Source organism: Grammomys surdaster, unplaced genomic scaffold, assembly GCF_004785775.1.
Source record: "Grammomys surdaster isolate TR1022 unplaced genomic scaffold, NIH_TR_1.0 224, whole genome shotgun sequence".
Taxonomy (NCBI): Eukaryota; Metazoa; Chordata; class Mammalia; order Rodentia; family Muridae; genus Grammomys; species Grammomys surdaster.
Genome location: NW_021604669.1, coordinates 10249558 through 10321646, shown reverse-complemented (window position 1 = coordinate 10321646; position 72089 = coordinate 10249558). Strand labels below are relative to the sequence as shown.

General features: G+C 43.5%; 2 protein-coding genes and 1 pseudogene across 6 annotated transcripts in view; 1 reads left to right on the top strand and 2 right to left on the bottom strand.

Annotated features, from left to right (window-relative positions):
* Nucleotides 1–32221: 32221 nt before the first annotated feature.
* Gsdmc (gasdermin C) lies at nucleotides 32222–43534 on the bottom strand. The gene is made up of 12 exons (XM_028773276.1): nucleotides 43324–43534; nucleotides 42536–42719; nucleotides 41321–41483; nucleotides 38491–38602; nucleotides 35792–35953; nucleotides 35589–35612; nucleotides 35340–35369; nucleotides 35094–35120; nucleotides 34182–34321; nucleotides 33565–33694; nucleotides 33059–33132; nucleotides 32222–32521 (listed from the first exon to the last, which is right to left on the bottom strand). Exons 1-12 carry the CDS (start codon nucleotides 43532–43534, stop codon nucleotides 32282–32284), a joined length of 1497 nt encoding a protein of 498 aa, XP_028629109.1. The 3' UTR covers nucleotides 32222–32281.
* A 7017-nt stretch (nucleotides 43535–50551) lies between these two features.
* On the top strand, nucleotides 50552–59809 carry LOC114625906 (annotated as a pseudogene).
* Nucleotides 59810–62230: 2421 nt separating this feature from the next.
* The window catches only part of Fam49b (family with sequence similarity 49 member B), a 130162-nt gene continuing 120303 nt past the window's right edge, over nucleotides 62231–72089 (bottom strand). For all 5 annotated transcript variants that reach the window (XM_028773223.1, XM_028773224.1, XM_028773225.1 and 2 more), the window contains 5 exons: nucleotides 70087–70203; nucleotides 69147–69226; nucleotides 67945–68071; nucleotides 66977–67047; nucleotides 62231–64807 (listed from right to left, as the gene is read on the bottom strand). In XM_028773223.1, the coding sequence (XP_028629056.1) occupies nucleotides 64744–64807; nucleotides 66977–67047; nucleotides 67945–68071; nucleotides 69147–69226; nucleotides 70087–70203 (459 nt within the window). In that variant the 3' untranslated portion in view covers nucleotides 62231–64743. The remainder of the gene's footprint in view (nucleotides 64808–66976; nucleotides 67048–67944; nucleotides 68072–69146; nucleotides 69227–70086; nucleotides 70204–72089) is intronic.

Here is a 72089-nt window from a genome sequence, read left to right as displayed (position 1 = left end):
CCTGACCCCCCATCCGTCTCTCTGCTTAAACCTCATTCTGTCTTCATATCACCTGTGCTCTACTATGATCCCACTAAAATCTGTCTTCTTGCCAATGGTCCCTTTCTAATTTCCTGGCGTTTATAGGTACTCCTTTATCCAGTCACCAAGCTCCACATATGACTGGGAGCATGTGACGTTTGTCTTCCTGGGTCTGAGTTACCTCACTCAACTTAATGTTTTCCAGTTCCATCCATTTACCTGCAGATTTCATAATTTCATTTTTCTTTACAACTAGATAGAATCCCATTTTCCATGGACAACACATTTTTATTACCCAGTCATCAAGTTATGGATATCTAGGCTATTTCAATGTTCTCATAGCTATCAATACAGATGTGCATGTGTCTCTGACACAGGAAATAAGAGTCCTTTGAGTATATACACAGGAGGGTTTGGGTTGAGTCCCAGGATTGCACCAACAGTGTATGAGCATTCCCATCCCCCTCCCATCCCCCTCCTACCCTCTCCCATCCTTTTCCTACCCTCTCCCATCCCCCTCACCAGCATTTGTTGGCCTTTGGTTTCTAAATCTTATTAATTCTGGTTTTGGTAAGATGTAATTTTAAATGTTCATTTCCCTAACGGCTAAGGATGGTAAATGCTTTTTAAAATGTCTTAGCCATTGTATTTTTCTGAAAACTCTGTTATGTTCCATTGCCCACCGTTAATTGCTTCATTTTTTTTCTTTCTTGGTGTTCAACTCTTGAGTTTTTGTATAGTCTAGATGCTAATCCTCTGTCAGAGATATAGCTGGCAAAAAAAAAAAATTGTATTAATTCTCTAGGCTCCCTCTTTAGCTAATTAATACTTTCCTTTGCAGTACAAATTTTAATTTCACAAGTCTCACCTGTTGACTGTTAGTCCTGTTTCCAGGGTGATCAGAGTTCTATTCAGGGCCGGGCAGTGGTGGTTCACACCTTTAATCCCAGCACTTGGGAGGCAGAGGCAGGTGGATTTCTTAGTTCGAGGCCAGCCTGGTCTACAGAATGAGTTCCAGGACAGCCAGGGCTATAAAGAAAAACCCTGTCTCGAAAAACAAAACAACAAAACAACAAAAAAACAAAACAACAACAACAACAAAAAAGGACCAGAGTTCTATTCAGAAAGTTCTTACCTGAGCCTATATCCCAAAGTGTGCTCCCTACCGTTTCTTCTAGAACTTTCAGAATTTCTGGTCTAACACTGAAATCTTTTATTCATTTGGATTGATTTGTGTGCAGGTTAAGAAATACAGACCCAGTTTCATTCTTCTACATGTAGCTTCCCATTTGACCAGCACCTTCTGTTGATGATGTTGTCCTTTCTCCAATGTGTATTTTTGCCTCTTTGTCCAAATCAAGTGACTGTATGAGAGTGGCCTTGTGTATGGGTCCCCAGTTCTATCCCATTGATCAGTGGGTCTGTTTTTATGCCAGTACAATGATCTTTTACTTACAATAGCTCTGTAGTAGAACTTGAAATCAGGGATGGTGATATTTCCTGTAGTGTTTTTATTTTTCAGGATTGTCTTGCCTATTCTGCATCTTTTATGCTCCCATATGAATTTTTAAGTTTTTTTCAATTTCTGTAAAGAATTGTGTTGGGGTCTTTATAGGCATTACATTAAATGTGTAGATTTGCTTTTGGAAGGGTGGTCATTTTCACAATATTAACCTTACCAATTCCTGAGATGGCCTCACTATTTTCTAGTTCCTTTCTCAATTCCTTTCTTTGGTGTTTTGCAGTTTTTGCTGCATGCATCTTTATTCTGAGAAAAAATTTTAGGCTACTGAAAATGGGACTGTTTTCCTGGCTTATTTTTCAATCCTTGCTATATAGGAAGGCTACTGGGTTTTCTATGTTAATTTTGTAACATACCACTTTGCTGAGAGTGTTTATCCAGCATGCCATCTTAACAGTAATTGAGTTGATTTTCTAACTACCTGTCTCTTCTCCCAATTTCTTAATAGGTTGTAGACTTTGAGTAATGGAGTGAGTGTAATTAGCATCTTCAAGCTTTATTCCCTGGAAAAGGGTATCTATTTAACAAAGGCCAGTTAACACTGTCATAGGGGGTCAGGGGACTTTTCAGAGCCCCTCTGAGAAGATATTTCAAGTGAGAGGCTTGTCTTCCTCCTTTCCTCACATATGAAACCACCAATGTGCTCATGAACAGCTACAGTCTTGTAGCATTCCCTCACTTGGACCTTTAACTGTAGTTCTAAGGTGAGGTATGTTTTATTCTCTTTCTTTTTTCACATAGACTGCCAACAGATAGCCCCAGAAACAAATGAGACTGCAAGATTACCATGTAGAAAAGAAGGTGAGAGTCCCTAATCTCCAGGACTGGTTTCACCAAGGCTAGTCACTAGGGACAAATGGCAGCTAAACAAACAGATGTTGGCCTAACAGCTGCCTCTAGCTGAAGGAGAGGCCAGGGGAGGAGAAATACCAGCAAGCAAGAAGTTGGCAGTAACAAGGATGAGAGAGAAGAGAAGAGGGGGTCCTCACTACCCACTGAATCATAAGACCAGAGCCCAGGAGCCATCTTCCAAAACCAGGGACTGCCATGCCGTCACCCTTCTCCCAAGACATTCCACTAACCAAATGAACAGAAAAAGGAGGATTTCTGGTAAAAGAGAAAAAGAATAATTTGCTGTTAGTGAAGAGGCACACAAAGATGCCAGCTAGTATACCACTAAGTAATAACATTCATTATCTCTAAAATCATCAGTAAAGGCTGTCAAGTAAATGCTGTTTCATGTGCTATGCTTTCATTAGCACAGAGGGTCTATTTAGAACCAGTGAAGTCAGGCATGGATAGTCACCACAGCAGACAGCTGGCTCAGTGCAACAGACTCATGTTCCACCTTTCTGGTATTCGCAGCCAAGGTAGTGACTTCTTGGTGAAAGCTTAGGGACCAGACAACCAGGGTTCCTACCCGTCATTTCCACCTTAATACTTGGGGACAGGTTACTTCATCTGTGTTATGGTCCCTCATCTGAAAGATGCAGATTCCAATAGCACTGCCCTCATGAGAGAAGTGAATGCTATGTGAGGTCCCAGGAACTAACTTACAGCTGTGCCAGATGCACAGCAGTGCTTAATAAATGTGCATAATAACCATGCTGCAAGTCCAAGGGGTCCTCTTTGTTCTAAAGCAATAACTATGCTGAACAGCACAGACTACAGATTTAACAGGGAGGAGAATACACTGACTCAAAACATTGCTTAGCTATGGTGAGAGGCTGAATAATGCCTTCTTAAAGACGCCTGCGCTCTGATTCCTACAATTTGTGGATATTGTTTTATACTAGGGGAAAAAACACCTCAGGTGAGACTAAGACCTGGGAAGGTATGCTGGGTTACTTGGGTAAGTCCAATAATAATCACAAGGGTCCATGTAAGGGGAACACACTGGATCATGGTCGGAGACAGAAGAAGGCAATGTGATCATAGAGGCAGAGTGAAAGGACCTACCCATGATGTGAGACTAATAGCCACGGAACACATACACATCCAAGGAAATAGGGGCAGGGAATGGGTATCTTTAGAGGGATGCAGCCCTACAAACACCTTGACGTCAGCTCTTTAGAATTCATTTCAGACTTACGGCCTCCAAAACTATATGAGAATGTTTACGCTGTTATGATCCACAAAGTTAGTGACTGTTTATCAAAGCCACAATTAGGAAACAATTCCAAACTTGCATAAGAACATAAATGCATCTCCTCTGTACACATCTCTTTTGAAAGGCAGTCTGACAGAACAGAGAGAGCAATGGGCTTGCTGTGAGAAGTGTCGATTTCTTCCTTTGCATAAGTGTCCAGACTTCTCACAGTCATTAAGTGTTCTATCTCTGAAATGGAACTAAAGACAATCATTTGATGTATCCACTGCAAAAGCAAACAGAAGGTACTCAAGAGCTGTAGAATTCTTTCCATGGAAGATGCAGTGTCCTAAGTCTTTCCCCCATAGAGCTAGTCATTACTGACCCAGCTTGTGAGCTTCGGTTAATGTGCACAGACCACTCTCCATTTCTAAGATCTGACTTCTAGTTGCTTTTCAAGTTTCTGTCTGAAAGATGAGATCTGCTATGACTCCCAAGAGATAACGCTTTGGTTTCCATTGCCATCCCCTTATGGATACAGCTCATCACTCTCCTCCTGTCCTCATTCATGAGTCAGAGTTCCCTCCTGATGATTTGTTTTTAGCTTAAAGCCACATTGCCGGGACCAGCTTGCCACTCCCTTACTCTACTCAGAGTGCTAGAGATGTCCAGAACCTTTCCCTTGCCCATCGGGAATAACACTGTCATCAGAATTGCTAATAATACCAATGATGGTGGATAAATGCTGGGTACTGAACTCTGTACTGAGGACTGGAGAAGGAACTGGGGTTTCTTTTTCATCCTTCCCATATTTTTCCCTGGGAGGATGCTTCCAAAGTTGACATACTGGAATTATACAATAAGAGATTCAGCCAATTGATATTCCATTGTAGAAGGGAAAAGGTCTCATGAGGCCCCACCCCTTGTGAGAGACAATTGGCAGTTAATAGTTTCTTGGGGTGAGGTCAATTTCTTCAATGGTATAACCACTAGCTTCAGTAAATAACCTCTGACCCAAGCTCGTGCAGGCAACCCTAATTGAACTCACTGGGTCACACACCTATACAAGACAGACATGAGGCTAGAAGGGGTTTATTGGGGAGATATATTTCAATGTACAGGGCAGGAGGCTGGGATAGGGTACAGGGATAATAACAAGACTAAAATGCATGTTATGCAGCTATGAAATTGTTTGAGTATGTGTGAAACTGAGAGATCCTACCTCCAAAAAACCCGAAGTGGGTGACATCTGAATAAGACTGGACAAAGTTGTCCTCTCAATCCTTCATGCATAGAAATAAATAATAAAGAGAATAAAAGGTAATTCTTAAAAAGTTTGTTCTCCAGATGTTTCACTCATCAACAATGGCAAGTCCCCTCCCTGCTCTACCTCTGCCTCTGCTCCAGCTACAAAAGGGACCCGAGTGAGCCTTATTCAAACTCTAAGCTTCAAGACAAGACAAGACAGAGTTAGTGAGACCAGAATATGAGCTCTCAAGGTACACAACAAAGCAAAGGGAGTGTGGCATAGTAGAAATTGAAGGAGAAAAGTCAAGGAGGGAGGCCTAGGGAACAGCCATATTGGATGCAAAAGGAAATCTTCTTGCTCCTCCTCTATTGCACAGCCACTGAATCGTACGTTTTGTCTCCCGGTAATGAACTTCACCTGTGCATCTTTCTAAAGGTTCTAAACAGCTGAGATGCTATATGTATACATATCACTTCATTCGGGCTCGCTCAAGAACCTGTCAAGATGGGGATACGTGGATGGGGATAGATGTCCAGGGATCCATGCGTCCAATCCTAGTTGAATCTTGGATCCCAACTGTGTTGGCCTGGCCCCAAAGCTTGTGCTCTTCCCAGGCACTGCCCACTGTGGTAGCTGCTGCCAGCTTCCCCTCCCCATGAAGTGGCAGCCAGAGCCAAGAACATTTCCAGGGTCTCTTCCAACACAGCTTGAGCTTTGGGTGGTCCAGGAATACTTAGTTTTATCCTGGAACAAATGGAGAACTAGAAGTGAAGGTTCCCTCTGCAAGCTGGAAACAGCTGGTCCCAGCTGAAGAGGAGGGAATAAAAACAATCCCCTCTTGAAGAAGCTCTTTCTTTGACAGGAGGCCCCACTATCACAGATTCTTGGAAGGAAGCCAGAGGGATGTGCTGAAAGTGAGCACGGGTGTGAAGAAGGATGGACAAAGGATGCTGGGCAGCTGCTGGGAGAGGCCACATAGAACAGGAGGCCTATGGGATCTTTGGGGGGCTCTGAGCTGGAACTGAGGCTAAGAGATAAGCATGCAAAATCCTCACTGCACATGGAAGCAGGGAGGAGAAACAGATGGTCCCGGAGCATCTCCTGTGAATTGCAAGCATCGGGCTGTGTATGAGCTTGGAACAGTGCACCTGAAGCACCAGAGGCTCTTCAAAGTCAAAGCCTCTTCACTCCTAGCCAACAGGACACCTGTAAGGTTGCTCAGCACAGTCTGGGTGTTTCTGTGGTGTGCCTCCTGTTTTGAACTAGGCTGCAACACCTCTTTCCAAAGAGTCCTAGCTTGTCCAGCTCCTTCAAGGCTTAGGTTATAATCCTTCAGTGAACATGATAACCCTTGATCCCTTAATCTAGATTCCTTGGGCTGAAAGACATGTAGGCCATGTCCCAAGTGTGTGTACGCATAGGCATGAAGAAGTCAGAGAACAGCCTTGGCCAGTCTTACTCAGATGTCACCCACATCAGGTTTTTTGTAGATAGGATCTCTCATTGACTTAAGAAACTCCCCAAGTAGACTAGGCTAACTGACCAGAAAGCTTCAGAAATCCACCTGTCTCCATCTCCCTAGTTCTTGGATTACAAGTTTGTGGCCACCACGCCCAGATTTTTCTACAGGAGTTCTGGAGTCTGAACTCTGGTCCTGACACTTGCAAGGCAGGTGCTTTACAAACTGAACTACCATTCCAACCCTCTTCTGTGAGATCAACAATAGCACATCATCCTGGTGGCCCTGCCCCCATCAAGCATCTAGACCAGCTTCCAGCATCTTCATTTCAACAGTGCATTTGGTATCAGTACCAAGTACAACAATCCGGGTTTGACACCTCACAAAACACCTGACAATAAGGTCTATCCTGTATCCTCCTAGTAGAAATGTGAACACTGGCATGTCAGCTGCAGTTAAAAAAAAGATTGCCTTGCCAAAGGATTTAGATGCTTAGATCTCTCTCATGTGAGAGATCTTTCTCTTAGATCTCATCCCTCTCTTGGCTCAACTCTTTTCTTTTGCAGTTTGGTATTTTTTTTCCTCCTCTACCCTGTATCACCCTGATCCACCTTGGACCCAAAGATCTTCATTTGTCCCTTGTCTGATGAAGGTCCACAGCCAGAGAGAGGGTTCTTAAGGTGTTTGGAAGTTCTCAGGAGCCATGTATATGGCTTGGCTAAAAAGAAAAATGGAGTCAGAGCTTTCCAAGGTCTACAAAGGAAGGAGGCCATATAATTAGCCCAAAGTTGGCTTCTAGAAGGATTGCATGGCTTTGAAATATCCAATCTTAGCTGAAGATTTTGCATAAGTTACAGGTTAGCGTGGTATCTTATACCTGAATCACAGTCTTCAGGAAGTAGAGATAGAAGGATCTCAAGTTTGAGACCAGCACAGGCTACATAGTGAGCTCTGAGTCAGCCTGTGCTACAGAGACCCTGTATCGACACACGGAAACATTTTTAAGTTTGCGAATTGCGCTTTTTGCTACATCTTGCTTTTGTTTAGATCTGTCCATACTTGAAGTTCACTGGGATGAGGTGTTACAAATGGAAGCTTTCCTCCTGTACCCCAGCTGGGTCCTTGTCACTTGTACGCCTCAACTGTAGAAGTTGGGTTTTACTATTGATGATGCTTTGACGACTATGAACCATTTCTCAGTCAGACCCAGGAGGAAGGAAGCCAGGGAAATTTGGTTACAGAGAGGAGTGCCATAAAGAGCTCATCGTGAAAGGGGCCAGCGGGCCAGTGGCTCCCTGAAGGATTCAGGACTCAGCAGAAGAAGCTGAGAGAAGCGATGTACAGGATATGCACGCTAAGCCCTGCTGTGGCTATTCCTGCTGAGATGACGCATGTGCCGTGTAGCACACAGGGCTAATGATCAGGAAGACAGAATAGTAGACACATAGAAAACTAGTACAATCCCCCAAGGAAAATCTTGCCCGGGCTCCTCCATGTCATGGATTGAAAACTGAGGCTCAAACAGAAGCAGCCTGCCCAGATACCAGGACCTGGCGGATAGTGTAGAGCCTTGAAAACAAGTCCATCCTGTGGCCCACCCGGGGCTCTGTCTCCTAGCCATGCTGTTCCCAGCATTACACATTTCCTTTACAGTACCTGGCTTCTCATTCATCACCAGGCTTCAAGGGCTTCTGTGAGAGGCACGAAATTGCTCTGCTCTGACCTGCAATAAATCACCCATCTAATGATCTCCAAACTCCTCAGACCATCTGCAGGCAGCCCTGTGCTCGCTCACTTGGGCAATAAAACAGCTGAAGCTGCTGCCCTCCTTGAGGGAGGGGGTGGAAATCAGGAGGAAAAATTCAAAGGGGTAGGCTGGACTTCTATTGCTGGCCCTTCCACACTCCCTTTCTCATACCTCTTTCTTCTTTTCCTCTCTGCTCCTCCTTCCTCCCCTTATCCCCTTCTATATCATAGACTATGACACTAGAAACTGGATGAGATCTTTGGCCCTTGTCTTCTATACAAGATGTGTCTCCCCATCACAGGCTCGGTTGCTTGAACTTTGGCCACTTCTGGGCCAAGCTTCAATCATGGGAGTTTTTTTGGCATCCTCAGGTCCCACCTACCTTGATCCTGATCTTCTCCCTCTGTAGTCTGCTGCCTGGGTCTTCTTCACTGCTCTTGAGTCATAGGTGTTCCTCTCCCCATCTGTGGAGGACGCCATCCTCATTGTGGTGTCAAGCTGAGTCCTTTCAGGAGTTCTCACAATTTTGTTTTTTTTTCCCCTCCCTGCCCTCCCTGCCCTCCCCGAAGTCTCACTTCCCCCACCTTCCCTTTCCCCCATATCCACCTCACCTCTGCCTCCCCTCAGAAGAGAACTTGCTTCCATGGAACATCAACCAAACATAGCATAACAAGCTACAACAAGACCAGTCACACTCTTTTTGTTTGTTTGGGGTTTTTTGTTTTTGTTTTGTTTTGTTTTTTTCTAGACAGGGTTTCTCTGTGTAGCCCGAGCTGTCCTGGAACTCACTCTGTAGACCAGGCTGGCCTCAAACTCAGAAATCCGCCAGCCTCTGCCTCCCAAGTGCTGGGATCAAAGGCGTGCGCCACCACCGCCCAGCAATAACATATTTAATTGTATTTTATGTGCATTGGTATGAGGGTATCTAATCTCTTGGAAATGGAGTGAGCTGCCATGTGCATGCTGGGAATTGAACCCAGGTTGTTTAGAAAAGCAGACAGTGCCCTTAACCACTGAGCCATCTCTCTAGTCGACCAGTCACACTCTTAAGACTCTTCTCCTAAGGGCCAGATCTGTGTCAATTGTCCCCCTCCGTCTCGGTTTTCTCTTCTATAGAATGATAGAGTTTATTTATAATATTATCAAAAGGATCAAATAAATTAGTACATACATTGAATGTCATGCTGAAGCCACAGTGTAAGCAATTAATGGCATTGATGGAATGCTACAGCTGCCAAAAAGAGTGGTTCTTTGGGCAGCATTAATCAGAACATAATTATACTGATAGTGGATAGAAGAGTCCTTATGTGACCCCACTGCTCAGCCTACAATGCGATCTCAGGGCTTAGAAATCTTTGAGTAACCTGAAAGTTGTTCAGAAGAAACAGATCTAATAACTAATCCCCTCTCAGATGAAAGGAGATGGAAGACAAGAATCTAATCCTGAAACCTGGAGGAGGAGAGAAGAGGGGACACCAGAGTTGCCATCAAATAGACAAGAGGTGTGTGTCTCCCAAGTCTTGGTTGAGTGTTTGGCATTTGGCTTGTGCGTGTAAATGTCAGCTAATGCCTAGCAAATAACAATAATCAGCAAACTAGTACATACAGTCGAATGGACACAGACATATGATAGTAGAAATCAGAGTGACATTGAATAGTAACCAACCAATGCATACATTCCTATGGACAGACAGACAACCTGGTCCATCTTTATGGTGTTAGTTGTATGTATATAATGACAGGGATAACTACTTAGTATTAAACAGCCAATGGGGGCTCTTCCCTGGTGAAAACTATTTCTCTTGCTCTCAGAATTCTTTAGTTACCTGTAATTTGTTGTCTAGAGTTGAGGCCCATGATTTCCCCTTCCATGTTAGCATGCCTATTGGTGTCAACCTTGCTCACATCATGTTAAGCAGCCATGTTGATAAGACTTCATAGGTGTTGCTTCTCTGACTCCATGCTAGCATGCCTATTGGTGTCAGCCTTCCTCAAATCATGTTAGGTAGCCATGTTCATGAGATGTCATGGGTGTAGCTTCTCTGACATTTATAGGAGATGCAGTCTCACTGCAAGCTTCCTGTTTCTTAGGCTCTTACACTCTTTCTGCTTCTTCGGTGATTTTCCTCCATAGTCTTTATTCTTTTGCCTACAGGTCTGTATAATCTTTTGATGTTGCAACAGGACATTGTCATCTAAAGAATTCACATTCAAGAATTAGGCACAGAGTAGGAAAGAGAAGGAGGAAGAAGAGGAAAAAGGAGGACTGAGAGGAAAGGAGAAAAGGGAGAGATGGGGAAGAGGAGGAAGAGGAGGAGGAGAAGGAGGAGGAGGAGGAGGAGGAGGAGGAGGAGGAGGAGGAGGAGGAGGAGGAGAAATAGGGAAAGTCCCAATGATTTAAGTTTATGATTTTGTATTGGGCCACTGAATGTGTGCTGTTACACAGTGTATGTGACCTATGGGTTGCATATGTCTGGTAGATATATATATAGCTCCCACTCCAAAACTAAAGCTAAGCCTTCAGTAGATGCTCAGCATATATTTTTGTCCCTCAATAACCATCATTTTTAGTATAAATGTTTGACTAATATAGGAAATAGCACAAATACGTTGCTGTGGTGGAATGAGATACCTTGGTAATTTGTGCTTCTTGGAGTGTTATTACCTTCATTGGACCTCTAAAGTGAGATTTAATTCCAATGCCTACCTTGTGCACAACCCAAAGATTTACTTGAATGTTTTAAGAGCGTTATGAATGTCCAGTGGAAAAGACATACTCTGCATCTCTGCCCTCTTATGCATGCTCTGTTGTTCCATAGAATCCATTTAGGAAAATAATCTCAAAGATAAAAATGATTAATAATTTCAAGACTGTGGCCATAGTGATTTGAGCCAGATATAAGACTCTGAGTGATACACAGGTCACATATCTACAGAGTTTTGTTCATCTCTATGCCATTTATGCCAAGCATGGTGGTTGATGAGGGACACAACCTAGGGAATGGTCCTTGAAGTACAATTCACCAATCCATGTAAAGCCAGCCAGCTATGTCCATGTGAAGAGTGGATATTGGCTGCTTATGGGAGCTTCTGTAGTAATGAGAAAGCATCCCTGTTCCTACAGGAAGAAAACCAAGAGACTAAGAGAGAGGAAATAGCCAAGACTGCACTTTCACAATCACCAGGACTCAGAGGTTCAAGACATTCCAGTCATAGACACAGAAGAACCTCCTCTAACACTGATGAGGATTGCCATTGTGTCAGAAATAGGGAGGAGCCACTGGAGCTGATGAAAGTTAGTCAGCCCTAACAACACAGCCAGGTGACATGACATGGCCTACTCCTGGCTTTCATCGGTGGGAGAAGAAAATTTGAAATGCCATACATCGTGGTTTGGATCTTAAAGTCCCCCACAAAGTCTCCTGTGCTGAAGGCTCATTTCCATTACAATGATGTTCTTGGGCCATGAGGGCTCAGAACTCATCCATGGCTTATGTAATTGCAAATCCACAGCTCCATGGACTATTGAGAGTTGATGGAGACCTTAGGAAGTGGGACCTGTTAGAGGAACGAGGTCACTGAGGGTGTGCCTATGAGGGGCATGTTTTGTCTCCAGTGTGTGTACTCGCTCCCATTCACTGTCTCACCCTCTCCTTCCCCTTTGCTCCCTCTTATTCCCTGAACTGAGGGAAATGAGCAGCTCTGCACCGTGATACTTTCCACCAGGACAACTGCCTTCCTACCAGTAGAAAACAATGGAATGCCCATGCGCTGTGGCCCCCTAAAACTGTGAACCCAGATAACTCTTCCTTTAAGCAGTGTTTCTTGTGATCCTTGTCACAGAGACGGGAAGCTGGCTAATATACACCATCCTCAAATCGCACCAGAGGAAACAGAGAAATCCCTTTGTAGAGCACAGTGTCTTCGTCAGCTATGATGAACCACTGGTTTTCTCTCTCCTGCACTTACTGGATGTGGAAAAGTTCCCCAACTGCAGACCTACTGGCCAAAGGTCCTTGGTTAGTTACCTTTATGGGCCTCTGTTTCCACATCTGAAAGTAGAAGTAACAATGTCTTTTTTTTTTAAGATTTATTTATTTTATTGTGAGTACACTGTAGCTGTCTTCAGACACACCAGAAGAGGGCATCAAATCACATTACAGATGGTTGTGAGCCACCATGTGGTTGCTGGGAATTGAACTCAGGACCTCTGGAAGAGCAGTCAGTGCTCTTCACCACTGAGCCATCTTTCCAGCCCCCAGTAACAATGTCTTCATGCCTGCTTCGTAGAGATATTCTTCATATTGGAAGAGGTCCACATAGAAGGAGGAGGTGCTGCCTCTTTCCCTCCTTGCACTTCCTCCTTGCTCTTCTTGTTCTGTACTTCCTATCCAGAGCATATTCCCTGTGCTCTGAATCCAATAAGGTTATTACAACTCTTAGCCATTTATAGGGCTTCCAGTTCCAGTTCTTAATAATGTCTCCTAATGGTAAACAATAACATAAGGTTTGTTTCTGTCCCACACATTGAAGCAATCGGTCCCGTTTGGCCGGCTGAACACTATAGAAAACAGCAATAAATAACCCAAGACAAGTTTCTAAACAGGTAGATATTTGTCTTCTTAGGAGAGTCCACAAACTCCTGTCATAGCCTGCTCTACAACCTTTGCCTAAATCTACAGCCTCATCTCCTATTCTACCCGTCATTAAGTCCCAACTCCACACACCTGTTTTCAAAGTTTCTTTTCAAAAAAATACGTACCTCGGGCCATCGAGATAGTTAAGTGGGTACAGGGGCTTGTTGCCAAACCTGATGGCCTGAGTTTCATCCCCAGAGCCCACATGGTAGAAGAGCAAAGCCAGTTCCTGTAATTTTGCTCCACACAGACACACATACACTCACATACACACACAGACACACAGACACACAGACACACACACAGTGGCATGTGCACTGCCATCATCAAATAAATAAATACAAAAGAATTTGTGTAATGCTGATCTTTTTCCCATGATAGGGCTCTGCATGTGTTCTTCCTTCTCTCTGGAATTCATTTTCCTAACTTCTGGGCAAGCCCAAATCTCCCTTAAAATAGAGATCTCAGTTTTAATTGTGCTGGTGCTTGGTCACTTAGACTACAGCAGCTTCCCACGTTTCCATGATTGAAGAAATTATATCTTCCTTGCTCATCTCCAAACACCAGCATCTAGCATCATGCATAATGCCCAGCTGGTGATTGATAAATTGAATGAATAAAGACATGAAACATACATGAAAAAAAATAACCCTTCTCTCTTATGCATGTTGTTGTCTTGTGAGTGTCTTGCAAAGAGAAACAGCATCTCCTATAAGGGCACAGGCAGGATAAGGGTTATAGATTTCTTTTGTCTCCAGCCCACTAAGCAGTAAAGTACAGTGCTTGTATACAACACTCAAAAAAATGTTTGAAGAACAGTAAATAATTGAATGAATGAGCAATTGGGCACGTATCCAAAACTTGCTGGGCTGAATTAAGTAGTCCTGTGAGCGTAAAGGAAGTGCCACATCCTCACGACAGCAAACATGTGTTCTGCGTTTGTCAGTGATGGTTGCTTGCTCAGTTCCCCCACATGGTTGTCACCCATCAACCTGATAATGGGATCATAAAGGAAGGAGAGTCAGGGTCCTGGGCTTTGTCGGCGTCATCAGCTCAAAGCCCCTCTAATGGGAGTTCCTGACTCAATTGGGTGTGGAGAGAAAAGAAGAGGTGATGGATGGTCCAGACACAAGGAAACTCAGATACCTGCCTTTGTTCTTATCTCGGGAAGAAGGCAGCATCCAGGCACACGGAGTCACGATGAACTAAGAAACTCAAGAATGTCCCTTGATAAATGTGTCCTGGGTACATGAATGAATGCCTCTGCTGTTGATTACCTTTTAAGTGAATAGGGTCAAAGGTTGGCATTAACCCAAGGCTCATGGGGTAAGACATTCTTTGTGACCTGGCAGGAATTATTACCAAGGGCAGACCAGGCCAGAAGGTTCACATGGCTAATGAAGACAGGGTCACAGGATTGAGGCCCCCCTGGAGACCAGTTATCTATGGGCAGAGGAAAAATCTGCTTCACAGCCATATCGCATGCCCTAATGCTAGGCAACCGTCTTGCAAAACCAGGTTTGTTCAGCATAGGAAACTCTAGTGTGGATGTCTTAGCTCGAATACCTCATCGAAGTCTGAACTGATGCGTCTACCTTCACTGGACGCTATCGTTGCTATGAGAACATGACAGTACCCACTGCTGCCCCGTACCTCCTCTGTGCTGAACCCTTTGCAAGGGTTTTATTCACATAATCTCCACATGCAGGAATAACCATCTACTTTATAAATGAGAGCCCCCCTCCCCTGGAGCTTCAAGTTAACCAGACCATGTCACACCCTTTCTCCTATCTGTGACATGAGTGTGCTGTTGATCTGTGAGGTGGAATTTATGCCCCTTCTTTTACAGATGAAAAACCTGACTGTGGAGATTTACTGCCCAATACAAGATCACCCAGCTTGGTAGTGACAGATCCTGAGCCCAGGTCCAGCCGTTCTCATTCTCTATCATTTTCTCTTTGACTGGAACATTAATTATATGGACTTTATGGGTAAAGAGTGATGAGTTCGAAACCAGGGGAAGCATGTGGCATTTGACATAGCAAAACTTCAGTTCCTAAGAATTGGCTTCAGCAGGAATATGACATTGGCCAAGGACAAGGAAGTGGACTTCAGGAAGGAATCTGACATTAGGCTAGAACAAAGAAGTAATTTCAAGCAGGAATCTAAATTTTAGGCTAGAACAAGAAAGTAGGCTTCAGACATGAAAATGATTTTGGGCTAGAACAGGGAAGTAGGCTCAGATCTTTTGGTCATCCTGATAAGCCCTTAGAAGCAGTGATCACGGGAGTATTCACAGAACTTTGTTTATTGCCTTGCTTGTTCTTTGACTATTTGTGTTTATTGTCTTGCTTGTTCCTTGACTATTTGCATCTATTGTATTGCTAGTTCCTCAACCTAGAACTTACCTTAATACTTGCACTTAATTAAAATGGTATAAAAGCAAAAAGGAGAAGGGAGGATAGGAAAGGGGTTTTCTAGAGAGAGGAAATGAGGAAAGAGAATGGCATCTGAAATATAAATAAATAAAATATCCAATAAAAAAATTTAAGGAAAAAAAAAAAGAATTGGCCTCAGATAACAAGGTTTAAAAGCTTCAAGGGGAGGCTGCGAGATGTAGAAGGAGGAGCACATCTTCCACCCAGAGGGGTCTTGCTACAAGTTTGAGCTTCATTGTTGACTAAGTGTTGCTGGGTGTGTTATTACTTAGCCCTGGGCATAGTGAGTTGGCATTGTCAATGCTTTAAATGCCCCACAGTCACCACGGCAACCACGTGAAATGGACAGCAGTAGTCCTGTTTTATGGGCACAAAACCTGAAAGGCAAAGGCTAAGTATCTTAGCTTGAATCCCTGAGCTTTGGTTCCAACACAAGATTCTGTGTCCTGAAGAAGAAGGTCTCTGAGGACAAGTATGACTGGGAAGCAGATCCTTAAGCATCTTTAATTACTTTTAGTTTTCCTAGTTACCAGGTAACTCCTAAGTAAGACCTGAAGTTGAGTTCCTCCAAACCCTTCTAGAATTTCTTCTCATCTCTCCTGCCAGGACACAACTGTAGATCCAAGAGCCTGGCATAGGGAGGGAGGGGTGATGTGGATCAGGCTGAGAACATCCAGCTGGTAGTGAAGAGCTAACCAGGGCTGAGGTCCAAGCAGGGCCTCGACCTCCACAGACTGAGGCTGATGGGCTCCTGTCAGGGACATCAGGGTGAGGATTCCTGCATCTGGTGGAGAGCTAGGCCAGATGACCTTCTGTGCACCTCCAGCTCTGCAATCTCATCACACTGGGCTCTCACGCTCCCTTGTCCCTTCTAGGATCATCACAAGGCGTCTATAGGCTAAACAGAGGCACCCTAGGACTGCGTACGTGATAACGCTTTACTTCCAAATACGGAGACAGCACGATCCTCTGGAATCTGAACCTGCCAGAGATGCCTCTGGCCATAACTTCCCTAGAGCAGCAAAATGTATCCTGAAATCCGGCATTCCACAGTTATAAGTCTGTTTTTGACGGTGATGTGACGGGCTACAGGAGGTGGGAAACCCCCACCCCCACCCCACCCAGAGCACTGCCAAGTCTCTCGAGGATCGCGGAAAGGACAATCCCAGCCATCAATGGAGCCTTGTAGCTTCAGTGGAAAGAGGGGAACACCCTGCCTCAGGAATGCACCCTCCAGAGTGCTGAAGAGAGCCACTCTGCCATTATGAAACCCCAAACACTCAGGGTGTGGTGGGGCATTTAAAAGCGTGCTCTGCTCCCACTGGAAATGTGGAGCGCATACCACCCAAGGCTACTAAAGGCCCAGACAGCTCAGACAGGCACATGAACAAGGAGCCAATGAGCTCGGGGCAGACTGTCTCAAAGAAATAAACATGTGGCTAAGGTATTTCCATAGCCTGTAAATACTGTCTTTCAGGGGGTTCGGAAGGAGACCAAACAGCCTGCCCCCACTATCCCCCGAGAAAAGAGTGACACTGTATCTAAGGAGGGTTCAGCCAGGCACCAAAGCCAGATTTCCCAGCCACCCTCTAATTTATAGGCCATTAATGATGGGGGCTGTGATCTATTGCCCCTGAGTCGGAGATTTATTCCAACCAAGAGCATACACAGGGCCCACTGATATAACGACGGGCCCTGGGTGGGGAAAGGTCGTTTTTTCGCTGAACACTAGGTAAAGATGTTTGCAACAGACAGTCGTGATTCCAAACGTCACAGAATTCCAAACTAGCACATGCTCCACAGCCCCACCAAGGACATACTGATGGGCTGCGATGCTGGAACCAAGAGAGACCACCTCCATGTCCCCAAACGTTCTAGGTCTGCATTGACTTCTCACTCTGTTTTTGCCTCATCCAAATATGCTTTCAAATGGAAGGCATATCCACTCCTACCCAGGATGCTGCTGGAATGTTGCAGCACGAGGACCTAGACATCCTTCGTCCTAAGACAGCTGTGAATAGAGGCTGCATAAAGCTCTGTGAATGGAAAGGAACAGTCCATGCCCATTCATTCATTCATTCATTCGTTCATCATTCACCTACCTATCTTAACCATGCTTCTTGAAAGGAACCTATCACAGAGAGAAACTCTCTGATGCCCAGTGGCTGGCAAGGAGAGAAGTTAGGATTGTTTTATTTGCTCTGTGTATGAATTTTGTTGTGGCCTACATGTGATTAGCAATATTGACTTTTCCATTGTGGCCGTAGACATTTTTATTTTTGTTTAAATTTCCACAAAAAAAAAAAAACTAAGAAGTCAGATTAAATAAAATAGTAAATAGATCACAGGTACTGTCAATATAATTATGAATACATTTCATTGTATAAATGAATAAGTTCACCGTGCCCTTTCCATATAGACCATAGGTCTTAGAAGAAATGGTAAAAATATTTATGTTTGGGGCTGGAGAAACAGCTCAGAAGTTAAGAGTGCTTGGGACCATAGACAATGTTCACTTCCAAGCATCTTCACAAAAGCTCACAAGAATCTGCAACTCCAGGACATCTGACACCCTCTTCTTGCTTCCACCATCCCAGGCATACTACATGTGATCTACAGATGTCCATGTAGGCAAAACACTTACACAGAAAATTTTTAAATTTTAATTTCTTAATATTTAAGGAGGATTGAAAATAATGAAGCTTTGAAAATCATCCCATTAAACAAAGACTTACTGACTGGCAAGAATTCTAGAGTATAAGGTTCAAAGCAAAGCCCTTCATAAATTAAATTATATTTTCCCAAACTAAAGAAATTCTTTCTGTTCTTCTCTTCAGTTTTTATTGGTGACAGATACAATCTAATTTTTTTAATTTCATAATTAGACATGATTATAGATTAAGCATATCTATCCTGCTCTGACATGCCCTCCCTTAATAATTTATACCTAGAACTCTAATCCTTGTTATTTTAGACCAGTGGTTCTCAACTTGTGGATCATGATTCCTTTGAGGGGTCACATATCAGATGTCATATATACCAGATATTTACAGATATTACAATTCATAACAGTAGCAAACTTACAGTTACGAACTAGCAACAAAAATAATTTTATGCTTGGAGGGTCCCCATAACATAAGAAACTGTATTAAAGGGTCACAGCATTCGGAAGGTTAAGAACCACTGGTTAAGAGTGTAACTCTAGTAAAAGATAAATAGACCTTTTAAAGAGTTAAGCAAACAAAAATGAAGACAGAAGTTAGCCCCTAATCCCATGTCATTGGTGCCTACCTAAGAGGAAATCTGCTCAGCATGGTCCAGCATTTAGAGCAAGAGAATCAGGAGTTCAAAGCCATGGTGGGCTACATAGAAAGACCCTATCTCAAAAAGAAGGGGCTGACAAGATGGCTGAGTGAGTAAAGACACTTGCCTCCAGGTCTGACAACCTGATATCAGTCTTTGAAATTCATCTGAGAAGGCGAGTACTAGTTACAACAAATTCTCTGAGCTCCAAATAAGTATGTGGCATATGACTCCCACCCCAAATACATTGTTCATGAAAAAGGTGTAAAAAAAAAAAAAGAAAATGAAATTTAGACACACAGAGACACCAGAGATGAGCACACATTGAGGAGAGTCACATGAGGACAGAGAGGACTCAGGGAGAAGGTGGCATCTGTCATTGCCTTGGTCTTAGACTTTGGGCTCTTGCTGTGGTAGCCTTGACACAGTCACTACACTGAAGCATGTGCCTTGTGAACACATTTCAGCTGAGGACTGGCTGGTACCTCCAACTGGGGATGCACGATGAACGTGTGGCTAAGACATGCTGAACTTTAATTAGCTAACTTCACCCAGGACCCCCCCTGGCCTAAAACTTAATTCATGAGACACATTTATAACCACAGGTGTTTTCCAATAGAATCTTTATTTTTATAATCAATATAGACATCTGACAATATCTGTTCCAATAAATTCTGTGAGTGGAAACTCAAAGCTTCTTCCTATTTAAAAAAAAAGACTTAAAATTCAAGCAGTCTTGTGCTATGTCAGCCACAAACACTGTTCGTGTGTTCATGTTTGGCACTCACTTGTTTACAATCCCTGCTTAGAAAAAACTCACCGCAGCATATCAAGGCCTTTCCTAACTTGTATTTTAAATAATTGCATAGTTCTCACAGGTAATTAATGCTGGTCTCACAGAGTATGTTGAGTCTTACAGAAATTGATACATTACTATGAGAAGGTTGTTATAAAAGAGCAAATGTAATATACAAATACATAGTATCCAAAACCATAGCATTGACTGGCAATCTTCCCAAGGTTTACATGAACTGTAGTGCAAAGAAGGTGACGTCATCTAGACTGTAGGATAACACCCATGTTTTATCTGAAGTGGGGGAAAAAAAGCAGCTCCAAATAGAATTGAAATACCAGATATGAATATTTTAAAGCCTAGAGAGAAAAACACTTTAAAAACAACAAAGAACAATACCAATAAAGCAATAAATAAATCAACTTGCCATCTCACTGAAAAGTAATAGAATTAATTAATTTATTTCTATTAAAAATAATCTGAGATTCTAGGGAAACCAAGGTCATTTGAGTTTGAAGGGAAAAAAACTAATTAGAAAAGAGAAAGCTAAAAGTAGAGAGCCTATTTTTAGAGGTTTTCAAAAGCTCTTCCCCAAGTATCTAACTAATTAGCATTTTCTGAGGTATCTACCCAAAGCTGAGGAAGGGGGTGGAATATAAAAATGTTTATAGGACAGAGGGCTCAACTTTCACTCCAGGTTAGGTCTTCTGGGATGTCAGCAGAGCATTTACAGAATCTTTTTGTACCTCACTTGTGGGAATAGTGAGCCCTAAGCTGAGCACTGTTCTAGTGCAGCCTAAGAAGTATCCAAGGCAGCGCTCAGAGATCCTGCTTCCAAGAAGCTGCACTCAAACCACAGCTCCAGACGGAACTCAGGTCACCAGGCATTGTGGCTAGTTCTCTTACTCACTGAGTCATCTTACCAGCCTCAAGATGCTTAAATTTGATAAGCGTTACTAGCCCAGGTGCAAAATCTTCAATGTGCTGAGTACAAATACTAACAGAAAACTACCTGCCAAAAATTCTGCAACCAGTAAACATTTTCAAAATACTTTCCCAAACACAGAAGAGCTAAATAAGATCATCATGAACAAAACCACACCATAAAATCTAAATTCAATCAACAGGAAAAATAAAAATATCATTCTATAGAGCTTTGTATAGTTACATAAAATTACTGGGGTTTTGTGTAACATGACAGTAGAAATTTACAAAGGGAGATGGATGGGGTGAAAAGGAGAGGGTATGAGATACAGGAGGTAAGATATATCCAAAGTATGTTTGATTCTTATGTGAAAAACATCCTTTTGAAATTCAGTACCATGTGTGATAGAAACCAATTGAGAAAATAGCATTAATAATAATAATTTTAAATTTTATTCCCAAAGAAGTCAAGAAAAGTGGATTAAATAATATAATGTTCTGATTTTTATTTTTTGGAAAAGCAGCAAGATGACAAATTTAAATGTATCATTCCACCACTCCCATTAAGTATAAATGGACTAATCCTCCCAACTAAAAGGCAGAGATCTTTAGAATGTGAAAAAACAAAGATCCAATTTATACTGCCCATAGGAGAAGCACTTAGACACAAAGACAAATACAATAATAAAAAACTCATGTAAAGCTACAGCATGCTAATGCTAATCTTTCAATAATGGAGTGGCTTATTATATCCAAACAAAACACCCTTCAAAGCAAAGACCGTAAAGGTCATTTCATAGAAATAAGATATTTCAGAATGGAACAATCCCAAATGTTGGCATACCTAATAATGTATAGAGCTTTAAGTTATGTGAAGCAAAATCTCATTTAAACTGAAAGGAAAGTTTTAAAATCAGCAGTTATAGCTTGCAATTTTAATAACCATGACTCAATAATCGATAGAGTGATAAGACAGAAAAATCAGGATGGATGTAGAAGATTTGAAGGACACTATTAACCACCTTGATCTAATTGGCATTTACAGAAAGCACCACTCGGGCATCAGCATAGCACACACTTTTTCCAAGCAGTCATAAACACTGTGTTCTGAGGCGTGAAGTAACACAATACACTTTAAAGAATTCAAGTCAAACTCTTGAAGGTGATAGTAAGTTGCTAAGAGTCAGAAGAGAAACTCAGTGGTGCCAAATAGAGGTTCTGGCTCCTAACAAGTCTCAAATCCAATCCTTTACAAGACTCTGATGAGAACAAAGTCACCTCTTAGCAACAGTCATGCTTACCAACACCCAAGACTATGGGAAGTATTTATCGTGATCTGATACTAGCACATAGCACCTAAATTTCTTTTATCAGAGTAAATTCTTATTTAGACTATATCTTCAATGCTAATAACTTGCTTCCTAACTACTAAATACACTTTGTCACCTTTGAAAACACATCAGGTACAAGTAAATACATTTATAAGAATAATTATGTAGACAATGTGAGTGTTATTTTACATGCACATGTGCTTTATTATCTACAATGCACACATTCACAAGGACCATATGCACACATGCAAAATGCCACCGTAAACACAGGTCATCAATAACAGACATAGGATAGTAATGTCAGTTCACACGCATGTTAAGTTATACCTTTCAAAACAATTTCGTACATATCTGCTCAGTTTCTTCACCCATAGTGAATGCATACCAGGACCCAAGTGTCTTCTATAGTCGGGAAGATTTGATTTCAAATCCTACCCTGGTCCATTGTACAAGCTGAATCATAGATATAAAGAAAACAAACTCAAGTGAGCCTAGTGGAGACTGACACAAAGCCCCAGCTCTCAGGGGATCAGGACGACACATGCCCACACGCATACAAACGTAGCATTATGGGAAACCTCTTCCATTAATGCCACTGCTTCCTCTAGCATCCCTTTCAGTCAACCCATGACCCATTTTCCTTAGTGACATACTGTGTGCCCCCTTAGTGCTGTCATTCACTCCACTGCATTTTAATTGATACTTTAGAATGCCAGTTCTCTGTATTTCCATCCTAAATCTTCGCACGCAGGTTGGATGCCAGCACTGGCAGTCAACATCTCTACGACCGCGTTTGTTTCCTCCCTGTGTCCTTGTTCCTCACTTTCCCTTGACTTCTTTGCTTCTCATCCTCACATTCCCTGATGTTATCATTATCCCATGATGGTAAATGCTGCAGCTTCATCCCTGATGACCTCACCCACCACATTCTCTGATCAAAACCATGCTAACCGAAGTCACGTCACCATTCTGTGTTAAAGCCTTTCTGCTGACCACTTGTATTAAACATCCCACTGCATGAACCAGGACGCTTGTTAGGGGACATAGAAAACTCCCACTCAAATTACCCTCAAATTAGGTAGATGACTTATTGACTAATGTAAGTGAAATAGGCTTCGGGTAAGGCTGGGTCCACGCCGTCCTCATTACCAAATAATTCCTCGAGCTGATCTTACTCTCAATAATAATTTTCTTCTGCAATGACCAATACAGTTTGGGGGTTATACTTTAGCAATTCGAAACCTCACTGTTAAGAAGATGCCGTGCCTATGGTTCCATGATTCCAGTAAACATCCCTTTAATGACAATCATGGTTTCAGAACAATGTATGCTGTCTTCTCTTGTTGATCGTATCTAATCCATTGATCCTACCCTTATTGGGGGTTAGATGAGACCCCCCATCCATCCAAATCACAATGACTAAGACTGAAGTGCTGCCACCCCAAACTGAGAAGCGCATCTGATAGACAAAAAGGAAACAAATTAAAATGGTCTATCTGTCCAATGCGCTGCTGCTGCAGTTACTATTTGCACTTTCACTTGACTATATGTCCTATCGGCAACTTTGGTCATTTTATTCCCATCTGGGATCAGGAAACCATGAATTTCCCACTCAAGTAAACACAGTGTTTTCGAAACAAGAGGAAGAAGGAAGCAGAAAGAGACTGAGTTTCTGTGAAATAATCAGAAAGCAAGAGGAAGAGCTCTAGCTTTGGTTTCTCTCCAGGGATCAGCCCATCCTTGGGCTGGGATGATGGGGCAAGCCTGCTATATAGGTACCATCCAGTACGGAGATGCCCAACGAAGTTTCCAGAAAGATGGCTGTGGGCAGTTCTGCAGTTCCCAGGTAGCTATCAAGATTGCCATCTCACCTACTGGAGTCTGACAGCTACATGAATTTGTCTCCCTTCTTGGCAGGAGCTTTTCTAGGCTGTTATACCTGGAGACCTGAAATGCATCTATTTTATTTATGTCTGTGTTCCCAGTGCCTAGCTTGACAAATTGTCCCTTTCATATTTATTACTGGGCAAGTGACAGATGTCCAACATTAGCTTTTTTTTGTCCCCCATTTCAATAGGACTTTTAGTCTGGAGTCTTGCATACTGCACATGCTTAAGAGACTTTTATCAGATCTAATTTATTCCAAAAAAATCATTTTAAAAATGATCTTAATCATATTTTCTTTTTCTGAGCCCATGGATATTATAGAGAACACTGTGAACTGAGTTTTGCCCGTGTCCGTGTCCTAAAATGCATAGCTTCTAATCTGGACCTGTGGGGTATTCTCATGCGTTATCTTTCTGTGCTACTCTGATTTCAGCACAAGACTTTCTGAAGCAAGCACCAACGACATTTTTAAATAGCTGCTATCCTTTCTCGGATATGGAGCATGTCATTCTTTGCTCTCGTGGGGAGAAAGACTTGCTTCTGTGCACATCTGTTCCCACAGTCTAAGCGGATTCTGTTTCTCCCAGAGCCTTCCCACCTTGACATCCATCCTCAGCGCTGCTAGGTGGGCATCAGAGCTCAGCACCCAGCAGTTTGTCTGCTGCTTGGGAAACCCCAGGAATGTTAATGCTATTGAGCTACTCTGCTCAAATACTCCCAGAGTGAAGGGGAAGCACAGCTCCGGTAGCTAGGCAACCATTACAACCACAGAAGGATCTCCAAAATAAAGAGACACTGAGAACACACTTGAAACAGGCACAATTGCACTGTTAAATTTGCAACTGGTTGAATTGCAGCTTTACTTGGTTTGATGGTCTATTTCTTACTTGAGAGAACATCGCTACCTAGGTCTGTTGATTTCTACATAAACTTCAAGTCTCTTTGATCCTCATTATTTCACGATTTCCAAAGTTCCAGGAAAGAAAATAGAGGGGTATTTTTACAGTGTTGAGCCTCTTAACAAATATTAGGTGTTCAACAAATATTGATTGAATGAATTAATATGTGGGCACATAGCTTTTAAAGATATATGAAAACGTGGGCAAAGACCTAGATGGTGACTTTAAAGTATGTTCACAAATCCCTTGGTACCTCCATCTTTTTAAGTGATGAAGCTTTTGTGAGTGCTGTCTCCATAACCCGCTCCTCCTAACCCATCAACAAATGTGGCTAAACCATAAAACATCGATATCCCCCACCCTGGAGAATCGACTCCAGAACACCATTTCTGCCTCGATGAAGCTTTCTGTTGACTTTAGGCTCCGTCAGCATCTGACTACATTTACCTGGAAAATCCCAAGCTAGAACCAGTCAGCAGATCCAGTCTTAAATTCCTGACCCACCGGAAAAAAGAAAAAAAGAAATATAAGACAAATCAAATGCTTGCAATCTTAAGCCACTGTGCTCCCTGTCCCTTGTCACACAGCAGTTAAGACAGTAAAGACATCTTTCTTCCTTTGGAGACAAGTTAGTTTATGAGTGAACCCCTTGAGGACGAAGATTCTGTCTTCTTGTTCACCTGGCCTAGTGTGTTCAATTAACACTTAATCTCAAATCTTAAATCTTTATGGATATCTGTATGTACTTATTTCTCACACAAAGAAAATACAACTCATTAGGCAGCATAGCCATCATAAACTGGACTATGAGACATGCTGGAGAATTCCCATAGAATTTCCACAACTCTCCTCCTTACTGAAGCAGCCAAGAGTCAGACAGATTCCCTGGTAGGCAGACAGATAGGGAGAGGGTAAGGAAGAAGCTGGCCATCTTGGAAGTCTGCCACCTTTATTACCTAGCCATGGCCCTTGTCCCAGTCTTCGTGCCTACCAAGGAGTCTGAGCCCTAGACTCAGAACTGCAGCTAAAGGAACTCAAGGCCTTGACCTATGCTGGCAAAGGCCCTGCTTCTCAGCAGACTAGGAATCACAAAATGGTCTGGCATGCACATCCTACTCGGGATCACTTAGAAGTTGTCACTACGTTAACCTTGCCAACCCAACTCAGTTTTGCAAAGGCTGACCAGGCAGCCTCAGGACCTTTCTGCCCTGTACTTCTTGAACAGAAAGACTCTCATCCTGCCTCATGTCTTTGCATGTGAGGGATATGAATCCCTCTTTCCACACTCATATCCACAGAGTCTCTCTCCAGCCCTTGTCAGACAAGATTATCTGCTTCAGGACTGGCTGCATACATATCCTCACATACCAGACAGTGAGCCAAGTAGCAAGCCATTGTGAAGCCCACAGACCTTCCAGCAGATAATGTATGGCTGCTGCATGCTGTGAAGCAGACAGGTAAAGTAGGATCTGGCTAGGAATGTCAGTCACTAATCACTCCTCCTGAGGGAAGGACATTTCTTTAAAGTGTGTTCAATTCCCCAAGGATACCTTTAAAAAATTAACCTTAAACACACACACACAGAACTAAATTCAATCAATGCCTCAGAAATTAAGCAATTCTGTCTTCTACCCATTGTTTCTGCATCTCCCCGTTGGCCTCCATATTAGGTTCATAACAAACCTTATGTTCATCTGTACTTAGTGAGTCTCAGCAGCACTGGGTACTGTGTTTGGTTCTCCTGGGTGCTGTGCTGGATTCTCTATACTTTTTACTTATCTTATTTAACTTAACCTAGTAGAAAGACGGGCTAGGATGTAGTTCAGTGGTAGAGCATTGGTCTAGCATGTACAGAGCTTGAGTTCAATTGAGAGAGACAGACAGACAGACAGAGACAGAGACAGAGAGACAGAGAGACAGAGGGGGAGAGGAAAAGAGAGAAAAGAAGAAAATTGATTACAAAACTCAGAAAATTTGATACACTTTAAACCTGTATCAAACCCATTCCCAAACCCAGGTCTTTCCAGCTTGCTCATGAGAGGCAGCTTTTCAATATTTGAACAGTCTTCATGCTCCCACCAAGATACTGAATCTTGTTATTTTTACCATTCATGCTTTCTTAAGTATCAACCAAGGTTCTAAGATGTTTAGAAAGATTTTATGGCTGGCTGAACTCATTGAGAAGCATTTCCCGACATACTGCAAGGCAGTTAAGACTTCTAGCTGCAGTCCTTGCCCAGCCTGAGACAGTCTGATTTATCACATAACCCAGAATAGTTCCAGCGTATGCAGCTAACATCACACCAAGTCATATTTTCTAAAATATTGAAAATAGTTCCAGGTTCCCCATAACTCAGGTTTTTCCCTTCAGAAAGGTTTGAAGGAGCTAACACAAGCAACACAGTGTTTAAGAGGGAGAGCCTACTTGAAGATGGAAAAAGAGACCAGTGTTAACAACTCCTCTGTCTTGCCCAGTTTCTCTCACTCCACCTTAACCCAACAGGGAGGTGTAAGAGGAGATTGGGGGAAGGGAGTGTGCCAACAAGCAGTTTGCTGCTAGACAATGCTGCCATCTGCTGGCGAAAATTGGAATTTCACCACACAATCATAGTCTTTCCACTGACCAACCACAATGATATAATCTTAAGTACCCATAAATTGCCTTTAAATCGCCTCCAAGCCAGTCTAGTGTTATCAGACTTGAGGGTCACAACTGGTGCTCCACATCAGGTCTGGGAACTGTCTTCAATAAGCCAGTTAAAAAGAGGCAAAGAAATAGCAGAAATCAGAAAAAGGACATTTACTCAAGGTAGCTACACTGAGAAGAGGAACAAAGAAACCAAGCAAAGCCCCCAAGTCTGCCTTTGGGACCATGAAGTGAGGGTTTATTTAGCTTACTTGTTACAGTCCATCATCAGTAAAGCCGAGGTAGGAACTCGAGGCAAGAGCCTGAAGGCAAAAACTGAAGCAGAGACCACGGAGGAGCACTGCTCACTGGCTTCCATTCACTGGCTTGCTCACCTAGCTTTCTTATACAACCGAGTTACTGCCTGCTCAGAAGTGGCCCTGCCCACAGTATGGTAGGCCCTCCTACCTCAATTAGCAATCAAGAAAATATTCAACACATGCCTACAGGCCAATCTGATGGAGGCAGGTTGTCAGTTGAAGTTGCCTCTTTCCAGGTATGTCCATTTGGCAAGCAAGACCAACCAGCACACTACTTTCCAAGTGCTTACCAGGGGAAAGGGTGGACGGAGCAACCCACTATACAAGGCCTGGGCAATGAGAGAAGCGCCAATATTTACTTAGTGTCTGCTTCCTTCCAGTGCTTCTGTACTGACTTAGTCAGGGCTAGCAAGTTGGGGAGGAAAGGGTTATCCAACTTAAACTACTGCATTGCTGTTCATCACCAAAGGGATTCAGGACTGGAACTCAAGCAGGTCAGGAAGCAGGAGCTGATGCAGAGGCCATGGAGGGATCTTACTTACTGGCTTGCTTCCTCTGGTTTGCTCAGCTTGCTTTCTTATAGAACCCAGGACTACTAGCCAAGGGATGGCACCACCCACAATGGGCCCTCCCACCCTTGATCACTAATTGAGAAAATGCCTTACAGCTGGATCTCATGGAGGCATTTCCTCAAGGGGGTTGGGGGGGGCTCCTTTCTCTGTGATAACTCCTGCTTGTGTCAACTTGACACACAAAACCAGCCAGTACATGTACCCAGCAGCCATCTCTTTGGATGAAAAATGAACAGGTCTCTCTGGGCCACAAGGAATCCAAAACTGGCCACCAACAAGCCTGATTCCCAAAAGCTCTAACATTACCCATGTGCTTTCCAGGGCTGCTTTCTAAATGCCTATAGGCAGATCACTCCCCACGTCCTGTCTGCTGGAAGCCTGTGGCAGTTTGAACTGGAACAACCCTCATAGGCTCATAGATTTGAACACTTAGTTATTAGGAAGTGGCACTACTTGAGAGGGATTAGGAAGTGTGGCCTTGAAGTAGGTGTGGCCTTGTTGGAGGAAGTATGTCACTGGGGGGGCAGGCTTTAAGGTTTCAAAAGCTGAAGCCAGACCCAGTGTCTCTCTTTTTCTCTTCCTCTGCCTTCGGGTCTGGGAGTAACACTCCCAGCTGCCGTGTCTGTCTGTGTACCACCATGTTCCCTGCCATAGGGATAACAGACTAAGCCTCTGAGACTGTTAAAAAAAAAGCCCCAATTCAACCTTTTTTATTTATTTACTTATTTGTTTTGTTTTATTTTGTTTTTCGAGATAGGGTTTCTTTGTGTAAGCCTGGCTGTCCTGAAAGTCACTCTGTAGACCAGGCTGGCCTCAAACTCAGAAATCCACCTGCCTCTGCCTCCCAGGTGCTGGGATTAAAGGTGTGCACCACCACTGCCCAGCTCAACCTTTTTTTATAAAGGTTCCCATGGTCATGGTGTCACTTCACAACTCTTACTAGACAGAGCCTCACCCACACCAACCCCACACGGGTAAACCCTTCAGATACTGCTTTTCTCACACAGCCCCCGTAGCCAGCGAAGCTCATTTGAAAAGCCATATCACATTGAGCCTCAGAACTTGCCCTTTGGAAATGCAATTTTGTAGACATGGTCCCATTAGATAGTTGTCCCAGATTGGAGAGAGACCTAAATCCCCAAAACCAGTGTTCTTGGGGAAGGGAGGATGGAAGGAAATCAAGACTCTAAAAAGAAAGACACTGAGGTAGAAATTAGAAGGATGTAGCCTCAAGCCAAGGCATGCTAGGATGGCCAGCAGTCAGCAGAAATTAGGAAGCGGCAGCGGCTGTTCTCACCGAAGCCCTGAAAAATGCAAGGTGGCACCGTGACATCTGGGAACCAGGGCTACAAAGGAATATATCATTGCTTTAAGCCACTTGGTTTGTAGTAATTTGGTGGGACAGCAAAGTGGTGTAGCCAGTCTGGCAATCAATGTAGAGATGCCTCAAAAAGCTAAAGGAAATCTACCAGATGGCCCATCCATTCCAATCCTTAGCGTAAGACCAAAGGACTCAACATCCTATTCCACCGATTCTTGCTCAGTCTTCATTGCTGTTCTATTCACAATAAGAAACAGAAACAGACCCAGGCAAGCACTGCCCAGGGCCCCACGGCCCTGGCACAGGCAGGTGCCACTACAATAAACAAATGTGTAATGTAGAGGTGGGAACAGTAGCAAAATGGAACAGTGTGTGCAGTATGGAAGGAGGTGGAACGGGAGACGCGCGATGGTGGTGACAGGTAAGAGAGGGTGACAGGTAAGAGAGAGGGCTGAGTTCGACCTGCTGTTATTGCCAGGGGTTGGGCGGGGGGTGCGGTGCTGCAGCCTGGAGCTTATGTAGACGCAGCCTCAGCTCCTGAACCTGTTGCCTGGCAATGGGATCCTCCTGGCTCTGTACAAGGATGGAGACAAAGAAAGGTTCATCACTTGCTGAATTGGACCTCCTCAAAAGACCACTGAGGTCCTTGAAGAGACTGTGTTGGTAATTGTGGCCTGTGCTGCTGCCTCAGGACTTTATGAAGCCTGAGATACATGCAAATGAACGAAAGACTGTATGTAGTCAGTGCTGTTGGTGATGTCCTGGGGTTTTGCTCCCTCAGGGGCCATCCTGATGTGAGTGGTAAATGTAGCGATCTGGGGCCATGTAGAAGCTCATGGCACCTGAAGCTCCTCAGTGCCCTGAGTGAGTTGGTGGTCCTGCTACCACAGTCAAGGGCGGTGTTGATATTTGTGGCCCTGGTTACCACGAAAGCCGATGCAGATGTTCTGCCACCTGAAATCATGTTAATATCCATGGATGCTGGAGAGCCATCCCTGCTGCCCATCCCGGGGGAGCTGTGTGTGTGCCCCCCACCTCCACCACCGCTGGAGAGCTGGCCCCGCCCCTTGCTGTACGAGAAGTACTGGTGGAGGCCCCCACACAGGAGAGTTAGTCTCACACCTTTTGGCCCACACCATGATGATGATACAGGCAGTGGCATGTATCACACACAGCCCACACACAGAAGGGCTGGCCCCACCTCTCACTGAGGCAAGCAGTGGTGTAGGTGTGGAATATCTAGCCCTGCCCCTCGCTGTCAACCATAGTGCTCTATCAGTTGAAGGCTTCTGGTGTGGATGCAAGTGGAGAAAGATGCCATTTTCTGTGGGGAGCTGGGCCACTAGGAATTTGATCATGCTCCAGTGAATACACAGCCAACACCAAATGGATTTGCTTTTTTCTTTCGGGGAGGGGTTTACGGAGGAAGGGGTGGGCATGGGAAGACTGGGAGGTGAGGACAATTGCGGTGCATGATATGAGGTTCCTAATCAATTTAAAAATACATATCCAAAAAAGAAAAAAAATAGAAACAACCTAAATGTCCTTTAACTAATGAATGGATAATGATGTGTGGTGTGTACACAGTATGAAATGCTATTCAGTTGTAAAAAAAAATAAGCTCATGAAATCTGAAGGTAAATGGATAGAACTAGAAATAAATCATATTGAGTGAGATAACCCAGGGCCCAGAAAGACAAACACTGGATGTTCTCTCTCACTTGAGCCTCCCAGCGCCAAATCTTCTGACGAGAGTATATGTCCTGGAGCAACTAGAGACCAGGAGAGTAAAGGGGGCCACGGGAGGGGGACACGAGGGTGGGGGAGAGACAGTAGGAGAAGAATACAGAGGAGAGACAGCAGGGTACCAGTGATCTGATGGGGAAATGGAGAAAAGGGGGGAGTTCTAATTAGAAAGGGGAAGAGAAAAACACAGAAGGAGGGAGGAGGATAAAAGGATGCCTTAAATAGGTAATAGGAAATCATACTGATCGCAGGGACCCCAATGGAGGAGTTAGGGGGAGGACTGAAGGAGCTGAAGGGGTTTACAACCCCATAGGAAGAACAACAATGTCAACCAACCAGACCCCCCCAGAGCTCCCAGGACCTAAATCATCAACCAAAGAGTACACATGGAGCAACCCACGGCTCCAGCTGCATATGTAGCAGAGGATGGCCTTGTCTGGCATCAATGGGAGGAGAGGCCCTTGGTCCTGGGAAGGCTTGATGCCCCAGTGTAGGGGAATGCCAGGTTGGGGAGGTAGGAGTGGGTGGGTGGGTGGGTGGGTGGGGGAGCACCCCCATAGAAGCAGGAGGGGGTATGGGATGGAGGTTTGTGAAGGGGAAACAGGGAAGGGGATAACATTTGAACTCTAAATAAATAAAATAATCAATTAAAAAATGTAGCCATACTATTAACTATCTACCTAAAAATCTCCCCAATTTATTTCTGATGTTCTTCAAAGCTACTGACACCCGTACCTTTCACCCAAAACAACTCAAAGTGCACACAATTAAGTAAAAGTAACACTTATATTCTTTTATATAGAGGAAACTGTCTAAATCTTTAGCATACCGTAATTTGAGGAGGTTTGACAGATAACATCATCCTTTTGTGTAGACATGGTAAGGACATGGAATAGCTGTTAAGCCCATAAACTCAAAGGAGCAATGGGTACCTGCACAAGACCAAGCAAGCCTTTAGCCTGCCAACATTCCACAGGGATGGAGAAGGGGCCTGTAAGACCCCATCTCCCCTAAAACACGATAGGCTGTTAATGCTGTTGGGGAGGAGGTAGCCTCAGGAAGGTTTCCCTTTTTCAAGTTAATAATCCCACACTCATGCAACCAACCCGAATTATATGCAGCAAAGCATCAAACAAACAAACAAATGTTGAATGAGAAGCTGTTGAGAAGAAGGGACTTGGAAGGGATGGATTAAAAGGGACAATGGGGGGAGGTGGAATCAGACCTGAGTATATTATTTATATAATTTTGAATTAATAATACATCTTTAAAAAAAAGAACCGGTAGCATCTTTATTCCCACCAGCCTAAAGCATGCACTCAAATCACCACCCTTGTGTACGTCATGACACTACATCTCAAATGTATCCAGAACTGAAGCCAGGCTTGGAGGAAGATTTAGGCTTCTGCAAGTTGCTGTAAAAATGACAGGCTCCCATAGAGAGCAGACAGGGGCATCTTGGCTTCCAAATCCCAAGTTGACCTGGGATTATTCAGCTCCATCTTCAGACCACACTCCTTCAGCAATTCATAAGTAATGGCCAAGCCCTCCCCGTGGAGCGGGGCAAGAAGCTGAGGCTGGAGTGTGAAGGGGATGTTCCAGGGATACTTGAAATTTGGCTGTAGAATGCTCTTTACCTAGAACAAAAATTATCAGATAGGGCAAACCAGGCTCTGACCCCAGGGTGAGAAATCTGTGCCAACATCCAGGAGCCACACAGGATAAAGATCTAACAAGCAAGACCTGAAGCACTATGCATTGTTTCCTCACCTACAACACAATGTAGCCTACGCTGCACAAGAGTGTTATCTGCATGTGTGTGTACACATGTATGCATATGGCTATACACACTCTTGTATTTAGAGAGAAATAAATAGGGGAAGAAAGGCCAATTTGCAAATGATAACCATAAACAAAGGGTGTGACTGATGTATCCCTTACTTCCTACAAAGATGCCTTCCTGGACAGCTAACTTAGACCTAGTGGGCCTTGCTTTCAAGGTTTCCACAAATGCAGAGACGCTCCTGATAAGGTTGAACCCAACCTCCCTGCTCCCCAGAAGGTTCCTGACTCCCTTCCTTGTAGAAACTTCAGTGCTTTCTTCCAGAATGTTCTTTCTGTTCCTGGTTTCCTCTTCCCCCTCCATAGACTGCCAGCCCCTAGGGGTTTCTTACCAGCTCTCGTTGCTGCAAGAGGAGCCGCATCTCCATAGACTTGGCCAGCAGATTAAGTTGGGTATCGCTCAGCACTGGAGGGAGGAAAATGTGTTTTCTTCTTACCGTGAACTAGGAAATCTCAATGAGAGGAAAACTCTGAGACACAGGAATATGTCCCATTAGACTTAAAGGTCAAATGCACTGCTCAAGAAAGGTCTCCTGCCCTTGAGATGGACTCGCAGCTCGTAAGTGACATGACCCAGAGCCAGAAAGTCTAAGGCCTGAGGCAGGGATCGCCTTCCACCAAGGATGTGTTAGGTGATTGTCGACCACTCACTTTCTAGACCTCAGACTCCATCTGTGGTCCATGCGCTGTTATCACTCTGAGCCTTGCTGGCATTAGAGAGAAGGGTGATGTGAGAATGGTCATGATAATCCAAAGGCTTTGGGGAAATGGCATCTGGAACAGTTTTCTGAGGACCAACATGAGGACTTTCCCCACACTCCCCTCAAATCGTCCTTACCCATTAGGGCTTGAAGGAGATAAAGAATGAGTTCCTTTAGGTCAATCCACGGGGGGCTTGAGTCCTTTCGAAGTTCATCTAGAATTATGCCACCTGGGCCATCCATATGCCCCAACTGATCCAACTCCAGCTACAGGAGATGGGTGTTCTGTTAATAACATCATTCCCAGCGCCGGAGACTGGATGGCTTTGTACATGCTGAATAAGTACTTTACCACAAAGCTACTCTCTGGCTCCTTTTACCCTTCATTATCCTTATTCATGTGACAGGGTCTCAGGCTGTTGCCCAAGCCAGCTTTGAACTCACTATGTAGCCCAGAAAGACCTTGAACTTTCACCCTTCCTTCAAGTAGCTTCGGCTTCCCATATCTGGCTCAAAACCATCCTTATGTAATGTGCTTATTTCCAGAGGAGTTAAGCACCTCCCCAAGGGGGTTCTGAGCAGAACTAGGGGGCTACACTCTCTAACCCTCTAGGTAGTGCATGGAGCCAGAGTCCCCACCTTTGACATCTTTCTCAGCCTCCTCGGCATCATATAGATTCCTCCTCCCTCATGTATCTTGGCATCCCCCTCTCCCAAACTGACAATCATCTCTAGGCAGCTATGGAACTCTCACCATGTTCATCAGGTCATACAGAACCTCCCTGTCACTGAGCATGTGCAGGAGACTGGAGAACACAACATCTTGAACATCCTTTGAGAGCATAGCCAGTTGCTCGGTTTGTAGGGAAACTTCATTTTGTAGGCACTTGAAATCTGCTCGCAGACAGCAACACCAATCAGAAAGTGAGGGCAATTCTTTGATTAAATATCCCTGGGATGGTAAGTCCTTCAGTACCATTTCCAGGAGCTAAAAATGTCTCTAGAGACGGCCTGCTTGAGCCCCTGGGAGGCAACTATCATGTAGCTAGAAACCAGGCAGCATTAGCACTCTGAAAGCAGAGGACACAGCACTGGGAGTGGAGATGGAAATCTGAACACTGGTTATTGCAAGTGGGAGAAAAGTGAGCAAGTATTCACTTCCGGGATATGTCAGGAATGAAATGTACTGTTGGGCTCCAGTGATAGCAATCCTCAGCATTCATGGCTCAGTTTCCATGTGTGATAAATGGGTACGTGGTGAGAAGTCAACACATTTGTGATTCATGGGCTGGCACATAAAAGCTACACTTACTGGTAAGTATCTCTGAAGTGTATAAAGAATTGGCCAAGTACTGCATTTGAGGATGTTCTGGCTCTGCCAAATGTCCTACCAGTGATCCGTGACAGTGGGAGGGTACCCCAGTGAAAGCATCAAAGTACATCTGTCTGACTCTTTCACAGTGTCCATGCTGGAACAATACCTAATTCCCAGTTTGTCCTCACTGAACACACAACTGCACATGTGTGAATTGAACTAACAAAGTGAAAATGTGAAAGTAGATCTCCATTTTCTGAATTACAAAGAAAGTTCTCATTTGAGTTCCGAGCCTATGGTTTCCCACTAGAAGCCCAGGTTTCCTCTTTAAACACACACACACACACTCACCTAGATGGACAGGCTCCTCTATACTTCCTAGAAAGAGAAACACAAGCTGTTACCTTTCTTCATCCTCCATTTGCTCTTGAGACACACATAGGAGAATCTCTCCTACCATCTCCTCCCTCCTGCCCCCACCCAGGCTATGCCTTCACCACATTGGCCTTCCATAAATCTTCCCATTTCATAGGAACCAGAGCCAGGGCTAGTAGCATCACCCAGATCTCCACACCCAACCCCACCAGACACACTCACCAATTGGAGGAATGTCATTTATCCACAAGCCTAGAAAGAGAGAATACATTGGCCCACCCAAGAATTAGTATTTGTCCTTATGTCCCCTATATCTTCCCCCATTTTCCTACCCCTCCCCCCACCCAATCCCTTATGCTGAAGACCAGATCTCAAGACCTTGGGTGAAGACAATTAGGTGGGTTTTTGTTATTCAGTTATTTGCATGCGGAAGCAGGTTGGACTTTAATAGCCCAGGAACTACTCACTCACCTAGTCGTATTATTGGACATGGCTCTGGAAAGAGAAAGTGAAGGGTTTACTCCCCAAGACTCACTCTCTCCATTCCTCCCCTGACCTCTGACTTTTCCAGCTCCTCCATCCGACCTTGCTTTTTACCTTGCAATTCTCCTCTTATGAGAAACTTCCTATGATAAACCCATCCCCAGGCAGATCTCTGTTCAACAGTGTCATACCTATCTCAATGCTTAGATCATCATCCGATGACATCTCGTTAATCCTTAGATCACATAGTGGCTCGCCAATGCTCATGGGTTGGAAAGCAAAACCACACTTAGGTACCATATTAAATATTCCTGGAAAGGTCTTCTTCTTAGCATTACCAGAAAGGAGAATGGCTGAATGGAAAAGAAACTCAAGTTAGGGGAGGTGAGGTTACACCTGCTAGAGTTCTTCCCATGCCCCACTTAGGGACTCCCAGACCAAACAGCAGGACGGCAGTCAACCTAAGAACCAGGCTGTGTGTCCTGTGTATCAGATGCTTTCACAGGTGCCCCGGAACTTGCATTTTATTATGTTTGTTTATTTATTGTGTGTGCATGTACGTGTGTCTCTTGGAGCACATACAGGGGCCGGGGACAACTTTGGAAGTCAGTTATCTCCTTCCAACATGTGGTTCATGGAGGAAGAACTCAAGTCATGAGGCCTGGCAGCAAACACTTTTACCAGCTAATCCATCTCACCAGCTGAAACTTGGATCTTAAATAGGCACTTTAGGTGACCATCATACCCTCTGACATTCAAGAATTGCTCCATGAGGGCTGGAGAGATAGGTCAACTGTTAAGAGTCTTGCAGCTCTTGCAAAGAACCAAAATTCAGTTCTAGAACCCCCATGGCAGCGCCCTCCTCTGGCCTCCACAGACACTGCATGCACTTGGTCCACTTACACGCAGGCAAAACACAAATGCACACACAATAAAAATAAGCAAATAAATACTCCATGAGGTAAAGCAGACGGGTTTCCTCCTGCCCTGACATACAGGTCTCTTGTTAGCCTTCAGTTACTAGCTGACCCTTCTTTATCTACTCTCAAACGGGTGATTTCGCATTGTTTCGTATTCACATTCATGGAATTGTGCTGAGGTCTAAAACTTGCCTAACTACAAAATTCAAGCATTTGACCCACGAAATGAGCCTGTGGAGAAAACAAAGATGACAACATTTGACGTGTGAACTAAAGGAAGACAAAAAGCAAACTTCAAAGAATGTCTGCAAGTCACATTCTGAGCACTAGGGGGCGAGCAGGGCATCTTGTTTACAGAATCAGGCATGGAAGGGACCGAACAGGACAATATGCTGACTGGCAAGCACAAATTTAGTCCTCATAACAGACCAAAAAGGTCTTAACAGTTGCCATATCGCTGCCCAGCAACTTCAGAGAAACTAGTCTTCTCGTGTGTAAGGGGGAAGCGACAGTATTGTTTCTTTCCCAAGCTGGCATGAGGAAAGGAGGTAGAGGAAGTGACCGGCAATACATCCGGCTCCAGTCTGTCTTCACCGCTTCAGTTCACCAAGCACTCTTCCTGACCTGACAACAACTGGGCTCTGCACCTTCAGAACCCCTCATCCCAGAGCCTCCTCCCATCGTTGCCTCCTCTCACTCACCTAGTCAGCTCCCCTAAGTGTCCTCTACTTGGGGCCTCACTTCCTCTCCTTCCGTGCACACCTCGACCTTTAGAATTTATTCTTCAGGAAACACCCCACCCCCCCAGATTCAGTCTCCACAAGCATGGCCTTGGTTCTCTGGGTACAACATCTCATCTAATCACGCCGTTTATTTTTTTGTTTTGTTTTGTTTTGCTGTTAATACTTTGTGTAAAGGGTCATTTTCTTTCCCCTCTGGAAATGAAAGCATTTACAGTAAGGCCATCTCCCCCAGACATTTTAAAGGCATCTCCAACCTTGTTCTTATTTCCCACCCTCTGACTCAATCAGGGGTGCTGTAAGAACGTGGACGATTTCTCTAGAAGCCATGAGCCACTTACTGTACTTACTACATTGGAGAGCCCAGCTTCCTTGTCTGTTGCCGATGACTAGAGGATTGACTCCAGGACTTTGCCTTGACCAGAATCTACAAGGTAGATACTGCAGGAGTGTGTGTGTGTGTGTGTGTGTGTGTGTGTGTGTGTGTGTGTGTGTGTTACATATGTATGCAAAGCACATGTGTGTATGTGTGTGTGGTTGTGCATGTGTGCACATGCACACCTATAGGGCATGCCCTCCTCTCTGAGGAGCTGCCCTCCACACTGAGGAATAACTTGGGGCTCTGAGACCTACTCATGTTCTGGCCCTCATATCACACACAGGTCCATGCCTAATACAAACACTTAGGCCCCATGGCAGAGTCTGAATGTGTGTGTATTGGGGGGGTGGGGAGGGGTGATGTGTGTATGTTGTGTGTGGTGTGTGTATTGGGGGGTGGTACACAAGGTGAGAGTCTTGGGAAAAAAATTCTATACTACATTCAGGCATTCTGTCTGTAGCTTCAGTTGTGTTGTACTCCTGTTTTTTTAAGGTGTTTTAATGTGGGTTTATGGGTCACTGGGTCAACCTGGCAGCTCCCTACTGAGCTTCTGAGCGTGGCAGGACCTGAAATGGCTAGATGTGAACGCCTAGAGATGGCTGGGACTAGCCTGGACTTCACCCAACTAAAGCTACCTCCATTTGAACACTCCAAGTCACATCCCTTCCCATGCAGGAGGCTACCTCTCCAACTACAGCTAGCAGTGTTTGAGCTTGGCCATGCTTAGAGGTGACTGAGGACTGGACATGTGCCAGGAACAGTGAGGAGTGATCCTGGCCTGTAGTCAGAAGAGAAGAGGAGCTTCATGTCTTTGGACACCCCATCCTCACCAGGCCCCTACTGATGCTCACCGCAAGTGTTATTCTCAATGACCAATTGTTTCTTCTTGTAGGCCAACACCGCGCCCTTTAGGATAGGTACTGAATCCGTTCTGTCCCTTTGCCACTGTCCCTGGGCTTGACCCTGGGGAGATAAAACATTCCTAGGGATTTATAGCTCTTTGTCTCATTGCACCATTAAAAATGTTTACTTTTAATCCAAAATACATATGCCTGTAACTTAAAAGTCAAATAAATCTAGAAAGCTCCTGAGAAAACACTAGCAGTCCCTAACCTCTCCTCCCTCCTGGTCCCCATGTCCAGTTGCTGCTTCTCTCCCTTGTATGACAATATTTACCTACACTGAAATTTGGGAGGTGTGCCTAGAGAGGGCTAGAACTTGAACTCAGAAAACCATGGATGGCAGGCTAGTATTTACCAGTGAGCCATAGCAGCAGCCCTACTGCAATGTCTTAAGTTTTCCAAACTAGGTATATGATTTACTGTGCCCTCCTAATGTTGAGGTTTCATTCTAATTCATCCATATTCACATCTGGGTTTCTACATAGGTCTATATTCTCTGCTAGCTGTTGGGAGAGACTGCTTTTCCTCATTCCAGATCTTATCTTGATCAGTTCATATGATGTCTTCTAATGTTGAGGTTTCATTCTAATTCATCCATATTCACATCTGGGTTTCTATGTAGGTCAGTATTCTCTGATAGCTGTTGGGAGAGACTACTTCTCCTCATTCCAGATCTTATCTTCATCAGTTCATTTGATGTCTTCTAATGTTGAGGTTTCATTCTGATTAATCCATATTCACATCTGGGTTTCTATGTAGGTCTGTATTCTCCGATAGCTGTTGGGAGGGACTGCTTCTCCTCATTCCAGTTCTTATCTTAGTCAGTCCATGTGATGTCTTCTGTATCTCCTGTCCTGTTACTCGTTATCTCCTTGGGAGCCTAGAGGTACCATCTACTGAACTCACCAGCCTCGCAGGGTCTGAGGAAGGACATGAAGCACATGTCTTTCTGGGCCTGGATTACCTCATTCAGGATTATTATTTCCAGCTACATATACGTTCCTGAAAGTTTCATAATTTCACACACCTTTAAAGGTGAATAAAATTCCATTGTGCTTATTGCCACATTTTCATTGTGCATTTATCAAGACATATCTTTACGTATATAGGTATTTGATTTATGAAGCTAAGTATACCCATGCTTGGTGAATATATGATGTCTTAGTTAGGGTTTCTGATGCTGTGAAGAGACACCATGACCAAGACAACTCTTATAAAGGCAAATATTTAACTAGTGCTGGGTTACAGATTCAAAGGTTTAGTCCACTAGCATCATAACAGGACATATGGCAGCATCCAGGCAGAAACGGAGCTGAAGGAGTCTGGAGTTCTACATCTTTATTCAAAGGCAGACAAGAGAAGACTATCTTCCAGGCAGCTAGGAGGAAGGTCTCAAAGCCCACCCCTACAGTGACATACTTCCTCCAACAAAGCCACACCTACTCCAACAAGGCCACACCTCCTAATAGTACCACTCCCTGGGTCAAGCATATTCAAACTACCACATACATTTAGGATTATAATGTCTTTGTGTTGGACTGTTCTCTTGATCTCTGTGAACTGACATTCTTTCTTCTGATGATTTTTGGATTCAAGTCTATTTCATTGGATTTTAGTATAGCAATTGCTATCCATCTACTTCTAATTTGCTTTGAATATCTTTGCCTGACCTTTTACCCTAAGACAGTTTCTATCTTTGGTGGTTGAGGTATGTTCCTTGGAGACAGAAAATTGGTCCTGTTTTTTAAATCTAGACTGCTAATATGTGTCTTTTGATTAGGGAGTTGAAACTACTAATGTTCAAAGTTTATTGATTTCTGTCATTTTGTTTACTTTTATGGTGTTTGTGGTCTTTTGTTTAATCACTGACTTAATGGTAGTGCTGCTTGTACATCATACCCTTTGCTTCATGCAGAAATATTCTTTTTAGTCTCCTCTGCATGGCTAGCCTGGTGATCATAAATTCCTTCACATTCTTTATCATAGAAAGATTTTTCTTTCTCCTTTGATTATGACTGACAGTTCTGCTAGGTATAATTGTCCAGGCTGGCATTTGTATTCTTTTAGGGCTTGAAGTATATCCATTTGAGCTTTTCTTGGTTTTAAAGTCACCACAGAGAAAGTGGCTATTATTATTATTATTATTATTATTATTGACAGGTTTGCCTTTATATAGGATTTGGTCATACATCATGTAAATCACATGTGCTTGAAGGTATTTAAATCTTGCCCCTTCAAACATTTATTACCATAGCCAGGCATGGTGAGATATATCTACAATCCCAGCATTTGGAAAGTGGAAGCAAGAGGACCAGGAGTTCAAAGCCAGCCTTAGCTCTGTAGTCAGTTGAAGGCAATCTAGGCTATGTAAGACCGCATCTCAAAAAATATCTCTTATCAGATGATCATAGAACATAGATTAACAGGTACAGTTTAGTAAAGGTGTTCCTGTGTTTTTCCAACAATGAAACCATGTGTGTAGATAATGAAGAATCCTGACATTTCTATTTCTACAGCATCAATTGTTTACTCAAAACAAAACATGGTACCAAATAATAACATCTATTTTGGAATGTAGTAATATACACTGATCTTATGTTTTAAAGCATTATAAACAAGGGTTTTAGAATATAATCTAAGATCAGAAGTTAGCATATGCTACATATGAGCAGTGGAAAATAATGACCCCATCCTTCTGACCCCTAGAAACTGGCTCCCAGAATCCCTTGAGAAGCAAGAGTACAGTAGCTGGACTAGCTTTCGTGTTCCCATCCCATACCTTGACAAACTGAGGGATGAGCGCTTTGGCTGAAAGGCCGATACTGCTGCTGCCTTCCAGCACAGTACCCTTGATCACTTCAAAGGCCTCTGTCACCACATACAGGCTGCTCTTTCCCATCCGGCAATTCGTCACAAATGATGGCTCCTGATCCACCAGTTTCCTGAAGATGCAAACAAAAATGAAAAGATCCAAATGACTAATTTCATAGAAACAGAGACCAAATCATGAACAAACAGATAAGCAAATAAACAAACATAAAATGTGAGCCAGCCTTTAAAAACTAAAGAGATTGAGTCAGCTTCAGTCTAGGGATGTGGCTCAATCAATAAAGTTCTGGCCATGGGGGTGTGAGGACATGAATTTAGGTCCCCAGATAACATATGGTTATAGTTAATAATATTGCTACATGTGCTTGACATCTGCTGAGACAGTAGGCAGGAAATGTTCTTGTCATAAAAATAGCAGTTACTGAGCTGGCAAGATGGCTGAGCAGGTAGAGGTAGTTGTTGCAAGCCCTGAGGACCTGAGTTTGATTCTCATATACACACAGCAAAAGGAGAAATCTGACTCTCTACAAGTTGTCCTCTGACTTCCACCTGTGAACTATGGCATGCATGCATGTGAATGTACACACACACACACACACACACACACACACACACAGAGTAAATAATAAATGTAATGAAAAAATTTTAAACAATGGTTACCAGAGGCTGTGATAATGTTAGTGACTTACATGCTTATTTCACACCAAAATGCTACACATGAAACATGAATTTCTACTTCTAAATTATATACCAAGAGAGATGTGATAAAAAGACAATCTAAATCCCTAAGCACTGGGATGTTGATTGCTTAAAGTGATTGTTACAGTCTCTGGCATATTTTAACCAATATTCTAACCTTCACTTCTATTGATTTGTTTTTTATTATGTGCCCATCCTCTGTACAACGAACAGAAAGTTCAAGCATATCAGAACCTTTGTCTGTCTGTCTTGTTTTTTCATTCCCATCATATTAATAAAACAATAATGGGTAATTTCACCCTAATGAGTATTATTAGTAGACAATACATCATTATTTCAATGATTTTTTTTAAAGTAGAATAAGTTGTCATCCACCCCAGCAACAGAACCTGCTTGCTGCCTCTTTGTCTATAAGAACACATCTTGAAACTCATCTGAGCCGTCCTTTACCCCCCAGTGGCCTTGCCTGTTTTGAAGACTTTCCAGTTTTGACTCTGGGATGCTCGTACTCTGAACCTCAATGTCATATCCACAGGACTGAACAAACTCTGCTGATGCTCCTCCTTCTGCAATGGCTTTGACATCCACGTTAGCCTTCAGTTTCTGGGATACAGTATGTTTGAGGGGGATGGGAGCTGACACTTCAGGCTCTGAAGAGGAAAAGGACACACAAGTTTAGATCAGAATTCACTGTGGAACAGCTGTTCTGGAGGATGGGGAAAAATAAGCCTAGTTCCCCTCCTCATTGAAATCTTAGGCAAGAAGCTAGCTAATAATCGATATCTGAAATGTAAATTACCACAGAGGGCAAATTCTGGAACCCATGCAAGCATGGTCTTCATCCTAAGAAAGAAAGTATCATTTGTGCAGTGTCTAGAAGTCCCTGGGGAGCATCTTTCCAAGCAAGGAATCCAGCCACAGGGTATCTTGCTGACATAGAAAAACACCTGGGACTTGAGGATAGACTGACCTCAGTCTGGATCCTAATTCTACCAGTTTGAATTGTGAAACTTTGGACACGTTTTAGGAACCTCAATTACTTTTTGTAAGATGTGTATCATATCTCTATTTAAAGGGGCTCTTGGAAGTCTTATAAGACCAAATGCATGGATGGCTGGACTCCTAAAGGGCCTTCCTTGTCCTTTGCCTTTAAGCAGAATGTCTCACGAGCTGCCTGAGCACCTCATAGACGCTGAAAAGCTGCAGACTGAAAATGCTGATTTTCATATTTCTCTGCCCCTTGACTGACAATACCTGGGACAGGAAAATTGGGCTCCAAGATCTTCAGAAGGGAATATCCAACTGGAATATCTTCAGATTTAAAAAACAGTGATTGAGGAGTCTTCTGAAGTATGTCAAACTGGCGGAATTTGGTTGCGTCTGACAGGCGTTTGACAGGCTTCAGATCTTTTCCTTGAAGTTTTTTGACCACGTCCTTGCTCACCCAGTCAAATGTGTAGGACATGTTTCTAGGATCGGATAGAAGGAAGCACAAAGTTTAGATGAGAAAAGAGAGAGTGTACTGACTCTCAGTGATTCCTGATGTTTTTCATACACCACCGATATGTGAGAGAACCCCCAAGTCAGCACACAGCAGAAATAAACACATCCAACTTATCCAGGGACTATTCCAAAAAGCCAGAATACAGACTCGACCTAGATGGCCACCAGAAGATGAGTGAGTGCAGGGGCTGGAGAGATGGCTCAGAGGTTAACAGTACTGACTCCTCTTCCATAGAACCCAGGTTCAATTTCTAGCTCTTACATAGTAGCACACAACCATCTGTAACTCCATTTCCAGGGGACCCTACAACCTCTTCTGACCTCATCAGGTACCAGGCACATATGTGCTATACAGACATACTTGCAGGTAAGACATCCATACACATAAAAATAAATAATTTTTTAAAAGATGAATGGAGAAAGAAAATGTGGTATGTATGCATTACGTTTTATTCATCCATCAACTGTGAAATTGCACCACATGCAGGAAAATGGATGGAATTCAGGATCATCATGCCAAATAGACTAAACTCAGAGACACAAATATCTCAACAACACAGTAGCGCATTCATGATCATTGCAGACTATTTATAAAGGCCAAAAACATCGAAACAATCTAAATATTTGTCAATAGAATGAGGAAAATATGACATTTTGCTGTGGACTATTACCAGTCTTAAAGGAAAAGAAATTCTACAAATCCAATATTTTGATAAATCTTGAGGATATTTTGATAAACCTTATGCCAGTCAAAAACAAACACACATGATTCTACTTATATGAATCATCTCAAGGCCTCCAAGACCCAGAAAGTACAACAATGCTCTACCAGAGAGAGCTCTGTAAAGAAGGAGAAAGGCAATGTTGTTAGTCAATCTGCTTAGTGTTTTCTTTGCAAAGATGAGGCAACAGCAGATCTGCTAGGAAGGTTTGGATCTGTACTCTGTTGAAGACAGATCTCACACTATGGATTTTACCACAATATATTAAATATTATAGAAAACATTTTCCACATATACAGTCATAATTCTATATAACTGGGTTTTCTAGACTCTGAATAGATATCAAAATCTGCATATGACCACACACTCCTGGTAACATTTAAGTTGTCTCTAGAATACTTAAAATGCTATTGTATTAGTAACTTTTTAAAAGTTGCTATGAAAAACTGCCTGACATAAATGATTTAATGGAGAAGAGACTAATTTTGATACAGAGTTTCAGAAGGGCAGTCGCTTAGGCCCTGTGCATTCTGACAGAGCATCATCTGGGCTGGGAACTGAACTGAGGTCCTTTGGAAGAGCATCAAGAGCAGTTCTTAGCTGCTGAACCATTTCTCCAATCCCTAAATATTTTCCTTTTTTTAAACATACATGTATGTGTGGTATGTGATATGTGTGCTTGTATGCATGTATGTATGCATGTTTGGGTATGCGGGGGTACATATTTTATGAACGCTCATCCATGTGTGCATGTGAAGGCCTGTGGTTGGCATTGAATTACTTGGTCAATCACTCTTCACCTTCTCTAATGAGGCAAAGTCTCTTGCTGACCCTGGAGCTTCTCACCTCAGCTATTCTGGCTAATCAGCTTGCCCCAGAGGTCTCTTCTCTATACCTCCTGTGTGCTGAGATTACAAGCTGGCACTTTGCCTACTGGGTTTTACATGGGTTTCTATGACTAGAAGTCTGATACTTATTGAGACAGTGGAATCTAATGCCTTTAAACCCAGTACTTGGGAGGCAGAGGCAAAGAGCCTCCAAAGTTGAGCCCAGCCTGGTCTACAGAGTGAGTTCCAGGACAGGAAAAACTACAAAAAAAAAAAAAGTCTGATCCTCATGCATGCACAGTGTTATACCTGCGGAACCATCTTCCCAAGCCCTTTTCTGAATATGTTCATTCAATGGTCAGTTTATTCCAAAGCTGTGGAATCCATGAATCCATAAGGCCAACGGTACTACCAATGAGCTATATACATATGCATATACATATACTACATATACATGTACATATACATATATGGCAAACAGTGGCCTAAGTAGACCCATGACATGAAAAAATGTCTCAGTATAAAAATTCCATGCCAGGCTTGGTGGCAAATACCTTAAATCCCAGTACTTGGGTGGGAGAGGCAGGCAGAGCTCTGTGAATTCAAGGCCACACCGGTGTCTACAAAATGAGGACAGCCAGGACTCTGTTACACAGAAACACCCTGTCTTGGAAAAAAAAAATTCCAACAGCAAAGAATGTAATTACTTCTGAGGCTATTCATAGCAATATTCTAATAAGACATATCTGCAGGTTATGCTAGGGTAAAGACTCAAGACTGCTACAGAATTTAAAAGAATTAATGATGGGTTTTATGTTGACCATGGGAAAAAGGAGGAGTGCAGAGGACCTCAGGGCTCCTAGATTGGGCAACATGATGGAGGTGGTACCGTTTCCCTGACCGTCGTTTTTAAGCAGAGAAAGAAAGTGAATTCATATCTCAGCACATCGAGTTTGAGAGTCAGGGAAAGATTAATCATACATACCAGCACAGGATAGTAGAAACTGTCATAGAGATAAAATGTTTGAGACAAAGGTGTGTGGGTAGAAATCAAGACCTTGGTTGTAGATTTTCGTGAACTTGCATACGTTAACAATACTTTGCAGAAAAAACTAAGTAAGAATAATCTGCTTAAATCACTCTCTTTACAGCCAAGAACGAGATTTCCAATGACAAGGAACTGAGTTTTGAACAATATGGATATAATAAGATAGAACTCTCAGTAATTGTGACGGAGTCCTCACAGGACTACTTTCAATTATGTCCCCAACACCAAACCTGAACAGAGATGTGTCAGAGACCAGCCTTTGCCCTTCCGCGCTCTCATGAGCTCCACTAATTCTCTTATGGAGAACATAAGTGCTTCCTTCCCTGCAGGTTACATTACTTAGGAAAACCCCATCAACTCATTTCACAAACCAGCCTGAAGAACTCTGTCTCTGACCACACAGCCTCCTCTCCTCTAGTCTCTCATCCCCATCAGCACTTACCAAGCAGAAGCTGGTTTTTCTCCTCTAGAGAAAGCGCAATTGAATGTGGCTCCTTAGTGCTTGGACCTTCTAATCCAAGTATAACTTGTACGAACTCCAGGACCAAATCAACGTGATTCTCTTCGCTAAGTCTCCTTCCTTTTAGCAGGTCCGAGTCAATAGTCAACGCAGTATTCTGGCCAGGTAAGCACAGGAATGAACTCGTTTCTTCAGGAACTAAGCTCTGAGCTCAGAACCAGTGTTCAAAGCCACCATCCAAAAGAGTGTGGATCAGCATCAACGAGCATTTGTAGGTGTGCCTAGAAGGCTCTCCTGGCTCAGAGGAGAAAGGATTCTTGGGAATTCTCTCTTCACAAAGAAAACCAGTTGAACAAGTCTGACTCGTGATTGTCAAGAAGTGGGGTTGGAAGGATTTACCCACCTTCTGGGTGTGACATGTGACTACAATGGGAGGATTCAGGGCTTTGCTAACACTGCAATGCTATGTCATTCATCGCCATAACCAATGCCTGACAGAAAGCAACTCCAGGAAGGAAAGGTTTATTCAGTGCCGTTTAAGTTCAAAACTTAACTTCACAAACAAGTTAAGCACCAAAATATTAACTCACTAGAGAAAAACAAAATCAAGTTTACATTTTAAAAACTTGAAACTCACTAGAAATCACAAGAAATATTTTTGAGAATCTAGTTACATTTTGATTAAGAAAAGCCCCAGTTAAGTACTTTCATAAAAATTGCCTTGATCCTGGTGTCTCTTCACAGAAATAGGACAATGACTAAGACAGGGACCATTACAGAAATGTGCAACTTGTTAAAATGCTGAGACTAATTAACCATGTGATGCCCACCCACAGTGGATACATCTATAAAATAATCCCTACACCCAAGGCTCAAGGAAGATCGTGGAAGAGGAATGGAAAGACAGTAAGAGCCAATGATCAGGAAGTCTGCTGTGAGATTTAGGCTTCAAAAGTTTTATCAGGTGGGGGACATTAAAAATTTGGATAAAGCCGGGCGGTGGTGGCGCACGCCTTTAATCCCAGCACTCGGGAGGCAGAGGCAGGCGGATTTCTGAGTTCGAGGCCAGCCTGGTCTACAGAGTGAGTTCCAGGACAGCCCGGGCTATACAGAGAAACCCTGTCTCGAAAAACAAAAAACAAAACAAAAAAAAAAAATTTGGATAGAAGTTGTAAGTCTTAAATGCCTCTATATCAACACAGACCTGGCTGCCAGGTTTTCCCAGCATCCTTTAGTCCTTACCTGTTAGAGTATGGCTAGCTTACTACCCCCACTTCCCCAAAGAAACTTCCCTATACAATCCAGCCATTGTGTCCACCTGCCCCTTTTCTACCTTTTGCCCTCTTGGCTGCTGCACCTGGCTTCCGCTCTCTCTCTTCCCTCTCCCTCTCACATGTCCACTCTAGACTCTCCCAGATGTTGACGCCTCTGGCTATGCTCTCCCTCATATCTACAATAAACTCCTCTTTCATATCCAGGAAGATTCATGGCCTTTCCTTATTTCTTGTTTTCCGAAGTTTTACAAGATGAGGAAGATTATAATATTTTAATTCTTTTGCATTAGGTTTAAGAAGGCGGGGTGGTTATAGAATCCTGAGTTTTGGTGTCCTAGCTACATCGGATAGAAAAAAACATTCTCCCATGAGCACAAATAACAAACAGCTGCACATATACATACAAAATAACTACACACTGAAATCACATGAATACATTTAACCATCGAGAGAGGTAAAATAGTGACACGAATATCGGTGCAGACAGCATGGGCCTTTGGTAAGAGTTTTCCTGTAGAGGGGAACAGTAGCTGGAAGCCAGTTTGCTCAGTTTATCTCCCCCACCCCTTCTGGAAGAATGAATATCTTCTTTTTTATAGCTCAGCTGAAGACTGCTTTGCATTTGGGTGAAGGAAGGAAAGGGATCGGGGGCGAAACTTTATGTCTCAGGTGTGGCCCCCAGAGTGAGAAGGGAAAATGAAACCAGGGTGTAGTCTTTGACAGACTAGAGAAGCAGTTTGTAATTCTGTGAACATAGATTAGCATTTTCAAAACCATAACCCTGGAATGAGCCAGGTATGAGGGTCCTATAAAGAATGATTATAAGTCAGTAAGATCAAGAGTGGGTGGAGACAGACGTGGCGTATTAGAGAGGCTGAGAGTTCTGTATTCGCATTGATTGATCTAGGCTGTCAAGAAATGATTATAGGTGGAGGCGGGGGGGCGTTGTAGGGAGAAGGGGTGATGGGGAGCGGGCTTCAGGATAGAATCAATAGCTGGTTCCTATGACTTGCGCTTGCAGGCCTAGAGGGAGGAGGGGGGTGGGTACCCATACGAGTGTAATGGCTAAGGATGGCTGTGTTAATGCCTCCCCCAGTCCCAGTCGGATGGGGGAAGCAGAAAGACGTGGAGAGCCTTGCTACATCCATGAGCTATCATGTGTATCGGAGGGGAAGAAAAAAACCAACGATTGAGGAGCTGAGTGTTGCCATCCTGGAGAAGAGAGAACTGGGGGAGAGAGGGAGGGGAGGAGGAACTAGGAAGGAAAGCTGAAAGAGCTTTACCTCGCTCAAGAGGAGCTGAAGTCTACAGTTATCCAGAAAAGGGCTTTGCAGATACAGCAGGGCCAAAGCTGGAATCCTGCGGTCCAGAAGGAGAATCCAAAGGAGTCCCACGTGGTTAGAGCTGCCTTGCGCAGGCGCAATGGCCTTAGCATCCGGTAGCTCAGCCGGGTGGCACCCACCAGCCACTACACCGAGGTGCGAAGCTGAGGGACGTGTCCCAAAGCCTTGGGTCCCTCCTCCCCTTGCTGTCCTGGGTGTTCTGAACACCAGTTCAGCCTATCTCCTCCTGACCCCCAATCCTTAGTGCGACCCTTCCTTTGCCCCGAGGAGTATCACCATTGCCCTGACAGCGCTAGGGCCCAGTTTCCCCTCCTCCTCTCTCTTGTAGGTCCCAGGAGGGTGACACTGGAGGACCTAGGTGCTTTCTCTTTCCTGAAACCTTGTTGCCACAGGATTATTAAAAATTATCATTTAATACTGTTGGGATAAAGAATATAGAATATATTTCTCTTTTTGTATTGACATACTTAAATAGCATTATTTCTCTTATTTCTGTTTTAAAACAAATCAGACATTTTTCTGAATCCCTCGAAGTGACTATAGGTATTAGGAACTACCCCAGGGAGAGGGGGAGCCAGCATCTCCAGTCATCACCAGAGCTGTGTGCCAGGCTCTCTTCTCCAGCCTCCCAGTCACCCCTAGACCAGCTCCAACCTGCCCTAGTTTTTTTTCTTTTCCCCTGCCGCAGCCACAGCCCAAGGCTCATCCTAAAATCAACGCCCGGCACAAATGCGACAGGTGAATCCCAGAGCCCACTTCAGGGAGGTCCCGGCTTCGACAAGACATGATACAGCGCGGCTGAAGATGAGAGGAAACTGAGGTCCTGCCCTAGATCCTTCCACATAGGAATCTATACAAACACAGGGAAGGCAAGTAGGATTCCTGCTCCTTTCTCAACCCAAATCCTCCCTCTGTAGACCACACCTGGGTCCCCAATGCCTTTGGGAATGAAAGAGGGCCCAGAATGCAGAGCTACGGTGTATGGACCTAGGCTAGCTGCTGAAGGGCTTCACAGTCATTAACAGAGATGCACGGAGACGGCATTTTCTAAATATGACTAAGCCACCAGAGGTGTTCCCAAAGGAACAGCCCTATAACCCAGAGAAGTATGTCTGTGGTCCTGAACTTCTCAGAGTCCAGCGTTGTCTGCTGGGGTAACCTAGCTCTGGATCAGGTGTGACTTAGGCAGTCAGCCTGGGCGCCCAGTCTTCGTGTCTCCGTTTCCTGCTCAGCCCAGCTAGCAGCTCTCACGGAGGCCTCCCATATCCAGCCCTGGATGATACTGTTCCTTGCCTCTCAAGGAACATGTCGTCCTTGTTCTTGAGGAGCACCAAGAGCCTGGTGAGAGAGCTGGGCAGGAAGGGTGAGCTGGTGCCTGTGGACAGCCTGAACAGCTCCCAGCGCCTGCGCCCCTTCTGCCTGCTGAGGAAGAAACACAAGCATCACCTCTGGCCTTGGGACACGCCCCTCATCCCCACAGACTTCTCCCTCCTGGATGTGCTGGAGCCTGGCTGCCCTGACCCAGGTATCTTCCCCGAGAGCGGCTGCTGCAGAGTGAAGTGGGACTCCCAAGGGAGGCAGATGAATGTGCTGAGACACACTGAACAGGCCACTGCCCTGGTACCCAGAAACCCCTGGGTAAGGCTAGCAGGAGCATGGCCCCCATAATCATGTCATGTGACTGTATTTACGAGAGAAACGATCATTTTCCCCCCTGTGTTCCTCCTTGTAATATGAGCAAATTATTATTTGGTTTTTATTAACTTTCTAAGTTAAGAGTACAAAGCAGTGGGTTTCACCACGGCATTTCCTTTCTAACAGATTTTTTTGGTTTACATTTATTTACTCTTTGTGGGTGTTGTGTGGTGGGCATATGTGTGTCACAGCACTGATGTGCAGGTCAGAGGTCAATGTCAGGAGTCAGTTCTCTCCTTCCACCATGTGTGTCCCAAGGATTAAACTCTGGTCGGCAGAGTGGCCCTTCCTGCCATTTCACACACATGTATTAATTTGTTCATATTTCTGTACCTTCCCCCAGCCCTCCCCCTCCTCTTACTGGTCCCCTTCCTCCCAGACAGTGCTCCTTCTGCTTTTCGTGTCGCAAAGATGCCCTTACACTCCTGCTCTTTCTTCCCCCGTTTGATTTCTTCCTCTTTCTACTTTCATGCCATATACATACATACAAACATAATACATACATACATACATACATACATAGATACACAATATATGCACACTTAAGCAATTATTTTAAGATTCTCTCTCTCTCTCTCTCTCTCTCTCTCTCTCTCTCTCTCTCTCTCTGTGTGTGTGTGTGTGTGTGTGTGTGTTTGTGTGTGTGTGTGTCCTGTGTGTATACCAGGTCAGTGCATACCTTCAGAGGCCAGAAAAGGGTATAGATCCCCCTGGAGTAACAAGTGGTTGTTAGCAGGCCAACATGGGTGCTGGGAACTGAATAAGGTCTTCTGGAGGCAAGCACTCTATTTGCTGAGCCATCTCTCCAGCCCCAACAGTAATTTTAATCCACTATAAAGGCTATTATGGATCCCAGGCTTCCTGTGCCAGAAACCACATTGCCAAATCGGCCTTTCATCCTCAGATCCCCCTCAGAGGAAGCCCTGATCTCTTTCTCCCGGCATGTAGATGAGGATAATGAGGCTTGGAGAGCGCAGTGGCTTCCCTAGGGCACACACAATGTATCCATGGTGGCAGCCATTTTGAGACCTGGCTGAGGCCAAAAGTGCACGATGAGCTGCCCTGCAACCTGTCACCTTACCTTGCCAGGCACCTGTAGCTTGTGCTTCTCTCTTTCTCTACAGAGGTGAACCACAGCAGGCCCATCTACACCTGGGAGAAGGAGGCAGGAGGATTGACAGGGGCTGTGAGCCTCAGTGCTGGGCTGCAGGGCCAGGTGACCGGAAGCGGCAAGTGCACCTGCCTCTCTGCCTTGGCTGTGCAGATACTCTGGGTCTCTCCTTGTACCTGGGAGATGCTACTTGAGAAGAGGTGAGAGTCAGGGAAGGTTTGTGGGCAGCTGGAATCCCAGATGGGGACAATGGGCACAGTTACTTCGGGTATTAGGGGAAAGCCAAGGATGCCACCAGTCCATCGCCTGGCGAGGGACATGAGACAGTAGCCCCATGGGAGTGAGCCCTGGGCCCACATGTAGACTTGGAGGCTTCAGGCCAGAAGCATCCAGGGCCAGGAAAGGAAACCGAACTATAGGGGTATGTGGCAACAGGGAGCAACTGCAGCCAACTGGAGACTCCTGCCTGAAGCTGGTGGATACTCAGTTGCTCCCAGGTTTCCCAGGTTAGCAATCTGGGTCCTTTTCAACCATCTTAATATTCTCTCTCAAATTTTAAATCTCATTTGGGCCTATGTTTGGATATCTGAAACCTTGAGGAGGACAGTTTCCTCAGTTTCCCTCTTTTCAGGTGACCGTCACTCACTTTACAAAAGCAGTCCTTTCACCCCCAGCCCCCACAGGCCAGCATGTTGTTTCTCCCTAGCTACTGAGCTCAAGACAAAGAGCACCAAGCCAGGAAGGACTCCCCAGCTGAACAGATAGATACCCTGTCCAGCTCTGTTCGTCTCTGCTTTCTGCACCCTCCAGGAAACTGAGGTCACCTAAGCCCTCTTTCCTCCGGGAACTACAGCGCCGGAAGGAGAGGGAGAGCCTTTATGTGGTCACTGAGGCTGTGGAGACCCTGCAAGAGACCATACTTCAGAGCCACGGCCAAATGCTAGGAGCTGGACAGCTGTCCCTCCTTCAGCTGGGCCATGTTCAGGTGTGCAGTGTGCCAGAGTGGGAATGTGGTGGGCGGTAGGGTTGGAATAATGACTGTCATCAACCTCATGAAGATGATCTACCCAGAAGTCTCCCCACCCTGAAGGAGAATGCAGTCCTTGGAAGATGGCATGGTCTCAGCTCTGCCTGCACGTTTTACTGAGGTTTCTCATGGTCACACATGTGTCCCCTCTTTCCCTCTGTTTTGAATCAGGGTCTTAGTATACTGCCCAATCTGGACCCAGATGACCTCCCATCTTTACTGCCCCGGTACCTGATGGTACAGATGTGATGCAGATGTCATGTAAGCCCCTACTCTGTATCATGGGTCTTCCTGCATGTGTCCTTCACAGTAGGAAGATTTGCACACCTGGTTACACACATTTATTCTTAGGTCATTTACTTCAGCCTGTCACATGGGAAGGCTGACTTCACATGAACATTCTAGGTTCTGGGACTCACTGCCTCCCACCTATTAGCTGCAGGCCCAGGCGCCTGATCCTGTTAGCATGCCCAAGACTGCAAGTGCCTACAGATAGGTACCACTTTCTGGGAGTGCCTCCTTCCCATGATGGAGTACTGCCTGTAAGCACTCAACAGACCTCATCCATTCATCCTGATGATTCCAGGAGGTGTGTCTGTGAAGTCTGTTTCCTTATCTGAGGAAACCAGAACACAGAGAAGCTCCTTGCCGAGAACCACACTGCCAGTAAGAGGTGGGGTTCAAGTTCAAGTCTGATATGTGTTTTCAACACATATTTGGTGGAGCCAAATATAGCAGCAGCATAGCCTGCAAATGCATTTATTGTTGATATTGTTATGGGGTCCAAGTTAGATCCAGCACAACTCAAACACTAGGCCAATGCAGAAAAGAAAGGTTTGTTGTAATAAAGCTACTGATGGGTCAGAGATGCAGAACAGAGTCGTGAGCTGAACTGCCACCAGGAACCAGAATGTTATAGAGTTCTTAGGCTTGAAAATCATAAACATCTGTGTCAAGTTACAGTTACATTTTCCAACAATCAGACTCAGGGATAGGAGACTTTCTTAGAAACATTTATTTGTGGTACACTTATCGTGCTATCATTGGTTGGTTTATTCAACTGTGGCATGGTAACTTGCCTACCTTTCATGCCTCAACTTGTCAACCAGGATGCTAGTTACCCAGGTACACCTCTCTTTCTGCCAAGCAGATGTCAGTTACCCAGGAAGGTCTTGGGAACTTAAACTTTACTCGACTCCTATTCAAAAATAGAAGTTTTATTCAAAATGGCTTCAGTTTGGTTCTTTCTTACAATATCCTAATACATGGAGATATTGAGTGTCATAAGGCAGAAAGGCTGTGACAATGGACAAACATCATGAAAGCCTAACTTCCAGGGCCAACTTGCTCCCATGCCTTTACTTCTTTAAGCCTTGGTTGCCATGTGGAATATAGCTAGACCAGCCATGCCCCCCAATGCCTGCACCTCAGCATTTTCCAAGTGAGTGTCTCAAAATAAGTGTAGCATATTTAATAGGACAGAGTGCACTAGTGTCTCCGTTGTGTGATTTCTTAGAACTTGACCAAGCCAGGTGCATTGTTTGAATTCTGAGTGCCTTAGGCTGTTTTCTAGAAACACCATTTATGTTTGTTTTTCTTGCTGAACATAGGGATCTGTCTGGCCTCACCTTCACCTAACTGTAAAGCCAGCTCTCCTGGAATCTTGTCATCAAGACCCTGATAGTTTTCCTATCTGCCTCCAAAACCCATTCCTGAAGCTTCTGGAGGCTGGAGGGCTGCTGTCCTTTTCTCCCTGCCTCCTTCCCAGGTCCAGGGACAGAGCCTTGTGGACACAGAGAAGATGGTGAGCATCCCACAGGGCAGTGTACTGGCCTACAGGGTTCTGCAGCTGCTGGTGGAAGAAGATGGCTGGGGTAAGTCTATTTATCCCTGCTCTCTACCCTACCCACCCCCTACCAGCTGACAGATACCAGCAAGCAGTAAGGAGCAGAAAGAAGGTCCTAGCTCCCCTGTCCCACTGACTGAGCAGTATGCAGCTCAGGCCACCTAGAAGAACTTGACTTTTATAGAAGGCTGATGAGGTCATCCTGGGGAGACCTAATCCCAGCTTGTCCCTGCCTGCTCTCGGGAAAGGCTGAATTCTACCAAAGAAAGGGCCCATGTTACCCCATTGGAACAAAGTCTCTCTGCACATTTGTAGTCAGAAAGTGAGCAGACAGACAGTGGACCTTGCTGCCCCCATCCATGTCCCAGACCAGAGACACATCTGGAAACTGCCTGGATGGCACCAGATCTCCACACTAACACTGGCCATTGGATCTCTTGGCTTGGCCTTGGAGTAGGAGAAGGGAGCAAATGGAGACACCTTCTTTGTCCCCATGGAGGGAAAAGCATGAGTTCAGGAGCCAACCATTGTCACCTATTGCCCTGGCCACACCCCCACAGCACTCTCTGTAGCAAGACTTGGGCTGATTTAGGAGTCCCTGTAGGGTAATCCTGCAGGGCCCCATCCCTGCTGTCCAGCACAGGAGATGCAGTCTCTCTGACCAAATGTCCTGTTTCTTTTTTGGGTTTGTTTGTATTGTCCCTGCTCGGCTACATGCAGCTGTCCTTTACTTCCCTGAAAGAAAGCTCTGCAGGAACAGCGGGGTAGGTGAGTGACTACCAAGGTTGGTGACTGTCCTGACACGGTTCTGTGGTCCACAAATGCTATGTGGTGATCCTAGGTCATTGTGGAGGCTTCCACCTGAAAAGGTAAAGTGAGCCAGAATTGCCAAGAGGAAAGTGTACCAGAATTGCCTCATTGGAGGCAATTGTTCTAAGCCCTGGTTCCCTCTCCTGAATACAGGAGTGATGCTTGTCTTTCCAGCCTGGAGGATGCGAGCTGGAACCTCAGACCCCAGGGACCAGAAATAGAGAGGTCTAGCAGCCCTGGAAGAGAAAGCTAAAATAGGCTTTGTTCTTTCTGTGGGAGCACTGTGAAAGGAGGAAGGGGAAATAGAAAGTCAGTGAAGTGACAGGCAGGAAGGCTGGCTGAATCTGGGATAGCCTGGTGTGGACAAGATGCCCTGCAAATGTCTGGTGGGGGTGCAGAGGAGGGAATGCGGGAAGTATATATGGCACATTTTGTGTGAGGGAACTAACTGTACAGGGTCACGCCTGTGCCACTGGGTTTCCTTGGGAAGTTGTGAACAAAAAAGACCCCCTGAGAAGGTGACTGGCACAAAACTGAATGGCAGCCCATCTGGTCTCTACAGATACAGCCTTCAGCCAGGAATCACGAGAGGAGTCTAGCTTCTACGGCTTGCGGAACCAAGCAGATAGCCAGTTGCAGGACCTGGTCACACTGTCCTCAGAGCAAAGGGACACATTGCTGGGTGCCCTCCAGGAGCTACTACAAGATCGCCAGGCACTCCAGGAGCTGGAGGACACGGTGATGGGCCTACTTACCAGACTTGGGAAAGACCCCAGATCTAGGCAGCCAGGCAGAGGGCAAAGTGGGCAGGTTGTATGTCCACAGCTGACAGAGCTTCACTGAGGCCCTCACACACACTTTTAGGAATGTAAGGTAGCAATCTGTATGGACTGGCATGCCTTAGAGTCTGCTACTGTATCAGACCCTGAAGTCCAGACCCCCATTAACCCACCCAATTAGGAGGAAGCTGGATCAGCCAAGCTCAAGCCCAAACCCAGGCTCTTTGTAAACTAGTGAGTTCCCAGAGGCCAGAGTGACTCCTTGAATGACAGTCATTGAATGCACGAACAGGGACCTCTTCCTAACATCCCTTTCCTGTAGCTGGAACAGGCTCTGGACACGGGGCTGCTAGCACAGCTGGAGGGCCCTGGAGGTTGTGTCTTAAGCATTCTCCAAGACTCTACAGGCAACTTGTCATGCTTGAGAAGCAGGGCTGTCCTCTTCATTCTTGGAGCCCTGGCAGGTAAGAGTGAGAGTCAATGACTGAAAGCAGATCCTTGAAGGGAGAACAAGAGGAAGGACCTTGTGCTGAAGCTTGGGCTGCTAGGGTGTGATGTCCTGGGACTGCACTAACAGTATGATCAGCCTTGACCAAGTCTTCTCAGATTCTGGTTAATCACTATTGCTCGAGACCACTATCAGTGGAACAGCCTGTACATGTGAAAACCCTTTGTGTCTGATATTTGTTGCCAGCTCTAAGTAGACTGTTCCAGAGTGATGTAGTTTCTACCTTTTAGAGTCTTTTGGGAAAGACAGCTCCAGAGGTACCAGAATTAGAAGAGTTAATCTTTACCAAAGGACCCTTGAGGTGCAGCCCTCCCTCCATCAAGAGTCTACAAAGGACATAACACCTGGGACCTCCTTTACTTGGTAACCTCCCTCTCTTATGTCTCACAGCACTGAGTGAACCCCAGCATTGCCTGTTGGCCGAGTCCATACAGAGAGAAATCCTATCCGAGGAACTAGAGCTGGTGAGAACCACTAAGGAATGGGTACTAGAGTACAGGGAGGTACAGGGAGAGATGTGGAACAGATGGAGCAGCTCTGTAGAAAGATCTGATCGCCATTCCCTGAGAGCCTGTCCACAGCTCATTTATGCAGTCCCTACTCAGAGGGAGCAGGCTCTGGGTCTGGCCTTGCAGCTTGCAGCTCTGAGCAGCTGTATACTGGGGGTCCCACTTTGTCCTGCATCCTGAAGTACGTTACACATCCATTTTACTCATGTTCTCTGCCAAGCCTGAGAGTGTGAAGAGTAAGAGGATGTCCCATCCATCTGACTCCTCCATGGATGGACAGTATTAGAGTGAGCTCATGTATTTCTGGTGGAGCCAACTCTTGGAAGTCAACAGCTAGAGTGGTGGGCAGCCTAGCAGAACAGCAAAGGCTGGAAGGCCCTGGGGAGCTCTAGGGATGCCTCATTGCAGTGCGCACAGGGCAGTGTGCACAGTAAAAATGGGGTTGCACAACCCCCAGGTTCAAGGGCAAGGATGCATAAGCATAAACCCCAAAACTATAGCTTGGCTGTGGAAAGGAAGCAGAGGACCCTGGCTGTTCCTTGAGGGTAGATGCTACCACCTAAGGCCTACATGATCCCTGTCATCCTTCTGAGTGGTTTCTTGCAGGTAGCAAGGATCTTGGAGCACAACTGTAATCAGACAGAGGAAACAACCTCTCCTCTCCCAACAGGAGTACTCTGTGCTCTGAAGACTGAGGATGTGGTCCTCATCCTAAGCCTGGTGCAGAGCTGTGGGTTGGAGCTGGAGAAGTCTGGCTGCCAGTTCACCTGGGACCCTACAGTGCTGCCTCAGCTTTCTGCACTCTATGGGTGCCTCACAGGAATGCAGCTACTGGCTGACCCAAGCCCTGGGCTTTCTAGGACAGTGGCTGAAGAGGAAACACTTATCTGTCCCTAAGGTCTCATCCAATCCTACGATGTCATTGACCCTCAATACTGGTCACAGCTGATGACAGGGTTCTACCAGGAGGGGTTCCACACTACACTTAAGACTGGTTCCAGACATTAGAACACTTATTCAGAACAAGTATCCTGAATCGGGATTCCTTCTAAGCAGTGCAAGCTGGCTGCAGAACAGTTTGGCTGTGTATCTTAGGCAGCATAGTCCCGTCTTGTGCTCATGTAAACTCAGCCATTGTAAAACATCTGTGGTAATTCCTCGGCACAAGAAACTTTCTGAATTATATGTGACATGCTTACAAGAGTGCTGTTATTGTATGGTGTAAGGTGAGTGAGGCCACACGAAGAAGTAGCTCTTCAGGGTAACAGGACTTAAGACAAGCTGTCCTGTCTTGCATTTCCTGCATTGACCTCCTTTGTCCCACCTGTAACATGACAAATAGGACAAGCTGTTCAGGTTCCAGCCAACTGTACCCAATGACTGTACAATGTCAGAGCATGGGATAGAGTCAGGAGAGAAGTCAAAAAGAAATGAGAAGTTGGATCCTTCCCTGATAGACCATGCTCTTCCCAGTCTTACTAATTGTGCAGTAGCTGAGTCATTCTCAGCTTCTCCCTTGAAGTTTCTTCTCTGATAGACTGTTTCTGGTAAGACCTACATTCTCCAACAGGGGCGCTGCCCCACTGTGCGTGCATGACTTACAGAGATGGAAGGCGGAACTCTGGGAAGTCACAGATCAGAATAGAAAGGAGTCTAGAACTTGTTGTATGGGTCATCCTCTACCTTTTCCCCCAGGCCATCTCGTGCCCCTGTGGGTTGTCCTGCTCAATCTAATAAACTTCCTCAATCCATTTTCCATTTCCACCCATCCTTCCAGGCACTCAGGCCAAGTTTATTCTTCACTTTGGCCCTCATTGCCCACACATTCAAATCACATCCTAATCTTGGTTGTTTCTCACGCAGATAGCCAACAAACTCATGATCAATGATACTAACTGCTTAACTGGCCCGTTTCTGTTTCCTGTTTCTTGGGATAGCTGGAATGAAGCCTCTCAAATAGATCATATCATCTCTTTCCTCTGATGCCTTAGATAGAGGCACCACCTGTTTCAAATGGCCTCAAAGGCCCTCTGTTCTGCTCCATTCCTCTTGGCTGTAACTCCCTTCTTCCCCTCAGCTTCAGACCTACTGGCCTCCTGCTCTCAGCTGTTGGCTGCCTTCCCTAGATTCCTTCTCCACAGAGGGCTGCCATCTCTCTCCTTCCTGTCTTGGCTCACAAGATACCTTTTTAATGAGCCCTAAGTTGCAAATTGCCTTTTCAATTGTCTTGCGTTTTCCCACAGTCTTTGGCATCTTCCATGGTACCATATACCCTTAGTGTGCTAATGTCAAAGCACTGGGAATATAGCAGTACCAGACCAATTCTTAGGAATGGAGAAACTGACCACCCAGAAAAGCAGGGATTGATCACTTCCTTAACTGTTGGATAAGAGATGCCAGAAGGTGGTAATAGGAAGAAACAGCATTCTAGGAGATAAACAGTTCCTGGAACTGCCCCTATCAAACAAACCTACCAAACAGCTCTGCTTCCCTAGCAGGAATGGACTGTAGGGTGCATTTATCTCAGAAGATTAGAAATAGCTTATTTAAAGCCCTCATTATGCTCAACAGTAGAGGTCCTGGGTTCTGTTCTCAGTATCCACTCACAACCATCTGTAACCCCAATTTCAAGGAATCTGATGGCCTCATCTGGCTTGAGTATCAATGCATGTGGTACACTTAATACAGCCAAAACACGTACACATAAAATCCCTTTTAAAAACAGAGTTGACCCATCAGACAGGAAAGGATCTGCATACCATAAAATATCAAACGTGCCAAACAAATGGACTCACCACTTCTTCAGAGACTCAACTTTCAGGTGTAAACACCTGTACCTTGGTACGCTGTGTGCCTTGAGGCTCTCTGACAGAAATACTAAATCTATAGTAGCACCAAAGCAGCTCTCTCGAGATGCTCATCAACTCCACACTACTTACTAGTCCAAGAGACGAGAGCCTCAGTGACTTTAAAGTGACTCTCTAGGGATATACAGGCAGCCCAGACCTACTCGATTTACAAAAGCTTTACTACTTTTCCTACACTATGGACAAGCCTTTAGGACTTCTCAGAAAATGTGCTCCCTATACACCCAAGAAACTCATCTTTGTCATCCTAAGACACAGGCTGTAGCTATGGAAGGGTGCACCTTACCCCAAAGATGGTTAATATGCTCCATGAAGCAACAGCTCCCTCACTGGAGCTTGGCATTTAAAATGCTGCAGGAATTGGGCAAGTAGCTCAGTGGTAGAGTACTTGCTTAGCATGCAAAAGATTCCGAGTTCCACCTCACAAGCACAACAAAATGTTAAATGTTTGAGAGATCTGGTGAGACAGGTCACTAGTTAAGAGTACATATGCTTTTGCAGAGGACCCATGCTGGGCAGCTCCTAACTACATCTAACCCCAGCTCTAGAGGACCCAATGCCTTCTTTTGGCTTTCCCAGTTCACAAACACTCATGTACATATACACAGACACGTGTACACATAATTAAAAATCTTTAAAAAAAATGTTTTAGTCTCATAGCTAATTGCCTGCCATCCAGAAAACTATCATGCAGAATATTTTTACTCATCAGTTACAGGGTCTAGTGTGAATTCTTTCAGACTGTATAGGTCTTGATCCTTTACTAAGCAGTGAGAACCACCTACACTACTAGACAGGATACCAGGAGGTAACAGTAAAGCTATGATGGTCAAAATACTAACACTGAGTACCCCTTGCCTGAAAACAACATCCCACGCTTTGGTTAGATGACCTCTTGTGGCCACTCTAAAGACATACTGTTGTTTTCTTGTTTTGGGACAAGATATTTAACCAAAGTCCCACTAAGTTAAAGGAGGAAGCTAAATGCTAAATGCACTTGAGCTCATTGAATAAGCCTTGTAACTTCACCATGTCACCTTGCTGACAGGACTTTTGAGACATCCTGGTGGCCTGGGATCAGTCAATTATTCCTGTGTTCTGAATCCACAGGCCTTTCCACTGTCCTCTGTGCTTACACTCTCAGTTGAGCGGCTATTCCTTTAAGAATTTCTGGCATGCCAGTTATTCAAATCTCAAATAGAACCAGAATGGCATTTCAAACTTAAAGTAGTTGAAGTCAGAAACGTAAGATTTGACCACACAGATGCCAATTATCTTCATAAGCCTAAAATACTTGCAGTTATCTTGGGGGGCTTAGAAAGCTAACCTAAATCTTTGTAAAGTGAGGAAATGGAAGTTGAAAGCATCATGCATCCTTTAAAACCATAGGGGCAAAAGGAGCCAAGCTTCAAAGTAGTATCTGCCCCTAGCAGAGCAGGGTCAACTTCTGTCCAGTGGACAAGCAGACCCTTTGCTTAGCCTTTGCTGAGGCTTGTGCTATGTCCAGCAACAAAATCATTCACTCTAAGGGTAGTTTCGTAAGCAAGGAAAAAAAAATTGCAGAACATGCCAACATGGCCCTTGGATTATGTGAATGGAAAATATCAGATCTAAGGTTCAGCCCATTCCCCAGAAGCAGCTCCTCTGTCACTGCAGCAGTGTACCCCTATTATTCCAGGCTGTCAAATTTCTCTCAAGGAAAGGGACTGGTAAATTCTGTTGAGGGCCGGTACACACGTTAGCCTCTGATGGCCATACAATCTTTGTCACAATTCGATTCAATGCTGCTACAATGAACAAATAGCCATAAATAATATATATACAAATGAGGCTATGTTCAATAAAATTTTATTTATGAACACTGGAGTTTGAATTTCATATACTTTTCTCATGCTACAAAATATTTTTTCAACTTTTAGAAAAACATTTGTTATCCTTTATTCCCCCGTTTTAAAAATCATTCTTACTTCACAGGTTGTGTAGGTACAGAGGGAGGTGAATTGGCCCACCGACTGGGCTACTGACCCCTAGGCTAGAGTTAAAGATTCGTTTTGCCCACTTAATCTTCAACATGCAGAGTGTGAACCATGTTACCTGAAAAGGCCACAGCAGGACGACTACATCTACTTCATTTGTCAGTGCTCACTCACTCCATTCAATTACTCACTTGGCAGCTCTCCATAGTTAGGTTCTATGCAAGATCCTTGCTTGGGACACTGAAGGAATATGACATGGCTCTTCTCTCACATTCTCAGTCTCTGCAGCATCTAGACACTGTAACTTCTCATGAGTATCAGAGAAGACATAAAAGTGTAGTGATGTAACAGGCTGTGAGACAGTTGTATTCAATGCTTAGGTTGACTGTAACAAATTACCACAAACTATGTGGCTTAGAATAGAAACTTATTTTTTCATCATAATAGAAGTCTGAAATAAAAACGGCAATAGGGTCAGTTCCTTCCAGAGGCTCTGATAAAGTGTTCCATGACCTTCTTCTAGCTTCTGTGGTCCAGGAAATTTCAAGACATGATGTTTACCTTTGCCTCTATCCTCTGAGGACCTCCACTGTGTCTGTTTCCCCTTCTTTTCTCTTAAAAAGACTTCTCAGTGGGGTTAGGGCCCACTCTAATCCAGGAGGATGTCATCCATAGGTCCTTACATTCACCTGAAAATGCCCTTCTTCAAAATGAGGCCATATGTACAGGTTCCAGACAGACATTACCTTTTGTGGAGTGCACTATTAAACCCATTATAATACTGTTAGAAGACACGGCCAATATCATCTGATGGTTTTTGGAGGAAGTAAAAGAAGTTGATTTTTGAAAGATGAAAGCTGGTGTTGGTCAAACAGACAAAAGGAGAGAAGGAAGACCAGGTTCAGGTTGTAGCCAGATCAGTTACAAAGCAACACCACATAGAACAATCTGTGAACAGCAAGTAGTTAAACTTGGCTGAGAACAGGGTATGAAATGGGACATAAGTAAGCAGGAGGCCAGAAGTCAACAGGAACTTTTCACCAAGCGCTGTGTGTACCACAATCTGGCGCTGTGATGGAGAAGGTCCAGAGGGCAGCTTGTGATCATCTTCCATGGTTAGCCACTTTAACTGTTTCATACCTCTGGTCACCTGTCATTAAACCACTGACAAGGCTGAATTAGACAACTTTCATGCAGCTTCTCTCAAACTTCAAACTTCTCAAGACAAACTTCACTGACTCAGGCTTTATGATTTTAAACTCAAACACATGATCACCTCCTACCACTAGTGAGATCACAGTCTTCACTTCTTTCCTCTGGACATACTCTTATTGCTCACTGTCCTCCAATGTCAAGGGCTCCTCTTGATTTGGAGACACCCTGTGCTTCCTGTTGCTGCCCTTTTACTCCTGAAGCCGAGAGCTGAGAAACTATGGTTTTCCTTCTATGACTACACTCTAAAGATTAAATCAGAACAGAAGTCAACGTAATGACACAATCACTGGTCATCTTATACACAACAGTTTTTAAAAGCAGTTCAACTTATGTACATAGACAAAGGTAAAGAGAAACAACTGAAAAAGACATAGCTATCACCTAAAAGAAAGAAAAATTATGTAATGTGTATATGCATTTCACAGAAATATATACAGAGAAAACTTCCAACAACCTCAGTAAACCAAGCCACACTTAGAAAAAGGAAAGCTGATTTTTATTTTATCAACAGCCATTCTTAAACATGAACATGCATACGTAATATTCTACGCACACATCACAGTTTTTAACGTTAGTTAATAAAGGTTAAACACACAACATACAACCTTACAAAAAAAAAGTCAAAATGCAAACTTAAAACTTTAAACAAAAGTCTTACTAATTTAAAAAAAGTTTGTGTTGGGTACCATTTGTACAACACAGTTAATTTAAACATTTTTATTTTGGCTGCACATGAAAAAGCGGCAGTAGAAAATAAATTTATGAGGGTTTTAAATAGCAGAATAGGCAGTTTCGCCATGCAGGAGAAGCAATATTAAATATTAGTTTTCAAAAAAAATCCACATTTAAAAATATTTAGTTCAAGTCACAGAACTTTTCTCAGTAGAGACCTCAATGCAATGCGTAATTAGCTGCCTTAGATGGCCTGTTTTGAAAGGACAAAAATCCCTTTCAAAGTATAACTTTACTGATTTTGGCACAGAAAAGAAGTCTTTAAGAACAAGAACATGATTAAAAAAGTGGGAAGAGGAACAGAGGAAAGAAACCAAAGCAAGAATAAGGAGATTTAATGGCATTCACTAAGACTGCATTCTCGGTCACTGAAGAACACTGTGTGCTCCATCCAACTGCAGCAGGGGCCTGCTCCACAGCCCTTACTGCAGCATGGACCTAATTTGCTTGGAGGTAGTCTCATCATTCAAATGTTTTGTTGTGTACCTATACAAAATAGAGTAAACAACGTTAAGTTAATCAAAGTCTGAATGGGTTGCATAATATGCCAAGATGAGTAGCTGGTCAATCAACCTCACAAATTTTTGCCTTAGGATGGCAGTTTTAATCCTGATCAGGCTCCCCCATCCAATAGGAGCAGCCAGTTGCTGGTCACTTGGTTATAAGCACCTCACTGAAATGATGAGCCAAAAATCTAACAACAATTAGCTACCTCTCATTGAAAGGAAAATGACAGATCTATCCCACATGTTCGCAAATTATGGCTCCTGTCCCAAATACAGACTATTTTGCAGGGCATGTGAATTAAGAACATACACTCTTTTTAGGTTTTTGGATCACTAAGGGAGAAAAACAAAACAATAGGCAATATTCAGTTTTAGTATATGAAACTGAGATTTAATGTTGTCAGACATGCAGAGGTGGTGACCTGGAACTCTGCATGTCTGACAATCTATTTCTGAAACACACCCAAGTTCAATACATAATGAACCAGACTGGGATATCAAAAGGACATCAATTTCAGGAATGAAACCCTGCATCAACTCTGTTCCTCAGAACCGGCAGTACTTCTGAGTTCGTGTGATAAGAATACAGATGCAAGCAGTGCCCACAACTACCCACACCACCCACCGCTTGGGTAAACAGAGGCCTGACATTCAAGACTGCACTGGAAATATGTGGTGACAAGAACTGGTACTCATCACGTCCATAAAGCATCATCACTAGCATTATAAAGCCCCAGATAAAAAGTGAGAGTCAGACACAGAATATGCTTACTATGAACCAATAGGTTCAAACGTTTTCCTTACAACTTAGTAAAACTAACAGGGTATTTCTGCTTTCCTCACCACTACCTCCTGTGGAAACATTTCACATCAGTCCAGCACTTAACACTACTGCCCCCTCCTTGGCTCTAACACCAAGAAAAGGAGACTCCACTAACCCCATACATAAGTTCTAAAAGCAGAACTGCTGCACTGCGGGGGTTCTCAACTACTCTTTTGGTGTGCTTCCTTTAAGGTAACATAAGAAATACTAAACACCTTCACAACCTCCTTTACCTTTAAGCTAGTTTAGATTTTTGAGATAGGCTTTCACTAAGGTTGGCCTCTTGGGTTTAAAAGGTATATACCACCATACCAGGAACATGCTCCTAACTTTTAACAATACATTTCATAATAGATTTCCTGACACCTGTTCAGAGACTGACCCTTCCGGGAAAGAAAAAAAGATTAGAAAAAAAAAAAAATCAGGCACACTGAGAAACAGATAACATCCAAAAAGGATGTAAAGAGGCCCATGCGCTACATAGCAAAATTTAAAATGTAGTTTGCAATACAAAAGAAAGGAGAAAATTTTTAAACTTTGGGTATGTGGCTACAAATCCCTGACAGTATATGGATTTAATTAAACTAAGTTTTTGTTTCCTAATGTTCATTTAAAGTAGCTCTCCTTTATTCAGGCTGAAACCACTTACATAGCACTTTATGATATAAATATTACTACATAAATATTTCTATGTTCATATTATTTTTTGTTTAAACCTCAAATAATATAGAAAATTAGCTTCTAGGTTGTGAAATTCTTTTAAGTTGACTCTGTGCCAGTATGTTATAAAGCATGAAGATGTTCACTTAAAAAGATGTCATGCAGCACTGCAGAAGCTTCAGTAACTAAATCAACAATGACTTCTCAAAACAAAGATAATGCAGACATAAAAGCAGGAATACAGAAATGTTACTAGGTTACTCAAGAGAAGAGGAATTACCATAGAACTCTGTATTGTTCTATTAACAGGCCAGTAATTACAATGAGTTATGATTCTCTACATGCGTAAGGAAAAACTCACTAGGAAGCCTACACATAGATCACATGGTTTTTCTTTAAATTTTCCTATAATTGTGAATCGGCATGCATTAAAGTTACAAGAAGCAATCCTGCGTCAAAGGGACAAACAGTAGAGCAAAATGTTGAGCCAAGAAACAAAGCTGGCATCGTCTACACACAGTCCTCATTATACAGTACTGTTATCACCGCTTTGAAGCAACAATACTAATAAGCAAAATCTTCAGCTTGAACATTACTGAAGTATCTCTTAGGTGCTATTCAAAAACCTAACAAATATTTTTGACATGCTTAGGTACATATACATACCTGAGAGCATTGAGAAGACCTTCTACACTATTAGGAGGTTGGTCCTTAAGAACTTTGATACAACCTTTCATCTGAGGAGAAAAGAAAAAGTAAATACCACTTTTTTATATAACATTCATTTAAAAAAAGCAAAACTAAAATTGGAACCTTACTACGGAACTGAAGAGACCATATACTAGAAATGCTAACTTATTCATTCTTGGGGGTGGACGTGTATTTAGCCTCATACTCTACCACTTCCTAGCAACTGTATTATTTAATCTCCTAAAGTGAAGCTGCTGTAGTGAACGGAAAATTCTAGAACAATGTTCACAGGCACAGAGGAACAAGGTAAAAATTCTGGGACATGGATACCACACAAGTAAGCTAATGGTAACTTGTTTTTCTTGATATAAAACAGATACATCTGAAAGCTAGCAACCCATAACTGAGAACTAAAATGCTTGAAATAGTAATTATCAGATAATCCCCACCAAATACTAGTTAGACTGTTCAAGAGTAAACAGAGAAATGAGAACTTCCATTTCTAATAGGAACTTCTATCCCCAGCAGATAATGAAAGTAGAAAGCAATAAACTATTATGAATAGAAAAAGGAAGCAACAATAACAACAAAACAAAAAACATAGACTCTTCCACTTTCTTAAAGAAGCACCAATGTTGGCTTTTAATGTTCTGAAATAAACCTAATAATCTTTAGTTATTAGGCAAAGAATATGAAATTTTATGTAATCATTAGAGAAATATTCACCATTACCACTCACTATCAGTAACATCACTCAATCATCTAACATACTCATATACTGGCTAGCAACCAGAAATACAGGACAGTGGAAAAGAAGGTATTCCAACAGGATCACAAACTGTGATCAGAATCTGGAAGTCCAGCCTGTTATTCTTTAAATAAAACCTTATTAATTTCCATGTATAAGAATAATTTGCAATCACATAAAGCAATAGGTAACTTACATCAATTTTAGAAGTTTTGGCAAATGCTCCCACTGGATGGACGTGGTCATAGAGTATTATGACACCCACCATTACCCTCAAGCAGAATGATACTGTCTCTTCATTGGTAAATCTGCTTCTATATTCCCTGCAGAGCAGAAGATTCAGGTGGATGAGGCACATTACAAACTCATAATGAACTTACTACTCCCACACTTAATACGGACTACTTTGATCTCTGAAAAGAATGTCAACATTATCCCTTCTCTACGCGGCCATTAGGGAGAGTAAGTGGACATGGTGAAGTCTTAAAACTGACATATTATGGTCCACATTTGTATCCACCAGGGTATTATATTACCTCTTCAACAATTTCGGAGAAAGCAAAAATTGTCCTGAAATAAGAGTTTGGGAATGGGTGCTTAGCAACGTGAGAAAAGTCACTTGCTCAATGGAGCAAGCAAGTTTGCTATTTATGTGTATCTATTATATTACAGGACTTGATCAACTGTCTCATTTAGAAAAAGAAAAATAGAACTCTGATCTACACAGGATACAATGTGACATAGCAGTAGACCAGACCAGAATGGGGACACTGTGATCCAGCAGGTATTATGTATCTACTATGTGATCCAGGCTGGCACTATGTATTCCTTTATTTCCCTAGACCTCATTCCCTTACTCAGGAGGAAAGAGTGGGAGGTACTTTTCTTCCTGCCCCTTGAGTTTATCAATAACACAGTGTATAGAAGAGCTTTGGGAAATGAGTGATACAAAAACAAAAGGTCTTTAATAAAAACTATCTTATTCAAGAATCCAAGACACATTCATTCTGATGCTGATAGTAAAAGCAATCATATGTACCACAAATGCCTTCAGATAAATCAAGTCTGTGAGGAAACAAGGACAAAACTAAAGTGTGAGATAATGTGGCGAATGAAATATAACATAGCCTTCTGAAAGGAATCTTCCCTGGACCCTCAAAATCATGAAATTTCTGTTCTGATGGGAAAAAAATTAAAGTGTCCATAGTTCAACTCTATGTTTTAAAAATAAACACACTAAGCTGCCAAATTATTTTGACTTTGTTCAAATATTCAACATTTGATGGTCAGGCTAAGCTTCATTTTTTTTTCCATAGAGACATGTTTGTTTGGATCTGCTTTAAAATACCAGTCATTTCAGCAATGTTGCTGAAGTGAAATACATCAGCTAATACTCACGGTGTCTCCAGCATGACTCTGCATACACTTGCCATAGTGCTTAAGCAATCTGTGGTATTTTCTATTGGCAAATTTTTATTCTGTAAGTGTATAGAGAGAACAAAAAAAGCAAGTAAACGTCAAAAATGTGATACTTAAGAATAATTTTAAAATATTTTAAAACTTTATAGAATCCCAGAAACCAGCAAATGACCTGGCTCTTATTTCTAACTTTCTAAGCAATGATTGTGATTCTAATCACAGTTTCATGATCAGGGGATAGAGCCATGTACAAAGCAGCTGAGATCTTGCTGCCTTTAAAAGAGATTTCTGTTAGGTGAGCAAGAATAAGCACAACCTTTCAAATACAGGAGATGAGGGGCTCAGAAATGAAGATTATCCTGAAGGGAAATTTTATTTATTTAATTACATCTTACTTTTGGTATGTGGGTATTCTTTTGTGCCACAATAGAGTCTGTTCTCTCCTACTTTACGAATCCTAGAAATCAGACTCAAATCATCAGGCTTAATGGCAGGCCAGAGAAAATATTTAGTAGAACAAGAGTAGAAATAAGAATACCAGTCTGATCTGGGTATGTAGCAGGAGCAAAGGCTAAGTTTTCATAAGCATTATATACTTCAGAAGATCCAGCAGAATGATCTGTGGATCAGATGAAATCAATGCAGAAAGGAATTTAAAATGATCATCCTTGAAATTTTAATTATTAGTGAAGAAAACAGAATAAGGGAGGGTTATAAAACTTACACTTAGGGATGTAATCACAGCAGTACTCAAAGTACCTCCAGAGTGACTTCACACCAAGTGGACAGCTGTGCCTAAGCAGATTCATTTAGGGGTGCCAGTCTAAGGGTAGTACTTGGAATCACAGGACTGCTAAGGTCATCACATCTGCAGTGAGCGGAATAGCATCAATGCAGAGAAGGGTCCCCAGCAACTTACCTCCGATACAAATTTTGTTGTTGCGTCACTTAAAGTTTTCAGCATTGGGGTGGCCTCAGCATAAAACAAAGACATTCGGTTTGCCAATTCATTATTTACTTCATTTTCTCCTTCTGCCTGTGTGGAAATCACTTGACATTAATTCACAAATTATTAAGACAACTTAGTAAATACCTTTAAAATTAAGTTCAGACCTTTGTATACAAATACCACTCGACTATTCTTTAAAAATAAAGAGACTGCAAATAATATTAAGCAATTGTTTAGAAAGAAAAACTATCTACTCAAACATATTAAATAATACCACTCGACTATTCTTTAAAAATAAAGAGACTGCAAATAATATTAAGCAATTGTTTAGAAAGAAAAATTATCTACTCAAACATATTAAATAGTATTATGGAATTGTAGTAAGTTGATGGGACATCTTACTACACAAGAGACTGCTGAGAAATCTCTGGGAGATGAAAGGGTGATTATGAAGTTACACCCCGTCTTCCAGTACAAACCCATGATAAAATACAGGTAACAGAAGGAAGAGGCTCTCAGACTAGAAGAAAATACGGAGGATTGATGAAAACTTGGGCTTTTACAAGTGGTGATGTATATATAAATGATCAAGGTATTTCTATTGGCAGAAGGAAAATATATTTTTAAAATGACTTAGCAGAGCACATTTTGACACATTCAGTGTAATAGCAGACAGCAACTAGTGAAAATTAGAAGTGAGACTGTTGAGAGCCTTAAATACTACTTTAAGTTTAGCATTTTCCTTACAAATAGGGATCCATTTAGAGTATTAAAAGGAGTATCAAGTAAATGTTTAAAAAAAAAAAAAAAGGAAAGAGAAAGGAAAGGAAACCAACCCATAATAAGAGGCAGACAGATCCAAAAAGTAGATAAAAGTTATGTGGTACAAATTAACTGAAAGAGAGAGGAAAATGGGCTCTGAGGTTAACAGAAAAAGGAGACAGTACAAGGCAAGATGGGCAAGAATCTGAGTATGAGCAGTCTCACTGAGAACTTCTGACTTTGTACATAACTCTTGAGAGTGTATGACAGTTTGAAGATCTCTCTAAAGACCTGGGCCTCTTGTGTAGAGATAGAGATGGCAAAGAGGGCAAATGACTGAGTGTCGTTTCTATTTACCGAATGAAAGTTTGAAAAACAAACAAACCAGACATTATAATCAGTTTCATACTAGGTGGTCTGTATAAACCCAAACTGTTGTAAAGAACAGAGAAACCCTTTACCTCCAACCTGGCACCCATTTTAAAATAACCATTTCATAGAGATTTTTCAGTATCAATAAATATGAAAGAAAATGGTGCCTTTGGAACTTAAAAATTCTCTCTGACCCTTTATCACTCCGCACACAGCTCCAGTACATCTACATCAAACTATTAACCTGAGCATAGACTTGTGTTGTGATTTCTCCTATTTTGACACCAATTACCATAATATGGGTCCCCTAAACACACAGAGTATCTTCATCTGTAATTCCATGAAAGCAGACAGAAGCACTAAACACTTTGGGAGGACAGAAGAGATTAGCAGCCCTAAGGAACTAGGAAAGAAGCTATGCTGCTATGACACGGGCCCAGAAATGACTTTCTCATCAGCGTGAGGCAGATGACCTCTTGCCACTGGCAGTTAATTTTCTCATTCTGGGTCAAGTTTCTTCAGGATTCACCACTGTATCCATAACCTTCATGTAAAATTTTCTGTTCAGTTAAAATAATAATATACAAATAGATTTAAAGTATCACTGATATAAAGACAAAATACAATTTTATTGAAGTGGTTGTGGAAATGAACAGCAGGAGAAAAAAAGAATATATGCTCTATGATTTGCTATCCTTTGAGCTCTCCTTCCACAGTATGGTTACTCATAATTATGAGCTTTAACTTTTGAATAAACTGGAGCCGGAGGCTGGTGGATTTCAGTGAGTTCCAAGCTAGCCTGGTCTACATAGTAAGTTCTAGGACATCCACTGCAATGT

Excerpts from the sequence above, each read along its gene's own strand:
- Gsdmc (XM_028773276.1), bottom strand. The coding sequence starts at position 43,534 with ATGTCCTACACATTTGACTGGGTGAGCAAGGACGTGGTCAAAAAACTT. Across the intron at positions 35,954-38,490 it reads CATTGAGAATAACACTTGCG|CCATTCTCCTTTCTGGTAAT; the intron begins GTGAGCATCAGT and ends TTTTCCATTCAG. Across the intron at positions 34,322-35,093 it reads AGAGGAGCCTGTCCATCTAG|ATTTCAAGTGCCTACAAAAT; the intron begins GTGAGTGTGTGT and ends GTCTGCGAGCAG.